Consider the following 72,089-nt stretch of genomic DNA (forward strand, 5'->3'; position numbering starts at 1 on the left):
ATTTCTTAAAACCTTCAAATTATTTCTAGACTGTTTATTTATCTTTTAGTCCTGCTGTTCCCAATTTTTGTTTAGCTTTGAATTTAAAGGGACATTTATAAAGCATAGTATTATAGACAGCTATCCACGGACATTATGCGGATAGTATGGCTCTAAACTGGTCCTAATACAGCGGATTTTAACCGGTTTCAAAGCCATACTGGAATGGGACACATCAGACAAATAGGCGCCAATGTGACACATTTTTCTAGTTGAAAATTTACAGTTGAGACATAATAGGATATGGGCCATAAAGTATTTTGTTTTAACAGTCAACAGGGCCAACAGCGTTTTTTTTTAAATAAATAGTTCAGTAAATTGATAGATAGATAGATGAATAGTTAGTTAAATAGATAGATAGATAGACAGGTAGACAAATATACAATATACAGACAGATAGACAGATAGTTAAATAGATATATAGATAGATTGATAGATATGTATATAGAAAGATAGTTAAATAGATATATAGATAGATTGATAGATATGTATATGGATAGATAGTTAAATAGATATATAGATAGATTGATAGATATGTATATAGATAGATAGTTAAATAGATATATAGATAGATTGATAGATATGTATATGGATAGATAGTTAAATAGATATATAGATAGATTGATAGATATGTATATGGATAGATAGTTAAATAGATATATAGATAGATTGATAGATATGTATATAGATAGATAGTTAAATAGATATATAGATAGATTGATAGATATGTATATGGATAGATAGTTAAATAGATATATAGATAGATTGATAGATATGTATATGGATAGATAGTTAAATAGATATATAGATAGATTGATAGATATGTATATAGATAGATAGTTAAATAGATATATAGATAGATTGATAGATATGTATATGGATAGATAGTTAAATAGATATATAGATAGATTGATAGATATGTATATGGATAGATAGTTAAATAGATATATAGATAGATTGATAGATATGTATATAGATAGATAGTTAAATAGATATATAGATAGATTGATAGATATGTATATGGATAGATAGTTAAATAGATATATAGATAGATTGATAGATATGTATATAGATAGATAGTTAAATAGGCAGATAGATGACATTTTAAACATATTTTAGGATAAGACTTTTCTCAGCTGTTTATCTTAATACAAGCGGCTATGCCCCTAGAGGCTTCTAAGGAAACTTGAGGTAGGGGGAAGTTGTTAAATTCGACCCCCTTTTTCATTTTAGTTTTAGTAAAATAATTAGAAGAAGGGGGGTGAAGCCATTTTTTGGTACAGACACACAGATAATCCTACCTTAGTGGCTTTTACTTAGAATCTTGGAAAGGTTTTAGGCTATTTCCGAAAGTATGCAAAAACCCCATCTCTTTACCCCTCCCTTCTTTTCTCCTTTTAAAATGTTAGACATGGTTAAATTGTCCTTTAATCTTAAAACCTAATTGTAATATTTAAGGATTCCTGTATAAGTAAGGTATAATCTTTCCCACGGCCCTCAAACATAGCCTAAAACCTATCCTGGACTAAAAAAGATTGGATAGATAGATACATAGAGGCTAGGGCCAAAGTAACTATTATCTTATATCAAAAAGAACAGTAGCAATCTTAAATTCCAGGGATCTGAAGGGATAGAATAAAACCTGATGATACAAAAAATTACCCTTCTAGTGATTTAAAGGGAAGTGGTTGAAACAATTGAACACTCAACTTAATTAACCAACCAATCAAAATTAACTAAACTCCCCAAAGTTGATAAGCTAATTAATAAGAAAATGTTGTCCCCTCTCTCTCTGCTTAAATTCATATTTCTTTCATGGCATTACAGACAAAGTTTATTGTAGTACAGACATACAACTAGTTCTAAATTAATTTTATACATGTAATCTGGAATAGCCATGAATCATGCATCTACAGAGAGAGCACGCGCGGCTTAGGTAAATGCGCAAAAAATCTGGGTTTTTTTTGTGCTTTAATACAGTGACCGTTTTGTTTTTGGAACATATGGGCGGAGATTTTAATGACCGGTTAGATAAGCTCATGACTGTTAAAATTGGGATTATGACAATGGCCATTTCAAACAAATATTTAGCATGGAGGGAGGGGACATTGGGCTGTTTATTACACTAGTCTCTAAAGTTTTAAATTTCTTATTTGATGGCTTAACAACTTCTCTCTTGATTTCTCTATATTATTTTTTTGTATTTCTCTCTTTTTATCTCTTTTTAAAAGCAAAGCTTTTCTATAATAAGTGTCTCATGTTGGTCCCTTCTTATATTTAGACTTGTTAGAATTCTCCTCTCTCTTTCACTCTTTATTATAATATATTTTTGAGGTTTATATGAACTAAAAATTAAGTTTGCAGATTTTCCAATAAACTTTTTGACGGATTTTTTTAATAATTTCATATTCTTTATACAAATTTATTTTGTAAGGTAATTTCAGATTATCCTATGTAAATTTGATATAACTTTCCTAAGTAGATAGACAGACAGACAGATAGAAAGATAGATAGACAGACAGATAGAAAGTGTAGCAACTCTATATTCGTCCGTACGTTAATTGTAAAAAAAGCTGATTTTTGTTACGTTTTTGTCAACAAATTTTTGAATGTTATAATTCTCATATTCATCTGATTTTTGGAATACTGATTCCTATTGCAACAAGGTACAATATCATATTCTTTAATCAAGTGCTAAAAATATAAGTATGTCCTTAAATAGTATTATGTATTTAAGAAGTTTTGCAACAAATTTACTTATAATTTTGTTTTACCTATACATTTATATTCTGATTTTTTTCAGATCTGATACTGTGTTAGTGTTAATGTTTGTTTGTCCTACCATTTCAGAGGTTTGCTTTTATGGATGTTGTCATCCTTGTTTCTAATTTAAGTAGTATGTTGTCTGTATGTCTGTCTAACTGATTGTAAAGCTAAGGTTATTATTTCTTCTTAATTTTCCTCCTTCCCTCTTTCTCTCTTCCTCTCCCTCTCGTACCTACTTATTACAGGAATTACCATGCCAAGTTTGAAATCCATAGGGCAATTCTAACATAACTAAATTAACAAAAATATCTAACTTAAAATTTTTAAAAACACCTTATAAAAGGACATACGGACATCATGTTTAGAGTTATAGAGTTTCTAAATCATACCTGCTTATCACAGGAGTCACCCTGCTAAGTTTGAAATCAATTAACAAAAAGAGCTAACAGTTACGGACTGACTTACGGACTGACCAATCATAATTGTAGAAAATCTGATAATCTTAAAGAAATATTTCCTCTTTTATTTATCTCATTCTCTCTTCCTGTCTATCTCTCTCTCTCTCTCATTCTCTCTTTCTTTCTCTCTCTCTCTCTCTCTCTTCCTTTCTCTCTCTCTCATTCTCTCTTTCTTTCTCTCTCTCTCTCTCTCTTCCTTTCTCTCTCTCTCTCTCTCTCTCTCTCTCTCACTCTCTCTTTGTCTCTCTCTCTCTCTCTCTCTCTCTCTATCTCTCTCTCTCTCTCTCTCTATCTCTCTCTGTCTCTCTTCCTTTATCTCTCTCTCTCTCTCTCTCTCTCTCTCTCTCTATGTCTCTCTGTCTCTCTGTCTCTCTGTCTCTCTCTCTCTCTCTCTGTGTCTCATCCTTTATCTCTCTCTCTCTCTCTCTATGTCTCTCTGTCTCTCTGTCTCTCTCTCTCTCTGTCTCTCTCTCTCTCTGTCTCTCTCTCTCTCTGTCTCTCTCTCTCTCTCTCTCTCTCTCTTTCTATCTCTCTCTCTTTCTCTCTCTATCTATCTCTGTCTCTCTTCCTTTCTTTCTCTCTCTCTCTCTCTCTCTGTCTCTCTTCCTTTCTCTCTCTCTCTCTGTGTCTCTCTTCCTTTCTCTCTCTCTCTTTCTCTCTCTCTCTCTGACTCTCTCTATCTCTCTCTCTCTCTCTCTTTCTCTCTCTCTCTGACTCTCTCTATTTCTCTCTCACTCTATCTCTCTCTCTCTCTATCTATTATAATATTTATTTGAGTTTTATCTTAGAACAATAGATTAAGTTTGAAGATTTTCCAAAAATTTTTAACGGATTTTTATAAAAAAAAAAAATATTTAAAGTTATTTTCAAAGTATTTATTCTTTTCTCTCTTTTATATTGTTATACATCTCTTTTTATAAAAACAAAAAATTGGGTTCGAAGATTTTTAAAAAAAATTTGGCGGATTTTTATAGTATTTAATATTTGAATATAATAATTAAATACAGTATATATAGATAGATAGATATCTATGCCGTTTATCTTAAATGAAGGGATCTAAAGGGGTAAGACAATGGCCAACAAATTGATGTTCATCCCCAATGATGATACACATAATTAACCCTTCTGTAGCTTAAAATTAGTGGTTGAAACATTTGAACAATCAAAAAGTCCCCAACGAATATTTATAAAACTTTGAAGACAAGTGAAATAAACAGTCTATAATAGGATAATTTTAACATTTCAAAATTTGTTGTCAAAAAAGTAAAAAATATGCTTGTTTCAAATGGCTGTACGGACTTTTTGCCTTTTGGTAACCATTAAAGAGATACTGCGCTTTCTAAGTCGTACCTAACTGTTATAGGAATCAGCATGCAAAGTTTGAAATCAATAATTCTAACCTGTTTAAATTAATGCAAAGAGCTAACTGAAACGGACGTAACGACGGACGGACCGACCCTAATTATAGAACAGCTTCGCTTTTTAAAAGTATTAAATAACTAGTAGATGTCTTTCTACCTTTTATTAGGCTGTTTATGACACTAGTTTCCAAAGTTTTATAATAATATTATCTAATTTAATAGCTCAATAACTTTAGGGTCATTTATTTGCTTTTGATTGGTTGGTTTATTTACTTCAGTGTCCAAACGTTTCAACCACTAATTGTTTGAGAGTTTATGTACAACAAATAACAATAATATTTAAGAATCAACCAGTCAAAATTTAAGAAAAGCACACAAAGTTTTTAAGCCAACAAGTAAGATAATATGATTAGAAAACTTTTAGTAATAGCATAATTTACAGTACAATATCCCCTCCCACCTGCCAAAAAATGCAAAAGAAAAGGTTTGGATAGCTTTTAGAATAATTGAATAGTAATATTGCATACATTTTTAAGGGTAGGTATCATAACAAAGTTTTTTTAGATTATCCTTCTGTAGGTCTGTCATGGCTAGATAACATACATTCAATTTTCGTTCAGACATTTAAAACCATCCCGTTTCTGAGTTGTTAACGTTCGTTTGTCCGTCTTTCTGACATAATGAGCTTCGCTTTTATAGATGTTGTCATCTTTGTTTATTTACTGATACATTTATTCCCTACACCAATTTAATTTTAAAAGATTTAATGTAATTAAAGAAAAGAGTATAAAACTATGCGTTTTAAAGTCATTAATCACCACCAGTATAACAGGGACATGTGTTTTGGAAAATAATTAAGGCTGATACAAAAAATTTAACCACATATCAAATACTATAACAATAGGAATAGTTATTTCTAAAATATTTATCTTGTTACTTCATCCCCTGCTTTAAAGAAATTTGTTTGAGTTAAGTTTTATAAGATATTTAGATTGTTGGATTTGCATTATAAAGAAAGTCATGAAAAACACAGCGGGAAAGGAATATGTGATCACAAATTTATTTTAATTGGCGGTTTTATCTTTATCTTTTGTCAAAAGCAAATTATTTCAGAAATGGCTTAGTTGTTATTTAGTATTTATTTGGGTACAACAACCCCACCCCCCTCCTCTTTTTACCATTCCCGTACATTTTTGAATTATAAAAATTGTACTACAAAAAAAAGTATTTGAATGAATTTAAAGAATATCATTCCTTATTCCATACAACCCTCACTAAAATAAGGACAGGAAAGGCCCCTGGTGTTTTTTTTACAATTTCTCTATATTTAACATACATATTCTTTATATTTAAAATATAGGGATATGTAAGTTGTCTTTAATGTAATCATTTTAAATTATAGGGTCAAATATGATGAATTTCTTCAAAGAAATGTCTGGTTTAAAAAGAATTAAATAAGATAATTTTGTAGTCCATATGTGTACCTAATGTTATGTTTTTTTTAACAACATTTTAAATTCCTTTAATCCCCAAAAAATGTTTAAATTTTAGACCTCCTACCCTGTGATAATTTTTCTGTGTCAACATTAAATTTAACAGGAACCTTTAATTTGAGACCCCCTCCCACTTAAGCATTTTTTGTGTTACCATCCAAATTTAAAGGGCAATAGATGGCCAATTAGAATCCAGCATTTTATGGAGGGAAAACATACTTTGCTGTGATTGGTTAGGTAGTTTTAAACATTAATCCCGCCTTTTTTGATTCATTCACTATTCTGTTACAATCCAAATTTAAAGGGCAAAAGCTTGCCAATAACAATCCAGCATTTTATGGAGGTAAGAAATGCTCAGCTGTGATTGGACAGATAGTTTTAAACTAAACATTTTGCTGTCTCTAAATCCCGCCTTTTTACATTCATCTTTTTTATATAATCACTTTTTGCTAAAAATGTTAAATACCTTTTTATATTTCATCTTATTAGTAATTAACTAAGCCTAATAACTAAAAAGACTTTACTTTTAGAGTGGCTTTGTATAGGTCACTTTAATTCATTTTGGGTTTTCATGGGGTTAAGATATTACCCCCCCCCCTCCAAAAAAAGGCCTATCTATAGATACATCCTTTGATTCGTCTATCTATCTTTCCTTCGTCTATCTAACTTTTATAATTTTACAAAAAAAATTATTTTCAAAATAAAAATATGAACTGTTTTAAAAAAAGAAAAGTCTTAAATGCTTTAATTAATTGCCTATGAGAAGCTAGAAGGGATACAGGTCGTAAAAATTTTAAAATATCTCCCAGGGGGGGGGGGTTAAAATTAGTTTTGCTAAAATATATTCAGGGATAAAGTAAACACTAAAGGAACTAAGAATAATTAACTGGTATCTTTAAAAAAGAATAATTGTACATCCTATTGTATAAAGAAGTAAGCTTTTTTTGTCTTTTAGTACAGGATCTTGCTATTCCCTGGACTGGAATGGTTCTCCATTACAGTGAAGCTTCTTTTAGGTCCTGAGATGGTTTTAGGCTATTTGTTTTTATAAATAAGACCGGGTATGATTTAAGGTTATCTATAAATAAATACCAAAAACTTTTTTATTTGTATTATTTCTTCCTTTTTCCTGAAACTTGAAATCTCTTAAGAAGCAAAGTTGTAAAAGGAAACGGGTAGTAAATAATTTCTCATGAATTTAAAGGGATACGACATTGAAGGATAAATTAATTCTTGAAGTTTGGAAACATCAAATAAAAATTCAAACAAAAAAAACAAAGTTTTTGATTCAACAAATGACGTAATGTATTTAGAAAGATTTAGGTCCCAATGAAATTTACAGTCCAATGTCCTCTTTATCTCTGAAATATCTACAGATGGAACAAAAAGGATATTTCCATCAACTATATTCAAGAATAAGGTAAAAAGTAAAAAGACTGTAATAAAGTATCTGTAGGTCTTTAGTTTTTTGTTATGGTAGAAAAATTCAATATACACTTTGATATGATATTTTTAAGATTTTAATAACATGGGTTGCCGGATTTGCTCAAAGCCAATAAAAGCTTTTTAAAGGCTGTTTTAAAAAACTTTAAAGCTTTTTAAAGGCTGTTTTAAAAAACTTTAAAACATAAAGTCTACATAAATATTTCTTTGAAATAAAACCAAATAGGTCCCAACATTTGTAGGAGCTATTGTACCATACAGCTTAGTAAAATTTAAAATTTTTTGATATTTTATTTATCTTTTATTCCTGCTATATAACTGTTCCCATACATCTTTAGTATATATTTGAGTTTAAAGGGACCTGTAGACATTTCGGCGCCAGATTGACACATTTTTCTAGCTCTACAAGGTTGATTTCAAACTTAAGTAGCGGAGCTACTCTTTAATATTATTGTTAGACTTTAAGAAACAAATATAAAAGCCTCTAGGGGCACTTAAAGTGATGATAGGAAAATCGACCCCATTTCAATTTAGGGTTTTAAAAAGAACAATTTAATATTTTTTTTTTTTTTGGGGGGGGGAGGGATTAATTTATTACTGGGGTGGTGGAGATACCCTCCCCTAAAATACTTTAAAACCTTTCCTGGACCTATAAGGAACTTCTCAGTAAAGGAGAACCATATCAGTTCAGCCATTAGCGAGATCCTTTGCTACACAAAGCTTTCTACTTTATATAATAGGATTAATAAAATTGTATTATACATGATTGTTCTTGTTGTTTTAAACGTTCTTTCCACACATATTAAGATTTATTGAAGTCATCAAAGTATTAAATATCTTTTTACACACAAAAAGTTCTAAACTCAACGACTTTTTTGTCAAGGAAACAATAAAAGAGACTTTTTATTTATTTATTTTACTTTTTTCATCTTAAAATGTGTAAACTTTTAATGCTGCGCTATAGATAGATAAACAAATAGATAGATAGAAAGATAGATAGATAGATAGATAGATAGATAGATAGATAGATAGATAGATAGATAGATAGATAGATAGATAGATAGATAGATAGATAGATAGATAGATAGATAGATAGATAGATAGATAGATAGATAGATAGATAGATAGATAGATAGATAGATAGATAGATAGATAGATAGATAGATAGATAGATAGATATATAGATAGATAGATAGATAAACAAATAGATAGATAGAAAGATAGATAGATAGATAGATAGATAGATAGATAGATAGATAGATAGATAGATAGATAGATAGATAGATAGATAGATAGATAGATAGATAGATAGATAGATAGATAGATAGATAGATAGATAGATAGATAGATAGATAGATAGATAGATAGATAGATAGATAGATAGATAGATAGATAGATAGATAGATAGATAGATAGATAGATAGATAGATAGATAGATAGATAGATAGATAGATAGATAGATAGATAGATAGATAGATAGATAGATAGATAGATAGATAGATAGATAGATAGATAGATAGATAGATAGATAGATAGATAGATAGATAGATAGATAGATAGGTAGATAGATAGATAGATAGATAGATAGATAGATAGATAGATAGATAGATAGATAGATAGATAGATAGATAGATAGATAGATAGATAGATAGATAGATAGATAGATAGATAGATAGATAGATAGATAGATAGATAGATAGATAGATAGATAGATAGATAGATAGATAGATAGATAGATAGATAGATAGATAGATAGATAGATAGATAGATAGATAGATAGATAGATAGATAGATAGATAGATAGATAGATAGATAGATAGATAGATAGATAGATAGATAGATAGATAGATAGATAGATAGATAGATAGATAGATAGATAGATAGATAGATAGATAGATAGATAGATAGATAGATAGATAGATAGATAGATAGATAGATAGATAGATAGATAGATAGATAGATAGATAGATAGATAGATAGATAGATAGATAGATAGATAGATAGATAGATAGATAGATAGATAGATAGATAGATAGATAGATAGATAGATAGATAGATAGATAGATAGATAGATAGATAGATAGATAGATAGATAGATAGATAGATAGATAGATAGATAGATAGATAGATAGATAGATAGATAGATAGATAGATAGATAGATAGATAGATAGATAGATAGATAGATAGATAGATAGATAGATAGATAGATAGATAGATAGATAGATAGATAGATAGATAGATAGATAGATAGATAGATAGATAGATAGATAGATAGATAGATAGATAGATAGATAGATAGATAGATAGATAGATAGATAGATAGATAGATAGATAGATAGATAGATAGATAGATAGATCGATAGATCGATAGATAGATAGATAGATAGATAGATAGATAGATAGATAGATAGATAAATAACATTGATTTGTTTATTACCCCAATCCCCAAAATTTTATAATGAACATTTTCATTTTTTGAATTTTGATTGTTTGGTAATTTAAGTTGAGTTTCTCTAGCTCTAATAACCTGTTTTGTTAGCCCCGAGGTGACGAAGGCACAAGCCAACAAAACTGGTTTTAATATTATGATTGTACATTGTTATATCCATAGAAAACTGGATATATATGATATTTACATGATTTTTCAGTGTAGCTTAGAGCTGGTTAAAGAAAAATTCTTAATTATATACCTATTATTTTTTTATTACAAATTTAAAAATAACAAAAAATCAAAAATATAACCGATTAGTTTGTAATTAGTTAACTCTTAAATTTAATTTAAAAAAAAAGCTTTATTCAAATTTTAATTGCAATTGTATTTTACCTTTTTAATTAATATGAGATATTTAAAGGATTTATTATAGTTTAAAATAAATAAGAGTTTGAAATCAAGGTTTTTATTCTGTTCAATGTTTAAACCATAAAATAAGAAAAATTATAAAGAAATTATATTATTTGTTTCAAATATATTACATAACACAAAATAACAAAATAAATATTTATATTTGGTTAAAATAAATTGTATATGATATTTAGTTTCATAAATAACTAATAATAAAAACTAGACAGATATCATTTTAGCTCATCATACGCCCCTAGAGACCTCTAGGGGCACTTGATGGTAGTGGTTGGGGGTAAGTAGACTCTTCACTTTTCAGTAAAAAAATGGGAGGGGGGTCCATTAGCCAAAATGACCTATAAGAAGCTTCACTGTAAAGATGAACCTTATTGGTTCAGTGGTTAGCGAGATCCTTTAGTACACACAGACAGATACACATTCACACAGACAGATACACATTCTGTTACTTTTATATCAAGATAGGAGTACTTGGAATGTCCTTTAGAATTCATAAAAATAGCTTAAAACCACCCCAAGATATTTATAAGGCTTCCCTAAAAAGTACAACCAATTGGAAGGGGGGGGGGGAAGAACTTGTAAATTTTTTGAGGCAATTTCATTTTAGAGTTATTAGTTATAAACTTTCCCAAGACCTAAGAGAATCTACATTGTAAAGGGGAACCATATCAGTTAAGGTGTTTAGCAACGATACAAGCAAACAGACAGACAGACATACATCTAGGTACTTTTATACAAGGATAGTTTAAGAAGTAATCTACGCCTTTATGGATGTTTTCTTGTTCTTGTGAAGATGTTTGTTTTTATCATCCATTAATTTGATGTTTAAGTTAATGCCATCTTTCCGAAGCACCTAAATCAAATAAAAGTTTTACAAAGTAATAGTTATTTATCGCATTGTATTATAGACAGCTTTCCACGGTTATTAACATGGAATATTCTAAGATTCAAGCCAGGAGCCCTTGACCCCTTGGTCTAACAAAACTGGTATTAATTACAAAGATTTTTTTTATTTGTAGAAAATTGTCTAATACAATGCTATAAATGATTTTTCAGTATGTCTGAGAACTGGTTCTAATCCACCAAATATTGATATTTATTTATTGCATCATTTTATAAACAGCTTTCCGCGGATATAAAAAAGTACAATTGTAAGATCAAAATCTTAAGATTGTACATTTTTATATTCATAGAAAACTGTCTATAATTTGATGCTATACAAAGTTTTTAATTATGGCTGAGAACTGGTTCTAATTCAGCGGATATTAATTTGTTCTAAAGCCATACTGGAAAAAAACATTACATGAAATGATACTGCATCATAAGGCAGAGATCTAAAGGGATAAGACAATGGCCAATAAATTGATGTTCAACGCCAATGACTCATCAATGACATAACTGGTATTTGCAAAAATTGTCTCCAATCCAACCGTATACATGATTTTTCAGAATGGCCGGGAAACTGTTCTTATCCACTGGATATTAATCAGTTTCGAAGCCTTACTGGAAATGTCATTTATTACAACGTATTATAGACAGCTTTCCGCGGACATTATGCGGACAGTATGGCTGGGAACTGGTTCTAATCCACTGGATATTAATCGGTTTCCAAGCCATACAGGAAAAGTTATTACCTTGCTGTTTTTTAGTTTAATTATTTGATCAAAATTCTCATTTTTATTTAATTCTTCTGTGGAGTCTTTTTCCTTCAATTTTATTCTTATTTCAATACTTTCATTATTATCCTGAATTTAAACATGGATGACAACATTAATGAGTAGCAAATCACAACCCTTCCCCCCCATGGATCTAAAGGGATTAGACAATTGCCAATAAATTGATGTACATCCCCAATGATTATGTACAAAATTACCCCTTCTATAGATTAAAATTAATGTTTAAAACGTTTTAACAATCAATTTAATTCAAAATTCACGAATGTCCCCAAAGTTATTAAGCCTACAAATAAGAAAACGTTATTATAAAACTTTGGGGACTAGTGTAATAAACAGCCTAATGTCCCTTCTCTCTCTGCCAAGGATGACAACGGTCATATAAAGCAAAGACCAAAAAAAATAATCATAGATATCCAAGGTTGGGGGTTAAGGGTTGTTTAAGCCCCTTAAACTTAGAAACGCCTCATTTAACCGCCCTCAAAATTAAAAAAAAAAGATATTATATTTATATTTTATACCCCTCAAAACAAAAAGCTTGGAAGTTCCTGACTGTACGACAAACGGACATAGTGATTTATACAGCAAATGTTCAGATGTCATAAAATAGATAATTTTTGATAAAGAAAGGGGTATGTTTCTGGTAGAATCCGTAAAGGTGTGTGTTTTAAGGCTTAAAAATAGTAGTAGAACGATAATATTCACTAAATATGTGTATTTAAACTTTTTTTTTAAAGTTAAAATAAATTCTAATCATTCTGCTACTGTTTTTAAGTTACAACACATATCCTTTACGAATTTTACCCGAAACCTATGCCTCTATTTATTTTAAACAAAACCTTTGACAAAAATTTGAAATCTCAGGCATAAGCTTGACTAACAGCTACTGACTGACAAAATAAATTATATACTTGATGCTCATATTTTAATCTACTGGAGGGGTAGTTTTGTTTATAATCTTTGGGAATGTACATTAATCTATTGTCTTATCAATTACTAGCGGTTATCCCTTAGAGGCCTCTAGGGGCACCTAAGTTGGAGAATGGGGGGGGGGGGTGAGCTGAAAGTTGCCCATGCTAATTTACAATTTTCTCTTGAGAGGGTGGTTGTACCATCCCTTAAAATAGCTATAAACCTTTCCAGGACATATGAAAAGCTATATTGTAAAGAATAATGATATATTTTTCAGCAGTCAACGAGATCCTTTGGTAAAGACAGTCACACACACACATACAGACATACTGTTACTTTTATATAAGGATAATATAAAGGTTTATAAAAATAAAAGTTATTTCCTCATTCGATATTAAAATTAAAAATGTATAAAATTAAAACATTTATTATAAAATATTTTAGACAAAATCTTCGAGTTGTTTGTTGAAAATCTACCAATTTTGAAAGTTTTTTTTTCTTCTTGCATATTGATCATGAACAAAGTTTTTTTTAGGGGTTTAAATCTTGGCCCGACACTGCATCATAACTGAAGACGTTAAAAATGGTTCCTACTGCTGCTATTTGTGGTGTGTGACATAAATAGTTATAATAGGGGTAATGCACAGTTTGTATTTATTAGATAAAGGTCCTACAATCAAATGGTTGGTTGATTGTTGGATGTTACTTAACCAAATATCCTTGGGTGTTCGAAAATGACATCCCATTACAAACAGATAATGTTCTGAGCTGGATCTTTAAATCATTTCTATGGTGCGCCAAATCGGGGTGAGTCAACTTTCCACCAATGAGAGCACATCATTTTACGAAATGCCGCGCTGTGATTGGCTGAAATTCGGCGCACCTCGATTTGGCGCACCATTGAAATGATTTAAAGATCCAGCTCTGGATTCTCTAGACGACAACTTAAAATCTAAGGAGAATCACACCCTTACGCGGTAATGTAGTATTTTTCGAAAATCAAAAAATGAGGGGGGCCGGGGGGCATCCTATTCAATTGAAACTTATTACATAAGCTGCTTTAAAACTTATTTAGAGAAATGAAAGACACAAAAATATTCTGAATATTTAGCAAAATTTAGGTTAGGTTAAATAAGGTTAAAAGAAGCCCGTAAGGCTAGAAATCAGCAGGGTATAAGCCCCCGTGCAGGGACAAAAAAGTTGTCCTCTGAGAATTTTTTTTTTTTAATTTTGAAAATTCCCCCCCCTCCCCTCCCCCAACAGATCTATGAACTTTAGCCGCGGCGCTCAGCACCCTTGCCTGCCTAGCCGCAGCGCTCGGCCCCCTTACCTATAACCTAACCTAAATTAATTCAACAATTTCAAACTAAACTTTCATTTAATATCATTAGAAAATTAATATTCTTTGAAACTTACTTTCTCATTATCTGTTTTAGTTTCAATAGTTTCTTCATCAACCCTTTCAGTTTCATAATCCTTGCCAGCAAGACTACAATATAGTTGTATTATAAGTATAAACAAATATATCAACATCATTATAAGCAAAGCTTTGAAGCAGTTGGACAAACAACAATTAACACTTGTAGAGTGTCAGAACTGAATAAGCAGAATGTAAATATAAGTCCAAACAAAATTATAAGGAAAATTGTTCTAAAACTGCTTAAATACAGGATATGTTTGAGGACATACTTACATTTTAAAGACTTGATTATAAAGATGCTTTGCTTATAATTAGTATTCCAAAAATTAGATGTATAAATATTTATATCAAAAAAGTTAAAAATCAGCATGTTTTAAATGGATGTACAATCATTCTGGTTGTAGAGTTGCTCTTCTGTCTAAATAATACCTAACTACTATAGGATTCACCATTCCAAGTTTAAAATCTCTGGGACAATTCTAACATTCTAAGTTAGGAGCTATCTGTTAAAGACAGACGTACCGACCCTAATTATAGAAAAACTTTGCTTTTAAAAACCTGAAATTTTTTTGACAATTTTCAAACCAACAGCTTACCTGTCTATATTCCATAAAGAATGTTTTATCAAATGTGTTGCATACTGCTTATGATTCTCATTGTTTGTACTTTTAATCTTATCATTATTATCATTGGTACCACTTTTATCCGCTGAATTTTGGAATTTAAGCAAAGGTTCACGAACTAAATTTTTGCTTTTTATTCCTCTTGATGGATCTAATTGAATCTTTTCAACTGGAGTATTAGATTTTATCTGTGATATATTACCATCCTCATGAACATTTTCTGTGTTGTGATCAGTTCCTGAATCCATTTGCTTAGATGTTAAATCATCATATGAATCATAGTTGTTACCCCCAGTCCAATAATAATCTTCATAATCATTTTCCTCCTTTGCAAACTTGGCAATTTTGTTGTATTCATTACTTTCATTTGTAGTTGTGTCTATGGTTATGTTCTCATTTTCAGGCTCTTGAAAATCAGGTGCATTATAATTTTCTGTACTGAAAACAGCATAGTCACTTGATTCAGTAATGTCATCATAAGAATTTATTTGATCGAACCCATCATAGTCATAATCATTATCTGATTCATGATTGTTTTTAATTTCTAAATCAATATCTGAATTATCATCATATTCCTTGTTAAAAATATCCTCATTGCTGTCAATTTCATCTTTTATAAGATGTGTAGATATCCCTTCTTTATTTTCTTTGGTCTCATTATTAATATAATTTTCATTTGAGTTATTCTCTGCTTTATCAATATAATCTTGATCTTCAATTGATTTGATATCATCTAGACTACTTGGGTTTGATTCATCACTGTTATCTGGCAGTTTTTCATCATAAAAATGAAGAATGTTAGGAGTGTCATTTGAAGTTGTGTCTATTGATATAGAATCAGGCACATTAGAATTGAGAAACTCAGAATAGTCATTTAATTCAGTGGTGTCATCATAAGCATTCTCATTATTATCTTTATAAATTTCTTTGTTCAGCTTTATTTGATCTAACCCATCATAGTCATATTCATTATATGCTTCATAATCATTTTTTATTTCTTGATCAACATCTTCTTCAACTCCTAAATTATTTATAGATTTTTTGCTAAAAATATCCTCATTGCTTTCAATTTGATCATCAATAGCATTTTCTACTTTTAAAGGATGTGTAGATACCCCTTCTTTATTTTCTTTGGTCTCATTATTGATATAGCCTTCATTTGAGTTATTCTCTGCTTCATCAGTAAAATCTTGATCTTTGTTTTCAATTGATTTGATATCATCTTGACTCCTTTGTTTTGATGCATCACTGCTATCTGGCAGTTTTTCATCATAAAAATGAAGAATGTTAGGAGTATCATTTAAAGTTGTGTCTAATAATAATTTATTATCTTCTTGGTCTTTAAATTCTGGCACATTAGAAGTTTCTGCACTGAGAAACTCAGAATAGTCATTTGATTTAGTAGTGTCATCATCAGAATTCTGATTATTATCTTTATAAATTTCTTCATTCAACTTTATTTGATCTAACCCATCATAGTCATATTCATTATCTGCTTTATAATCATTTTCTATTTCAAGAGAAAGATCTTCTTTAATCCCTGAATTATCCATAGATTCTATGTTGAAAATATCCTCATTGCTATCAATTTGATCTTGATTTTCAATTGATCGAAGAACATTTTGACTCCCTTGTTTTGTTTCATCACTGTTATCTTGCAGTTTTTCATCATAATCATCAAAAATGTCTGAAATACTAACCAACATTTCTGTTGTTTCATCATCTTTACTATTATAAGTAGTATCTTCTATGTTTGATTCCAAAGAAATAAAATCATTGTAATCAATTCCTTTCTCTGAGAATTCATTATCATAAATGTTCACCTCTTCAGGGTAATATAAATCTTCAATCGCATAACTGTCAATCAGATTGTTATTTTTACCCTTAAGATGTGTATTTAACGTATCCTTATTTACTTTGCTATGAGCAGATTTAAATGCATCTAGATCATTGTAATCCAAATCATCATTTGAGTCATAATTGTTTCTGAATCCAAGTTCATTGGGATCCTCTTTTTTCATTTCTGAATAATAATCAAATCCTTCATCAAAGACTTTCTCATTGCTATTAATTTGAATTCTATCATTCATAATATTTGTATTAATTGTATCTACTGGATCAAGTATTTCTTTGCCGATGAAATCATAATTTTTACCAGATAATATTTCATCTTCATTCAGAGGATTTCTTAAACCAGATTCATCGAAGTAATCAAAACTAGGATTATCATTGTTTTCACAATCCTCATCTTTACTTTCAGTATAGTCATTTATTTGTCCATTGCCCAAATGATCTTTCAGATTACTTCTAATCTCTTTTTTATTTTTGTATTCTTCTCTTGCAATGGGTCTTTTTTTAAATTTGTGGATGAATTTGTTAGGTCCATCAAGTTCTTTGTTTTGTTGATCACTTTTGTCATATATGTTCATATGGCCTATGTCAAAATTATGATTGTCCATTAAATTGTCCGTATAAATATTGTAAATATCATCATTTGTATTACTATCATCATTGTATTTATTATTGTAAATAGTTTCCAACCCACCATCTATATTTTTCTCAACTTGAGCATAATCTTTATTGTCATCAGTATTATCTGTGTCATCACATATGTCTATTTTGTCATCAATATCATATGATTCTAATTCCTCCAAATGTGTGATGTCATTTTTAGGAGTCATGACTTTGTCAGGGTTGTAATTTGTTCCGTCATTATCACATTCATCATTACTAACATTATCATCAGTCAGAAACATTGCTCTCTGATTATATTTGGGATAATAAAAGGACTTTCTTGAAGGAAGTTTTAAAGATTTTAATTCACTTGATAAAGAAGTTGGAGTGCCAATTTTAAACTTCTTTTGTTGCAATGGTCTTTGATTTTTATGTTTAAATTTATTTTGAACAACATAAGGTTCATAAAATCTTGGTTTAAGTGGTTTATTTGACTTGTGAGACATTGGATGTTTCATATTAGCAATGTTTTTCTTGTCACCTTGATATTTTGAATATGGAGAAAGGTCTGGAAACTTATGGTGCCATGGGCCAACATTCTCAGGTCTGTGTTCTTGCTCTTCAAATGTTAGGTCATATTCTGCATCTTTGAGATCAGTGATCTTAGGCTCAATATTTCTATAATCAAGAAACCCAAAACTGTTTTTATGTTTTGTTACCTTTCTTGGATTTGGCGTATTTTTCACTGATGACTCTTGATTAGGTAGATTAAGTTTTGGAAATTTATTCCACCATTTGACTATGTTTCCTGCCTCTTCATCCGGCATTCTTTTGTTACCATTAGCATTGCTGTGAAATGAAACAAAATGGTGAGGGACAGGATTAGGTTGATTATCATCTTCTTGCTCAGTTGGAAATAGATCATAATCTGTTTCAATAGGATTTAATTGGGGTGTCTGCTGAAAATTATCAAAAGACAACATTTGAGGATCTTTAGTTGACATATCATTATTGTTACCATCATCATGCTCATTTTCATTGGATTGGAAAGAAAAAATATTGAATGGCTCATTGTTCATATCCGTATTAACTACATTTAGCTTAGTTTTTGGTTTATTGATAAAGTCCTTATTGTCATTGCTGCTTATATCATCATAGTCTTTTTCATTCGCTTCATTATTCTTCGTATACTCTAAGTCATTATTTAATGGTGGAAATATCATCTTGCTTTTAGATGGTTTACATACATAGAGAATTTTGTCAATATAAACTATTTTAATATCAGATCTGGATGCATGAAGAATTTTATATTTTTTTCATTTTTATTACTCTGACACAATCATTGATTCTGTCTTTATCCAGTAAGGAAGAAGACATTGGGCTGTTTATTACACTAGTCCCCAAAGTTTTCTTATTTGTTAGATTAACAACTTTGGAGACTTTTATTGAATTGAATTTTGATTTGTTGGTTTATTAATTTAAATGTCCAAATGTTTCAACTACAAATTGTAATGTACAGAAGTGCTAATTTTGCATATCATCAGTGGGGATATACAACAATTTATCAACCATTGTCTTATCCCTCTAGATCCCTAGTCTTTAACACTGTCTATAATGAACTGAGTAGTTTGTTTAGATAAAAATATATTTTCACATATGTGTAAAAATGACTAATTTTATATATAGAATTCTTACTCCTTGGATGAAGTCTTGTCTGGACCTTTGCTTAAATTTTCATTTTGAGAAAAATTATTGGAATCTTTTTCTTCCGGCTGAGCTTTAGATTTAATTGATTCATTTTCAGCAAAATTAAATTCTGTAGTCGTATCATCTAGAAGCTCTTTTTCTTCATATTCATCTAGTGAGTAATCCTCTCCTTGATTAGAATCTTCGAGTATAGTCCCTTTTGTGACAACGCCTTTTTTGTATTGTCACAATAGCTTTTGATAGTTTCTTTTAGGTTAGGTTAGGTGATCAATTGGCCCTGCAGGGGTTAAAAATAGGTGAAAATTGACTGTAAAAACGTCTCTTAAGAGAGGACATCAAAAAAGGGACTATACCCAAATCTTCTTCTAATGCGTAATCCTCTCCCCTAATAGAATCTTCATCTGATGGGTTGGTTATGATCTTCTTTTTGTTGATGTCAGAAGCATTCCCATCTTTTTCATTGCTATCTAGATAATCAACAATTACCTACCACATCATTTATATCCCAGGTGTTTGGACAGAAAAGGAGACATTACACATTTGAGTGTCATGGACATCATTCTCGCACTTATGAGGTAATTGATGAGGTATCTAACTCGTCAATTACCTTGTACAGTCAAGGTTGCTGAACATGACCAAGTTTTTCTTTTGTCCAAACATAGGGTGTATTAGGTTAAGTAACACCCAACAGGCACCCAACTCTTTGATTGCATGACCTTAACCCATTTGTAGATTACAATTATTGGTTGAAATGTTTGGACACTCAACTTAATGAACCAACCAACTAAAAATAATTAAAAGTTCCCAAGGTTTTAACATAATGAATAAGAAAACATCTATATAAAACTTGGGGGACTAGTGTAATAAACAGCCAAATTTCCCATCCCCCTTGCTTATGATATCTAATTTCTTTATACTACAACTAACCTAAATCTTCACTGATTATATCATAGTAGGTTATAGAATAATCTGTATCGTCTGAAATTATTCAAAATTAAAATCAATCTGTGGCATGTCACAAACCTCAAAACAGTTCTCAGCCATACCAAAAAAATATTTATAGCATCATATTATAAAGTATAGAGTTTTTTTATGAATATACAATGTAAAATCATAAAATTAAAAGCAGTTTATTAAAGTAAGTGAAAATCTGGTGCAGTTTCAAAATAATTATAAATCCATTATTTTGTTATAAGTCTCAAATGAAACTGACCTATCTGCCAGACTTATAGAGTAGACAAATGAACATTAAATAAAATTGTAAGTAAATTGTTGCAAAACTGCTAAAATACAGGATATGTTTAAAGACATATTTACATTTTTATGATATAAAAATGCTTCGATTATAACATTGTTGTAATATGAAATGGTATTTCAAAAATCAGATAAATAGGATAATTATTTAAAGTTAAAACATAGCATGTAATAAATAGATGTGTGGACTTTCTGGGGATGTACTGCAGTTCACAGTAAAATATTGCTGGTAACAAATATTGCCAAAAATCTATGAATGTACAGATCATGCCTGCACACTGTTTTAAGCGGCATAAGAAGGCCTAAAAATAATCTGGAATAGCCATAAAGTAAAAATGCATAATTATCTCGCAGTGCAGAGAAATGCGAGAAAAAGACCTATTTACGCGGTTTTTCTTCAGTGAAGCTTTCACTGTGCGTCTAAGGATCTTGGCTATTCTAGATAGCAGCCTTTAAAATTCATAGATTTTTGGCAATATTCGTTACCAGCAATATTTTACTGTGAACTGCAGTAGATCCCTTTCTGGTAATGATTATAGAGTTGTTACACTTTCTAAATCATAACTTACAGTTATGGGAATCATCTTGTTTATAATTGACAGGACAACTCTAACATGCCTTAATTACTGATAAGAGCTATCAAATACTGGCGTACAGATGAAACAACCCTAATTATAGAGGAGCTTTGCTTTTATTATTATTACCCTTGTCTTCCTCTCCATTTTTAAAATCCAAGTAATCATCTTCTGTCTCTACATGATCCTATGAAATGTAATATAGTTAATATATTAAGGACAGAAATATATTTTGCAAGATTTTGCTATGTGAAGGACATGAAAACCAAGTATCATGAATCTTTCATAAGTGATTAAGGAGTAGCTGTGTTTAGTGTCCTAGGGAAATGGGGATAGATGTAAAAGCTTTTGGCCTACCTACCTATTCTAGAAGAGGGAAATATAAAGGGAAGGGGGAAAGAAACCCCCATAGAAAATAGTATTTCCTGGCGTCAATAGAATAGGTAAGCCAAAAGCAGTAACATCAATCCATATTTTGCTAGAGTGCTATGAAACTTATGCAATAAGAGATATAAGTTTTCCGGAATTGTAATGTAGGGAGTAGATTTAAAATCTGCATCAAATTTTAAGGATTTTTTATAAAATTCGTTTTTTGTATAATTCTTTATCTAAAAGCGGAAATACAAATTAAGTTAATTAATTTTGGCATCCGTGATTGGTGGATTTAAAAAATCTGCGCTCTGATTGGATGTCGTACATCATTCAACCAATTAGAGCGCAGGTAGTTTAAAATCCACCTATCCTATTGGTCAAAATTAATTAACTTAAAATGTATCTCCGCTTTTAGATAAAGAATTTTACAAAAAACGAATTTTATAAAAAATCCTTAAAATTTGATGCAGATTTCAAATCTACTCCCTACATTAAAATTCCGGAAAACTTATATTCCTTATTATGCAAGGTATGATGGTATACAGGGATCTAAAGGGATAAGACAATGGCTGAGAAATTTATTTACATCCCCAATGATTGATGACACACAAAAGTACCCCTTCTGTAGATCACAGTTAGTGGATCGATGAAACGTTTGGACACTCAACTTAATGAACAAACCAAAGTTGTTAAGCCAACGAATAAGAAAACTTTACAATAAAAGTTTGGGGACTATTGTAATAAACAGCCCAATGTCCCCTTCCTCCCTGGAAACATGTTATGTCGTAGTGGTGATAACATCTATTTTGCTTATTCATCCCGTTTTATATTTGAATAGCGGTAAGCCCTTATAGGAGTCTAGGGACTTTTAAGGTGAGGGAGGGGAATAAGTCATTTTCAACTTTTAGTAGAAAAATAATTTTTTTTGAGGGGGAAGGAGGTTATTGTTTTCAATGGACAATTTCTCTTGAGATGGCGGTGGTAACCTACCCCTAAAATAATTATAAACCTAACGAGAACCTATGAGAAGCTACATTGTAAAGGAGAACCATATTGGTTCAGCAGTTAGCAAGATCCTTCACTACATACAGACACTCACATAGACATCCTGTTACTTTTATATAAGGATAGAACAGACAGTCACAAAAAATTGTTAACATTTATTTATTGTATCGTATTATAGACAGCTTTCCACGGATATTTAAATAAAAATCATAAGATTTAAACAGTTATGTTTGCCCCAAGAGTTTTAAATTTCGTGTAAAATTCTGTAATACGATAATATGCATGATTTTTCAGTATGGCTGAGAACCGGTTCTAATCCAGCGGATATTAATAGGTTTTGAAGTCATAAATATACTTACTACTTCATTGTGTAGAACTCGTGATCTAAAAAACAAAATAAATAAATTCTTATATAAAAGTAACAGGATCTCTGCCTGTTTGTCTGTCTGTACCGAAGGATCTCGCTAACCAATGAACCGATATGGTTCTCCTTGTCAGTGTAGCTTCCTACAGGCCCTGGTAAGGTTTATAACGACGTTACCGAAACTGTCCCAATTTTGTATAACTTTTGCGGAACAAGTTCCAATTACGTCATATTTTTCTTTCCCGAAAAAGAGAAGGGGGAAAGAAAAAAAAGGGAAGGGGGGAAGAAAAAAGAGATGGGAGAAAAGGGGGTTTTCCCCATCTCTTTTGAAGAGATTTTCTTCCCCCCCTCCCTTTTTCGGGAAAGAAAAATATGACGTAATTGGAACTTGTTCCGCAAAAGTTATACAAAATTGGGACAGTTTCGGTGACGTCGTTTATAACTATTTTGGGGGAGGGTACCACCGCCCTCCCAAGAGAAATCACCAAAAATCCAGAAAAATATAACTATAGCCGCATGAAGGACTTTTTGATATTTTTTATAAACAGCTGATCTTAACATTTTAAAACATTTAAGTGCACTTTGAGGCGGTAATTTATCTTCCTCTTGGTAGAGATAATATTGAGTAGCTTACTACTCAATATTATTTCCCCTACCCTTCAAGAGATCTTAAGGGATAAGACAATGGCCGATAAATTTATGTACAATGTACGTCCCCAATGATCATACACAAAATTACCCCTTTTGCAAATAAATGAACCAACCAATCATAATTAAATGATTGTCCCAAAAGTTGCTTAAGCCAACGAATAATATAACGTTATTTTAAAACTTTGGGAACTAGTATTATTAACAGCCCATTGTCCCCTCCCTTCCTAATTATTACCTTGATATAATTAATACATGTATAAGTATGATAAAGAGAGAGAGAGAAAGAGAGAGAGAGAGAGAATGAAAGAAAGAGATGGAGAGAGAAAAAATGAAAGATAGAGAGAAAGAGAGAGAGAGAGAGAGAGAGAGAGAGAGAGAGAGAGAGAGAATGAGAGAGAAAGAGAGTGAAAGAGAGAGAGAGAGATAGAAAGATTATTACCTCGAAATAAGAGTTAATTCATTTATTAGTATGATAATAAATATTGCTTTATACATTATGCATTTTTATATTCAAATCTAAAATAGTTAATATTTATTTAAAGAATCGTATTATAGACAGCTTTCCGCGGATATTAAAAATAAAAGTAAAAAATTTAAACCAGTTTTGTTAGGCCGAAGTCTTCCAATTTTCATTTTATTATTTGTTGAAAATTGTCTTTAATACGATGCAATACATTTATTTTCAGTATGGATGGAACCGTTTCTAATCCAGCGGATATTAATTGGTTTTGAAGCCATACTGAAAAAGATATAAGCTTATATATAATCAACTTTCATTCCGTCTGTAACTTGAATATGTGATTTACTTGGCTATTATTTAAGATAGACGTTTTTGGTAAAGATTTTGCTTACAAGTGAAGTTCTAATCCACAGGGATCTAAAGGGATAAGACCATGGCTTATAAATTGATGTATATTCCCAATTTTAATACACAAAATTACAAAATTCTGTGGATGATAATTAGTGGTTTTAACGTTTAGACACTCAACTTAATGAACCAATCAGTCAAAATTCAATAAAAGACCCCGTTACAGCAGCAGTTTTCTAGATTCTTTGATACAAACAAACAGACAAACATCCTGTTACTTTTACAGAAAATTTGCTCTTTAACACAGTTTGTTCGTTTGTCTGTCTGTCTGTCTGTCATTTATAGATAATACACAACTTATGGATATTGTCATCCTTGTTAAAAGCAAAGCTTTTCTATAATTAGGGTCGGTCCGTCCATCCGTCCGTACGTCTGGAAAGAATAGATTTTCTCGTTAATTTAGGCATGTTTGAATAGTCCAAACTTTGCATGATGATTCCTGTAGTAGTTAGGTACGATCAGAATAGCCGTACGTCCATTTTAGAAATGTTGGTTTTTAACTTTTTTAACAACAAATTTTTATGTAATTAAATTATCCGATTGATCTGATCTTTGGAATACTAATTCCTATGACAACTAAGTACAATGTTATAAGCATCTCTATAATCAAGTCCAAAAATGTAAGTATGTTCTAAAAAATTGTGTTGTATTTAAGCAGTTTTTCAACAAATTTGCTCACATTTTTATTTTATTTTATAATTTACAATCTGATTATTCAGTTTTGACACTCTACAAGTGTTAATGTTCGTTTGTCCTACCGTTTCAGAGCTTCGCTTTTGTGGATGTTGTCATCCTTGTTTTCCGTAAAAATAACTTAATTTCACTGAAAATTGCAAGGAAAAAATAAAGAATTTCGATTGTTCAATTTTCTGAAACTTGAGTATGTAAATCAGTTTCCAAAAAGGTTTAATTAACACCACCCCTCTCTCCCCCCCTTCCTCCCCCCAAAGTTTTATAATAACGTTTTCTTATTTTGGCTTGACTTTTATCTGAGGACTATATTAGCAACCTAAATTGAAGAGAAAATTCCTCTGTCTCAATAAGCTGGATCTTTAAATCATTTTAGTGGTGAGCCAGATCGGGGTAAGCCGAACCGATCTGGCTCACCACTAAAATGATTTAAAGATCCAGCTCAGCTAGGCATGATAGCAACTCTGATTTCTGCTAGTTTTTACCTATTTATGTAAAATTAGCGGCTGCGCCCCTAGAGGCCTCTAGTGGCACTTTAGATGTTTTTGTTTGTTAAAGTCTCTATGTTACTTCTTTGTGTTACGTTGAAGTCTTCCATAAATTTTTAAAATTTTTGATTTTTTCGTCATTTCACTTGGGAGGGTGGTGGTATAGTTATAAACATTCCCGGGTCCCATGAGAATCTACCCTGTTAAGGAGAACCCGATCGGTTCAGTGGTTAGCACACAGACAAATATCCTGTTACGTTAGTATAAGGATAAATATCTTGCTTATAGACCCTATGACAATTTTGAATAATGATAAAGGTTTTAATCAGGTTAAAATATTTAGCTAGATGAATGGGGAGAGGGGGGGGGGGAGCACAATTAAGCCATGTACATGTTAATGTAATTGATGATACTTTTTACATTTAGCAACATAGATACATAACCATACAATGCACGTTAAAAATGTTTGTCATTTTGAAAACTAGAAGAGGTAAGCTTTCCATTGGTATGTCTAACATTTTTTTAGGATAACTACGGGCTGAGCAATAACAGTTTTAAAAATCCTGCCCTAACATTTTTTACCTTATTTTTAGAGGATTTTAGGCGAAAATGAAAAAACAAATATTTTGCGGATTTTCTCAAAAAGGGCCCAATAAAAAATTTGATTGTTACCTTTTCCAGTATTACCAAGACATGTGACTTTAAGGCTGTGCAAACCGCTTAAATGGGTATTTTCAAAAACCTAGATTTTTTTAGCCTACCCGTGTAAAGGATTCTAAGGGATAAGACAATGGAGAAAATTGATGTACAACGTATCAATGTATAAAGAAAAGGGATTTTTTTCTCCTTTTCTCTCTCTCCCTCTCTTTTTCTCTCTCTCTAACTTTCTCTCTCTCTATTTTTCTCTCTTACTTTCTCTCTCTCTTTTTTTCTCCTTCTCTCTCTTCCTCTCTTTCTTTCTCTTTCTCCTTCTCTCTCTCTCTTTCTTTCTCTTTCTCTTTCTCTCTCTCTCTCCCTCTTTCTCTCTCTCTCTCTCTCTGCCTTTCTTTCTCCTTCTCTCTCTCTTACTCTCTCTCTTTCTTTCTTTCTCCTTCTCTCTCTCTCTCTCTCTCTCTCGACGTTTAAAAAAGATATAACATAATTATAGCTTTAAATCTAACTATCTATCTATCTATCTTATGATCAAAAAAATTTGGTAGATTTTTAAAAATTAAATTGTCGTTTGCGAATTTTTCGAAGGGTAGTCAACTTTGGCGCCATTTTTCGCCATGAAGGAGGTCAGCTAGATCAAAATGGACTCCAGATTCGGAATCACAGACCCCAAATTGTTGGAGAAAGTGGTCTTCAATATTTCATATAGGCCCTATGGGAGCTATAATATCGAAAACCATTTTTTTTGTGACGTTGAGGGTGGTCCTTTACTTATAATTTTGTGTAGATTCAACGAGTGTTATTGTTCGTTTGTCCAACCATTTCAGGTCTTCGCTTCTATGGATGTTATCATTCTTGTTAAGAAAAAAATTTTAACAAAAATATTTATTAAACATAAAAGTTTACATTTAAAATTCATAAATTTTAAAATAAAAATAAAATTTATTACTTTTTAATAAAAATCATATAATCATTAAAAATGTTAAAATCACATAGAATTATGTTGGTATACAAATCTGCTTACAATCCGCTGGATTAGAACCGGTTCTCAGTCATACTATCCGCGGATAATATCCACGGAAAGCTGTCTATGATACTATGTTAAAATCACATAAAATTGGTATACTATGATCTAAAGGGATAAGACAATGGCTGATAAATTGATGTACATCCCCAATGATTATACTCAAAATTGTCCCTTCTTTAGATTACTAATACTAAGTGGTTGAAACTTTTAAACACTTAACTTAATGAATCAACCAATCTAAACTCAATAAGAGTCCCCAAGGTTTTAAAGCCAACAATTTAGAAAATGTTATTATAATACTTTGGGGACTAGTGTAATAAACAGACTATTGTCCTCCCCCTCCCTAGTTGGTAAACCTATCTCCACAAAGGTATAATTATATTACATATTATATACTAGCGACTTTGCTCCTAGAGGCATTTAGGAGCACTAAGGTGGGTGGGGGGTTAGGTCTATATTTTATTTTAGTTTCTAATAATTATTTTTGGACGGGGGTCATTTTTTGCATGGGGTGATTTCTCTTGGCAGTTTGTGGTACCCTCCCCCCCAAAATAGTTATAAACCTTCCCGGGACCTATGAAAATCTACCCTGTTAAGGAGAACCCGATCGGTTTAGCGGTTAGCGAGATCCTTCAGTACAAACACACAGACATCCTGTTACTTTAGTGTAAGGATATGAATATAAAGCAACTTATAGTGCCTATAAAAATGACGTCATACAATGCAAATGGTCATTGATAGGCCAGTATACATTTTACCATTGGTAAATTAAAGAATATACTGGCCTTTCATTGGACATTTGTATTGTATGGCGTCATTTCTTTTATAGGCACTTTAAGCTGCTTCATAAACAGACTGTAAGGGATCCTAAGCTTAAAAGAACACGCTTTTCGTGAACAAAAATTGTATTTTAATTCTCAAATATGAACAAATTTGATTGAGGAAATTGTAGAAATATTTATTTATCGCATCGTATTATAGACAGCTTTATTTATGTTTACAAAACTAGAATTCATTTTATGATTTTTTATTTCAATATTCGTGGAAAAATATTCGCTATACAGCGTTTTTAAGTATGGCTGAAAACTAGTTATAATCCAGCATATATTAATCAGTTTCGAAGCCATACTGGAAAATAATCTCTGACATTTTTATAAATACTAGAGGTTGCGCTCATAGCATTCAGGGGCTCTTTATTAAATGGGAAAATAAGGGCAGAAAAATAGCCTAAAACCAAACCCATCTTGTTTATAAGAATAAAATAGCCTAAAACCATCACAGGACTTATAACAAGCTTTACTGTAAAGGAGAACCATATTGGTTCAGTGGTTACAAAATCCTTCGCCACAGACAAAAAAGCTTACTACTTTATATAATAGAATACACACAATTTTAATACAACATAATTATATTTTTTTTTTGGGGGGGGGGGAAGTTAACTCCCACAACCCCATAAAACATTCTTATAATATTATAAATTGAAGTTGCAATACAAAAAAATAAGTTTTTTTTCCAGCTTTAAGTTTTATACTTATAGTTTCAATTAAAATAATAGTTATTTCTTGCATCGTATTATAAACAGCTTTCTGCGGATATAAAATTTACAATAATAAGATCAAAACCAGTTTTTTAGCCCTGAGATGCTAAAGGCACAGGTTAAAAGAACTGGTTTTAATCTTGTGATTGTACATTTTTATATTTGTAGAAAACTGGATATAATACGATGCTAGACATAGTTTTTTCTCCTATTCATGAAAACCGGTTCTAATCTACCGGATATTAATCGGTTTTGAATGAATACGAGAAAATAAGTTTTTTTCCAGCTTCAAGTTTTATACTTCTAGTTTCAATTAAAATAATAGTTATTTCTCGCATTGTATTATAAACAGCTTTCCGCGGATATAAATTTTTAATAATAAGATCAAAACCTGTTTTTTAGCCCTGAGATGCTAAAGGCACGGGTTAAAAGAACTAGTTTTAATCTTGTGATTGTACATTTTTTATTTGTAGAAAACTGGAAATAACACAATGCTAGACATAGTTTTTTTGTTTTCATGAGAACCGGTTCTAATCCACTGGATATTAATTGGTTTTGAATGAATACAATAAAATAAGTTTTTTTTTCCAGCTTTGAGTTTTATACTTAGTTTCAATTAAATAATAAAATAATGATTTTTCCAGTATTTTGTTTTATATACTTCTGGTTTTTTTTATGAAAATGAAATTCTAAAAGAAAAATATATGAAAAATGATCTAGTTTTTGAAAATAATTTACTAACAGTGGAAACATGAACATTTTCGTACACATAGAAAGTTGTAGCAATTAACATTTAACGTTTTTTAAAAGATACTTCAATGTTTTAGAAAAAATGTTCCAACTAAAAAATTAAAAATCTTTGAAATTTTGTAGAAATTGTAAGATTTTTTTTCTAAAATGATTAGTGCGCTGGGTAAAAATATTTAACGATATTTTTATGGTATATGAAAAAAAGTGACTGACGCATTTTATTGACGTTAAAATTGCTAATTTTTGGATATTCACATGACAAATATAAAAAAAAACATTAAATCATATATGATTTCATAAACTAGCCTAAGAGTTAGGGTTTCCTAAGTCTTACATATTTCTTTAAATCTATCTAAGACTTTGGAAACCCTAACTCAAAGGCATTTAGAGTTATATGAATGCCAAGTTTACGAAGATTAAAATGACTCTAAGGTCATTCAAAGAAAAAGGCAAACATATAGCAATTTTTAGACTTCTAGCTCTAATAGGAGCCAAGTAGGGAGAAAAGGATTCTCTTGCTAACCCCTCCTTATTTATTACTAAGTGTATAATCTTTTAAGGTTAAATTTAAAGAATATATCTATTAAACATTGCAATATATTATTTTTGAGCAAAGAGGTTTCGTGATTTTTTTTCAAGAATTTTTGGCAGAATATCAGTCCCTTGTCCATTATCAGTTTGAATAAGAACCAAAAAATCTGTAGAGCCTTGGTTTTCCTTTATTGATGCTTTGCTGAGTTCTTATCATTCTTCGCTCCGTGTCTTGGCTGAAATAAAATTGTAATTTTCCTTATCGCTTTGAAACCGATTAATATCCGGTGGATGAGAACCGGTTCTTAGGGATACTGAAAAATTATGTCTAGCATCGTATTATATCCAGTTTTCTAGGAATGTAAAAATGAACAATCATAAAATTAAAATCAGTTTTGTTACCACATGCCTTCTGCATCTCAGGGCTAAAAAATGGTTTTAATCTTATAATTGTATATTTTATATCCACGGAAAGCTGTTTATAATATGATGCAAGAAATAACTATTGGTATTGTTTATGAAGACCTATATATATAAAAATTATAACTTTCCCAGGGATCTAAAGGGATAAGAAAATGGACAATAAATTGATATACATCCCCAATAATGATTATCAAGATTACACATTCTGTAGATTAAAACAAGGATGACAACATCCATAAAAGCGAAGCACTGAAACGGTAGGACAAAAGGACATTAACACTTGTATAGTGTCAGAACTGAATAATCAGAATATAAATATATAAGAGTCGAAGCAAAATTATAAATGAATTTGTTGAAAAACCGTTGATACAGGATAATATTTATGGACATACTTACATTTTTAGGACTTGATTATAGAGATGCTTTGCTTATAATATTGTACTTTGTTGTCTTAGGAATCAGTATTAAAAAAAATAAAAATCAGATCAATCGGATAATTTTATCTGATACAAATTTTGTTGTTAAAAAAGTTGAAAATCAACATGTTTAAAATGGACGTACGGACATTCTGGTAACGATTATAGAGTTGCTACGCTTTCTAAATAGTACCTAACTACTACAGGAATCACCATGCATAGTTTGAAATCGATAGGACAATTCTAAAGTGCCTAAATTAACGAAAAAAGCTAGCTGTTACAGACGTACGGACGGACGGACCGACCCTAATTATAGAAAAGCTTCGCTTTTAAAAATAGTTGAAACATTTTGACACAACTAGCGTGGAACCAAACAATCAAAATGCAATAAAAGTACACAAAGTTTTTTTTAAGCAAACGAATTGGATAACGCGGTTATAAAACTATAGGTACCAGAAAATTCTATGGTCTAATGTCCCTTCCCTCCCTGGGTATATATTGTATATCAATTAGCATTTTTGGAAAAAATTAATGATGAAAAATCTTCCAATTTTTTTTAGAAAATCATCCAATTTGTTTTGTAAGATATATAATTAAAAAAAACATAATTGAAGTGAATGATGAAAAAAAACTGTCAGATTTTCTTCTGATTTTCAAGGAAGTTGTATGTTGGTCCTGTCTTTGTTTCATGATTTTTTACAAGAGCTGGATCTTTAAATCATTTTAGTGGTGCGCCAGATCGGGGCGATCCAACTTTCCACCAATGAGAGCACAGCATTGTATTAAATGCCGCGCTGTGATTGGCTGAAATTTGGCGCACCCCGATCTGGCTCACCACTAAAATGATTTAAAGATCCAGCTAAGAACAACTGAGAGAATATCAATTCGCCTAAAACATTTGAGACAAATACTTAGATTTATAAGGTTGTAGTATAAAAATAAAAATTGCGACAAAAACCAAAGTTAAAATAGAAAACAAAGCTGAGCTGGATCTTTAAATCATTTCAATTGTTCGCCAAATCGGAGGGAAAAAGAAAACAAAATATATAAATGCAATGCATAGCATATAAAGGGATAAGACAATAGCTGATAAATAAATGTACATTCTCAATTATGATACACAAATTCTGTAGATTAGAATTAGTGGTTGAAACGTTTCAACACTTAACTAAATGAAGCAACCAATCAAAAGTCCCCATAATAGTTAATCCAAGCAATAAGAAAATGTTATCATAAAACTTTGAGAACTAGTGTAATAAACAGTCCCCTCTAGCTATCTCTTTGAAATTGTGGGGCATAGTCCCTTTCATAGCAACGCTCCTTAAGGGGCGATTCTTCGTCTTTTTCTAATATTTCTAGCCCCTGCGGGGAGCTCTAACCCAGCGGGGCCAATTACCAAGCCCTGTGGGGCAATCACGTAACCCATTATAACCTATCCTAACCTAAAATAACCGATTTAAAGATATTTTGAAAATACGACGGATCGCCCCTTAAGGAGCGTTGCCACGAAAGGGACCATACTCGAAATTATTAATCAATAATTTCAAGCAAACAACAAACAAACTTTTGCACAAGAAGAAAGGAATATAGAAGGTTGTCAAGGATTAGATGTAGCTAATCAAAATATATTCCTTCTTTTGAGCTGTGTGTTTTTAGTAGCGAAGCTACGCTATAATTCCAAATGTCTGTCCGTCTCTCTGTCTGTCAGTTTGTCTGTCTGTAATTAATGAATTGTTGGAAACATGTTTTTTTTTCGGCTCCTATTCAAGATAGACAGCTGAATTTTTTAGTAAAGATTCCTATAGCATATGCCCATCTTTTCTATACATTGTTTTGTCCATCTGTCTGTTATTTGGGGTGCTAGATTGATTTCTAAATTTTTAAGCTTTTGTGCTTAAAAGGTTTAGTGATTTTAAAGTGTTGTAAATTTTAAATTTCCCCTATTTTATCAAGTTTAATGTTTATTGTATGACACTGCTGTATTGTTCTTGTTTCCTGATATCCATTATAACTTTTGAGCTTCAATACTTATGAATGTTGTAATCCTTGTTCTATTGATAGTTTTCAACACTTGTACCGTGTTTTATTTCCATAACTACCGTGACGAATTATTAGCGCTTTCACAAAAGTATACGGTTAAGCACCGATAATCCCCCCTCCCTTATTTTTCAAATAAATTGAATACCTCCCACCAATGATTGCATCCAAAAGACCCTGCAGGGTGGCTAAACCTGGATGAAACCTAACCTAATGGTTTTTGTTTAACCCTTACAGATCGGGCCCCTATTCCCACCTTAATAGATCGGGGGGGGGGGGGTCATATTGACCCCCCCCTCTATCTTGGCTTCTGTTACAGATAAAGACGTAAAATTCTTTTCTGGTGGTTCATGTGTATTTTTAGAGAAAATTACTTTTTCTAGTCATAGCAATCCAGGCCGCTCCTTAGCCGCTTTTTAGCGGCCAGCCGCTAAATTTTAAAACAGCTGTAGAGCGGCCAATTTTGCAGCTAGGATGACCAAATTTTAGGACGAGCTTTTATTTTTCATAACAAACAAATTACTTTTTCTGATCATCGCCAAAAAACGGCAATTAACGGAAACCGCCATTTTCGGCGGTTACGGCGGTAAAATGGCGGTTGGCGGCGCCAATTAATATTTTTATCTGTTTATTATTGCTCAAGGATTTACCAAAAAAATTTATAGGTCTCTAGCTGTAATAGAAGCCACGATATTCATGATATATGTCTGTAGTAAAAGCCGGACAAAAATCGGTCATAAAGTCGGTCAGAGTGCGGTCAAACGGTCATAACACCACTTTTCTCATAAGGTCATTTTAGGTTTCTATCTTATATACAAAGTCATAATGTGGAAATTAGGAATTATTTAGAATTTATTTTTAATTTTGGTGCTACCCAACCGACTTTGACCGGACACCACAACCGACACAGACCAGATATCCTAATAAAATCAACTCTTGCCGACGTATAATTACTAAACTTAAAAAGTCATGAAGTCACAACTCTCTATCTTACCTACAAAAAAAATGACATTGAAAAAATAGAGGGGGGGGGGTCAATATGACCTAAAAATGTAAGTATGTCCTTCAACAGTATCATATATTTAAGCAGTTTTGCAACAAAATTTACTTATAATTTTGTTAAATCTTTAGCAATAATATTCTGCTTGTTCTGTTTTGACACTCTACAAGTGTTAATGTTTGTTTGTCCTACCATATCAGATCTCCACTTTTTTTGGATGTTGTCTTCCTTGTTTTTCTAGCAAAGTATAGACATTTACAGTAAGCAAATTTTAAAAAATATGCAGGGAATATGTAAAGCAATTTTCAAGCTTAAATAAAAATTGAATGACTAAGTCAGGCGTTCTAAAGAAAAAAAATATTGAAATTTGGCTCAATTAATCGACTCACATTTTTAAAAAATTCCTAAAAAAAACCATAACTATCATAGTAGTTTTAGTCATTTTTCTCCACCTTCCCCTTCAAAAGGATTTATATAGAATAATATACATTTATAAAACTTTGGGTACCAGAATAATATACAGTCTAATATCCCCTTCAATGGTTATAAAACTTTGGGTACCAGAATTTGATTTACAAACTAATATCCCCTCTCATGGTTATAAAATTTTGAGTACCAGAATAATATACAGTCTAATGTCCCCAGTCATGGTTATACAACTTTGGGTACCAGAATTTGATATACAAACTAATATCCCCTCTCATGGTTATAAAACTTTAGGTACCAGAATAATATACAGTCTAATGTCCCCTCTCATGGTTATACAACTTTGGGTACCAGAATAATATACAGTCTAATATCCCCTTCAATGGTTATACAACTTTGGGTACCAGAATAACATACAGTCAAATATCCCCTCTCATGGCTATAAAATTTTGAGTACCAGAATAATATACAGTCTAATATCCCCACTCATGGTTATACAACTTTGGGTACCAGAATAATATACAGTTTAATGTCCCCACTCATGGTTGAAAAACTTTGAGTACCAGAATAATATACAGTCAAATATCCCCTTTTCATGGTTATAAAACTTTGGGTACCAGAATAATATACAGTCTAATGTCCCTTCTCATGGTTATAAAATTTTGGGTACCAGAATTTAACATACATTCTAATGTCCCCACTCATGGTTATACAACTTTGGGTACCAGAATAATATACAGTCTAATGTCGCCTTCAATGGTTATAAAACTTTGGGTACCAGAAGAATATGATTTTGAGAAACGGCCTAAAAATTTCAGAACACTCGCCTTTGTCTTTTTGCAAAAATTGTGTTTATTTTCTAACTGACCTTTATTTTTACAAAATATAATTGATTGATTGATTGTTTTGGGGGTTGGTTGGTTGGTTGGTGAGGCATGCAGCTTAGGTTAACACCCAGGTTGAGGTGGTGTGGGTTTCACTAATAATGGAATAACCATTAAGGTGTCTTCATTTCTATCTTCATAAAGGATGGGTCTAACTGGTATAGTACCTTTCGAGACAACGCGTTTCGTTGTATTTTTACAGTAGCTTTTGATAGGTTAAGTTGGGTTAGGTGAATACCCCGATGGGTTAGGCAATTGGCCCCGCAGGGTTAGAGCCCAGAAGGGGCTAGAAATAGGGGAAACACTGCTGTGAAAATAAGAGGAAATGCCCCTTAAGAAGCATTGCCACAAAAGGGACTTTACCCAGTTTTTTACAATCATATTTGGGAAATTCACATCTTATATTATAATTGGAAACTTTATGTTAAACTATATTGGGATTAATTCATTTATAATAATTATAGTAAAGTTCATTTACAATTATATATACAATTGTATAAATAAATGGTTTACATACATATGTTAAAAAAAAGGCTCCCATGTGAAATAAATGACCTAATTTATATAGCAATGTTTGAAAAAAACCCTAAAATTTATTATTTATTCTTATTTATATTATCAAAGTTTATTCATATTAGAGAAATTCATATACAGTCATATTAGTGAAGTTTATGCCTATAATTATATTGGGATTTGTTCAGGAAAGTTTATCTAAAATTACTTGGGGGGGGGGGGGGGTTCTAGGGGCGATTTCTCTTAGAAGGGTGGTGGTATCCTCTCCCAAAATAGTTATAAACCTTCCCGTTACCAATGAGAAGCTACCTTGTTAAGGAGAACCCGATATGATCAGCGGTTAGCGAGATCCTTTAGTGCAAATGCACAGACAAACATCCTGTTACTTTAGTATAAGGCAACTAGTGGATACACACTTAGAGGCCTCTAGGGGCACTTTAGGTATGAGTGATGAATTTAATTTGACCCCCCCCCCTTCCTAGTATTAGTGTTTTATTTTTTAAAGAAAATGTCAATTCCCCACTAATTTTTGGGAGGAAGGTGATAAATCCCCCCCCCCCAAAAAAAAAAATGAAAATAGTTGCAAACCTTCTCAGGACCTTTGAGAAGCTAACTGGTATAGGAGAAAAATCAGTTTGGCGGTTAGCGAGATTCTTGATCCTGTTACTTTATTATAAGGATTTTAGTTTGATTTATTATCATTGGGGGATGGTTCCTTTTTAATTTCACTGTGGTGGGTTAAATTTAATTTCAGTTTTGAAATGTCAATTTATTGATATCAATAGTTATCATTTGTAATTATATTAATTAGGTCAGGCGCATTTTCAATTAAAATTAGGTAGGTTCATTGGAATATATTTGGAAGTTAGACCCAACAAAAAATAGAAAATTGCCATTATGAACAAAAATAGTAAAATCTTTAATTTGACACTTTACTTTTTGAATTCCTGTGAGTAATTATTGAAAAAATCTATTTTGTTGAAGCCCGGTGAATCAAAACTTTGAACTTTGGGAGCTTGTCACGAATGAGTTTTTAAAAATCACAAAAGTTAGGACACGTTCTTTTATACCTCTAATTTAGAATACTAGCATCTTAATTATTTTTTATATCCATACATGCAAAATTTAATTTAAGACAATAAAAAGATTCCTTTTAAATTGTCACATAGAATTACTAATAAATTAAAGATAATTCAATATAAGGAGTTTAGGATAGCACATGCAAATAAAACTAAATAAAAATTTTAAATTCAATTTAAATAAAACAGTTGAAAAAAAAGACATGCAGATTAATTGGATTATCAGTTTGGTAAAGGGGTATACCATTAGGGCTTCAAAAATGATTTCTATCTGCTAAATTAGAATCGGTTCTTAGCCATACTGAAAAATCATGTATCATATCATATTACTGACAATTTTTCATGAATATTACAATTAAAATTTTAAAATTAATACCAGTTTTGTTAGCTACCACAGGGCCAAAGGAATTAATTTTATATTTTATCATTTCACTTTCTACGAAAAGCTGTCAATAATACAATGCGATAAATAACTATTATCAACTTTACCTAGAGTTTATTTTACTGGGACAGAGGCAGGGAATATAGCATCGTATTATAGACAGCTTTCCACGGACATTATGCGGATAGAATGGCTAAGAACCGGTTCTAATCCAGCGGATATTAATTGGTTTCTACCTAGAGTTTATTTTACTGGGAAGGAACAGGCAATGAACATTATTCTACCTGAAATCAGCTGATTTCTACTTATGTCTACTAGGGTTGGATCGGATATCTGTCCAACGCCGGATATCCAGCAAATTACTGAATATCTGTATTAGAAATCAGCCAGATATCCGGTATCCAGATAGTTTCAATATCTTGTATCCGGCCGAATATTGAAAATGGCTGGATATTCAGTAGGATTTATAAGTTGGAAAGAATTTTAATGTTAGAGGGAGATTTAAAATCTGCATCAAATTTTAAGGATTTTTTTTATAAAATTTGTTTTTTGTAAAATTCTTTATTTAAAAGCGGAAATACAATTTAAGTTAATTAATTTTGACATCTGTAATTGGTGGATTTAAAAAATCTGCGCTCTGATTGGAGAAGCTTAAGTATCGTTCATAATTCAACCAATCAGAGCGCACGTAGTTTCCAATCCACCTCTCCTATTGGTCAAAATTAGTAAACGTAAATTGTATTTCCGTTTTTAGATAAAGAATTTTACAAAAAGTCCTTAAAATTTGATGCAGATTTCAAATCTCCCTCTAACATTAAAATTCCTTCCAACTTATATATCTTAATATTCAGTCCAACCCTAATGTCTACTTATGTAGTTATGATATTTTCAATGTTGACTAGTAAGCTTAGCTCTTTTTTTACCATCAAAGCATGACACTGTTTGACCCACGATATAAAAAAATGGGTATAATCTCTTTTGTGGCAATGCCTCTTAAGGGGCGTTTTGTCATATTTTCACAATTGCTTTTGATAGGTTATTTTAAGTTAGGTGATTGGCCCCACAGTATCAGAGCCCCCTAGAAATAGGAGAAAAGCTACTGTGAAAATATGTAGAAACACCCCTTAAGCAGCAGTGCCACGAAATACCCAAAAATTCAAGGTACAGATTGTACAAAAATCAATTTCAGAATAAAATTGATACCAAATGAAATGAAAAAAAAATTCATTCTAACTAAATAAATTTTTAAAAAATTTCATGGTGACACTTAAATAAAAAGGAAAAATTAATTTAAAATTCTTTTTAAAAGAAAATAAAAAAAAATATTTTATGTTAATTTCTTAAAACACTCAAATATATCTAAACTATTCTACTTTTCTAAATCTAATTTTTATAAATGAAATATGAATTTTAAAAATAAAATTAAAATCTAATATTTTATTCCAAAAATTTTAATTTATAAATGATTGTGAATATATTAACAAAAATAGGGATGAGTAAATTGACTTGAAAATTTATAGTTATTTCTCACATTGTATTATAAACAGCTTTCCGTGGATGTAAAATGTACAATTATAAGATTAAAACCATTTTTTAGCTCTGAGGTGCCGAAGGCGCCGGCTAAATAAACTGGTTTTAATTTTATGATTGTTCCTTTTTTATATTCGTAGAAAGCTGGATATAATACGATGCTAGAGATAATTTTTTCGTATGGATGAGAACCGGTTCCTATCCACCGGATTCGAATGAATACGAAAAATAAAATTCCCTGTTTGGAACAAACAAAAAAACAATTTAAATTTGTCAATGTACTCAACCCTATTTTGAAAATAATTATGTTAAATAATGAAAATAAGAAAAAAATTTGGTTCATGTGAATGAAATGAAGTTGTGGGTTTCTTCATTTTTTCACTGTAGCTTTTCTCCTATTTCTAGCCCCTGCAGGGCCAATTGCCCTACCCTGCAGGACAATCACCGAACCTAACTTAACCTAACCTTTCAAAAGCTACTGTGAAAATATGACAAAACCCAGAACTTCATTTCCTTCACATGACCCAAAAGTATTTACCTAAGTGCAACAACTCCTGGAGGGATGGTGTGTACCATATTTTTTCTGTTACAAGAAAAACAAAAGTAAAATTCAAGTCAGGAATAAGGTATGACCAACAAGCAAAATAAATTGAAGATAAAGGATGAGCAAATAATGCGTAGATTTTTAAAATTCAAATTTAATGGTAGAAAAAAGATGGCATACCATTAGAACCGCTATAAAGTCTATTTTTTGGAAGTATAAAAGCTATAGATAAGGAGCAACGCATTAAAATGTCCCAACTGAGGTAAAACTTAAATTGAGAGTATATTACTAAATATTAGGGTGTGTAAAAAGAACTGCGTACATTTTTAAATTTCATAAGCGCGGCTTGTGTTAATAGTAGAAAAATGTTACGCATACAATTAGAACTATATCTTTAGAAATATAAGAATGGTTCCTACATTGTTACAAATGATTTAGGAGCCAGTTAGTAAAATGTCCAAACTTTACTCGCAAGTCAAATTTTTGGGACTACGTAGCTTCCTAACCTTACATAGCAGAGATATCATTCTCATACTTCTAAACATTCTTAATTTGAATCTTTTGTTTCCTAACAATTTTGGACCAGATGAATGTTAACCATTTTTAACGTCTTTAGTTATGATGCGGTGTTGGACTGAGATTCGAACCTATCACCTTTCCAAGGATTAGCAGATGCGCTACATGTTAAGCCACGATCACAGGTATGAAAATATTTTTAATTTTAATCTTTTGTTTTCCTAACAATTTTGGCCCAGATGAGAGTTAACCAAATTGTTTTTAGGATGCACACCAGACTCGTTATCTGACAATAGCCTAAATATAAAATATTAAAAGTTAATCAACTAATTTTTTGTATTTATTCAAAACCTATTAATATCCAGTGGATAAGAACTGGAAGAATACAAAAATTATGCCTAGCATAGTATCATATCCAGTTTTCTAAGAATATAAAAATGTACAATTATAAGATTAAAACAAGTTTTTTTAGCCAGTGCTTTTAGCATAAAAAAACTGTTTTTAATCTTATATTTTTACATTTTATATCTGCGGAAAGCTGTTTACAATATGATGCGAGAAATAACTATTAAAGTATAAAAATGAAAAGAAACTCACCAACAAATTTTTTTAAAAACCTATAAAGTCCCTTTTGCGACAATGCTTCTTAAAGGGCATTTTGTCGTTTTTTCACAGTAGTTTTTCTCCTATTTCTAGCCCTCTAACCCTGCGGGGCAATTACCTAACCTATATAACGTATCAAAAGCTACTGTAAAAATACGACGAAACGCCCCTTAATTAAGAGTAGTTGTAACAAAAGGGACAATACCCAAAATTTCTACATACAATACATACGATTTTTTCATTACGAGCCATAACAGGGTTTAAAAACTAATATTCAGACCAGAACCATACAGGAAGAATCTATTTTTTATGGCTTTGAAACCACGAAATATCCACTGGAAAGGAACTGGTTTTGAGTCAGCATGTGTCATTTTGTATTATAAATAATTTTCTATGGATAATAAAATCAGATCATGATATTTATCCTGTAAAGTAGAGCCATATCAGTTAAGCGGTTAGCGAGATCCTTCAGTACAAACAAACTTTCTGTTACTTTATTATAATTATTAGAGACTATGCCCCTTAAAGCTTCAAGGGGTAGTTAAGGGAGGGGGGGGGGGAATCGACTCACTTCCCATTTTTAATTAAAGTCTAAAAAGTAAAAAAAAGTGAAGGGGGATATTGTTCTAGGAGCGATTTCTCTTGGAAGGGTGGAGATACCTACCCTGTAGATAGTTATAAACCTTCCCCGAATCAATAAGACGCTTCGCTGTAAAGGAGAGCCTTTTTTAATCAGCAGTTAGCGAGATCCTTCAGTACAAACAAACATCTTGTTACTTTATAATAATAACTAGCGGCTACGCCCCTAGAAGCCTCTAGTGGCACTTTAAATGTTTCTTTATATTTATAAAATGTCTTTTTTAGGTTGACGTTCATGTTGTGTTGGAATTTCTTTGTAAAATCGAGAAACCTAAAAACTTTTCGATTTTTTAAATTTCTCTTGGGAGGGTGGTGGTACCCTCCCCCAAAATAGTTATAAACCTTCCTAGGACCTATGAGAAGCTACCCTGTTATGGAGAACTGGATCGGTTCAGCAGTTAGCGAGATCCTTTGGTACAAACATACACACAGACAGACAAACAGACAGACAAACAAGTAGACAAACAGGCAGACAAACAGACAGACAAACAGACAGACAAACAGACAGACAAACAGAAAGACAAACAGACAGACAAACAGACAGACAAACAGACAGACAAACAGACAGACAAACAAACAGACAAACAGACAGACAAACAGACAGACAAACAGTCAGACAAACAGTCAGACAAACAGTCAGACAAACAGTCAGACAAACATACAGACAAACAGACAGACAAACAGACAGACAAACAGACAGACAAAAAGACAAACATCCTGTTACTTTATTATAATTATTACCTAATTCTACAGCAAAGACCATGGCCACAAGAATATTTCCAGTAATTTCAATAGCAGATAACAACAACCAAGGGGCATGAAGTAGAGGCAACTATACATAGAAAAATAATTATTCAATAGTAGCATAGCTGCTTTTTACATGCGAACATGGCTCAACATGTAGCGTAATTGCTCGCCATTGGGGAGGTGATAGGTTCGAATCTTGGTTTGACATCGTGTCATAATTGAAGATGTTAAAAATGGTTCCTACATCTGCTATGTCATTATAATAGCAGATAACAACAACCAGGGGGCATGAAGTAAAGGCAACTGAACATAGAAAAACAATAATTAAATAGCAGCATAGCTGCTTTTTACATGCGAACATGGCTCAACATGTAGCGTAATTGCTCGCCATTGGGGAGGTGATAGGTTCGAATCTTGGTTTGACATCGTGTCATAATTGAAGATGTTAAAAATGGTTCCTACATCTGCTATGTCATTATAATAGCAGATAACAACAACCAGGGGGCATGAAGTAAAGGCAACTGAACATAGAAAAACAATAATTAAATAGCAGCATAGCTGCTTTTTACATGCGAACATGGCTCAACATGTAGCGTAATTGCTCGTCATCAGGCAGGTGATAGGTTCGAATCTTGGTCTAACACCGTGTCATAATTGAAGATGTTAAAAATGGTTCCTACAGCTGCTATGTCATTTCAATAGCAGATAACAAATTAAGTGACTGAACATAAATAGTTATTATCATATCAAATAAACAGCTTTCCACAGATATAAAGTGTATGATTTTAAGATTAAAACCAGTGTTAATTAGCCCGGAGATACCAAAGGCATTGGCTAAAAAACTGGTTTTAATCTTATGATTGTTAATTTCTATATTCATAGAAAACTGCTGGACATAATTATTCAGTATGGCTGAGAAATTGTTCCATTTCACTGTATAGTAATCGGTTTTGAAGTGATATGGGAAATATAATTATTAGTGTCATGATTCACTTTGTCTGCCTCTCAGTTTAAAAGTCAGTCCGTAAACTTATGGAAGAAAAGTGATTTTCTCAGCTATTGTTTAAGATAGACTGATTATTTTTTGGATTAGATAATTAAACTAAAGAACACCTCGCAAACAAATACAACAGAATTATTAATTCGTAATTAAGAGACTAGTTGCTTTTGCATAATGGTGTGTATTTTATGATTTTAAAACAGGAGTAGAACGATAACATTCAATATTGAATCAATGAGAGATGGGACAATAGGTTGTTTCTTACACTAGTCGCTAAAGTTTTAAAATAAGGTCTCTTTTTCCTTGACCTATCAACTTTGGGGACTTTTACTAAATCTTGATTGTTGGTTTATTAAGTTGAGAGTTCAATTGTTAATCAACAATCGATTAATTCACTGGAATCTAAAGGTATAAGATAATTGCCAATTAATTTATGTAGATCGCCAATGATGATGCAAAAAATTACACCTTCTGTACATTAAAATTATTGGTTGAAACGTATGAACACTTAACTTAATAACCAACCAATCATAATCCAGTAAGAGTCCTCAAAGTTGATTAGAACAACAAATAAAATAACGTTATTTAAAAAACTTTGGGGGAAATAAACAGACATTGTCCCCCTATCTGAATAAGTTTACCTTTTGATTTATATTAGCTATTACAACCAGGATAATAGAAGCGCCTGCATAATGGATGTATAATTACTTTGATCTTACACCAGATTTTCATGTTCTATTATACAGTGAATAATAAAGTGAACAAGCGGTCTAAAAGAACACAGTAATAGTGTCTGACTGATTATGACGTAACAAAAAAAATTAGCCAATGAGAGGCCACTATAAATTTTACCATTGGTCAATAACGGCCTCTCATTGGCTAATTTTTTTGTTACATCATAATCAGTCAGACACTATTACTGTGTTCATAAATGAGGGGGGAAATTGGAAGGGGACAAAGTCACTCAAAAAATCTTATGTGACGTCATAAAAATGAGGGATGGGAGAGGGTAAGTTAGAAAGAAAATCCTTAAAAAGAGATGGATAATCCCTCATTTCTATGACGTCACATGGCTGATTTTATGAGTGACTTTGTGTCCCCTTCCCCTAATTGAGGAAAATTTTTCTACGGTTATATCATCCACTAAGAAAGCCTAAAATGTCATGTGTGACGTAATAAAAATACATCTAAAAAGGTAGGATGAGAGGAGGAGTGGGGAAGGAAACCGCCTTAAAAGAGATGGATTTTTATGAAGTCACATGTGACATTTTAGGCTTTCTCATCATCCACATATATTGTACATCCATTGCCTGCATTGAGTCCCATTGTCATCAACTCGAATATTCGCATCAGATCTGCAGACCACCGGTTTCTCACCTCCTTGTCTCTGATCATTCAAAAGGCTGGTTATTCCTTTGGAAATTTCAAACAAACACGGTATAAAAGTCATGATTTATAAAAACGAAGCTTTCTATATTATGGTCAGTCCGTCCATCAGTCCTTCAACAGTTTGTAATCAGCTCGAATATTCTAATCAGATTTGCGGACCATCGGTTTCTCACCTCCTTATCTCTGATTATTCGACAGGCTGGTTATTCCTTTGGCGCCATTTTTTTGGCAATTTCAAACATACATGGTATAAAAATCATGATTTTTAAAAGTAAAGCTTTTCTATAATAGGGTTGGTCCATCCATCAGTCCTTTCGTACGTCTGTTCATCATAAGTTCAAATATTTGCGGACCTTGTCTCTCTATTCAACAGGCTGGGCGCCATTTTTTTTGTGAACGTTTCATTTTTTTGGCGTTTTTGAACAAACCTATAATCAATGTTTTTTTTTAAAGCGAATAATAGGGTCAGTCCGTCCATCAGTCCTTTCGTCATCAGTTAACCCATTAGTGCCGAGCGCCACTTTTTTGGGCCGATCGAGCTGAAAGTTTCAGGGAAGCTTTATAATGGTCAAAACGGAATTCGTATTTTTTTGTTTTGCTCTAGTGGCGTGCACAGGAAAGTTGCAAAAAAACCCGGTTCGGCTCGGCCATAAATACCAACCAGGCATTATTACCCGTTTTGGGCGGTTTCCGCCGGCGTTAAAACCCGGTTTTGCTGTAAAAACCCGGTTATTTTGACCAAAAATCGAAAAATGTAATTTTTGAACGCCAAAAGTGAGATGAACACTTTTTAGAACTTTGATACGATCCGTAATTGAAAACTACACAACCTCATGTAATCTATAGAGCTACAAGTAATATATGAAGCGATTTATTTCAAATTTAGTGTTTCGGCTATAGGTGCCGCAATTTTCGGGTAAAAAAACCCATTGCTCGAAGTTTTAAAAGACACACACTACAAAAAAAGAACATATAAAATTTGAGTGTTACATATCAGAAAACGAGCATAAAACTATTTGGTGACACCTATAGAGATTACTAGGGTTATTAGGGTGGCTCAAACCCTTACTAATGACGTAAACTGTTATTTTTATTGGTTGAAAAGTTAAAACCAGGTAATAAAAACCGAAACCGAGCCGGGTTTTAAAACTGTCGGGTATTTATGGCCAAGCCGAACCGGGTCATAATAGGGCGTAAAAAAACGATAAAAAAATCATATAAAAAATAATAATTTGAATAAAACGAATTCACAAATAGATGTACTTGTCAATAAACATTAGATTTCACGAAAAAAATCAGCGACTTTACTATAAAAACAAAAAAGTTAGAAGGGGTATTTTGGATTTTCATGATTTTAAAATTTTGTTGAGCTATACTGGCAAACGGAAGTAAGCTAAACTGCCTGCTCCAGGGGGAAATGAAAGCCAGGGTAGTAGAGGGGGGATTCATACTGAGAATGATGCAATTATGAAGCCGGAAACCGTTTTTTTTTTCCATTTTCCGGAACCGGGTTTTAATACCAATATTTCTTAAAGATATTAGCTGACATACAGACATCCTTAATTGTAGAGTACCTTACCTCGTAAGGGTAGGATTCTCCTTAGATTTTGAGTGATCATCTGGAGAATCCAGATGCAATACTCTAACACCCAAGGATATAAGGTTGAGTAACATCCAAAAGACAACCAACCCTTTGTCTGAGAAGTCCTAACTGTGCATGGTAATGAGTTGCGCCTGTTCAAGGGCTAAGGCATTCCCTATACTCTAATTATGTATATTCCTGACATACCAGCAGTAGGAACTTTTTTTAACGTCTTTAGTTATATCGGTGACCTCCCTGACGACGAACGTTAAGCCATGGTCGCAGGTAATTTTAGAGTAGCTAATATACAGACATCACTAATTGTAGAGTAGCTAACATACAGACATCACTAATTGTAGAGTAGCTAACATACAGACATCACTAATTGTAGAGTAGCTAACATACAGACATCACTAATTGTAGAGTAGCTAACATACAGACATCACTAATTGTAGAGTAGCTAACATACAGACATCACTAATTGTAGAGTAGCTAACATACAGACATCACTAATTGTAGAGTAGCTAATATACAGACATCACTAATTGTAGAGTAGCTAACATACAGACATCACTAATTGTAGAGTAGCTAACATACAGACATCACTAATTGTAGAGTAGCTAACATACAGACATCACTAATTGTAGAGTAGCTAACATACAGACATCACTAATTGTAGAGTAGCTAACATACAGACATCACTAATTGTAGAGTAGCTAACATACAGACATCACTAATTGTAGAGTAGCTAACATACAGACATCACTAATTGTAGAGTAGCTAACATACAGACATCACTAATTGTAGAGTAGCTAACATACAGACATCACTAATTGTAGAGTAGCTAATATACAGACATCACTAATTGTAGAGTAGCTAATATACAGACATCACTAATTGTAGAGTAGCTGACGTACAGACATCACTAATTGTAGAGTAGCTGACGTACAGACATCACTAATTGTAGAGTAGCTAATATACAGACATCACTAATTGTAGAGTACCTGACGTACAGACATCACTAATTATAGAGTAGCTTCGCTACTAAACAGAGTTGTCCAGCTTTTCCTGGTCTTAAAATGTTTGATGGCATCGTCTGGTTGTAATTCTTTCACAGGTATTCTCCTAAACATAAATCCGCTGACAATCCGCTGGATTAGAACCGGTTCTCAGTCCTACTATCCGCGGATAATGTCCGCGGAAAGCTGTCTATGATACTATGCTATATAAAAATACAAATATATTGGCAGTATATTGGTGTACATCCCCAATGATGATGCTTAAAATTACCCCTTTGTCTAGATTGCAATTAGTGGTTGAAACGTATGGACACTTATTTGAATGTAACAACCAATCAAAATTCACTGAAGTCCCTAAAAGTTGTTAAGCCAGCAAATAAGATAACGTTAATATAAAACTTTGGGGACTAGTGTGATAAACAGCCCATAGTACCCTCTCTCTGTGGGAATTTTGGGTACTCCAACAGGTTCTAGAAGACAACCTTTGGGTACTCCAACAGGTCCTAGAAGACAACCTTTGAGTACTCCAATAGGTCCTAGAAGACAACCTTGAGGTACTCCAATAGGTCCTAGAAGACAACCTTGGGGTACTCCAACAGGTCCTAGAAGACAACCTTAACACTTGAGGTACTCCAATTGTATAATTTATAAGAAAAATAATCTGGGAGAAATTACGAATATAATTTATCCAGGGAGGGAGAGGACATTGGACTGTTAATTAAATAGTAACCAAAGTTTTGTAGCAATGTAATGTAATTTGTTGGCTTAAAACTTTGGGTACTTTGATTTAATTTTGATTTGGGTTGGTTCATTATCTTTCATTGTTTAAACGTTTACACCAATAATCTTAATTTTAATTTACATTATTGCTACAAACCTAATGATTACAAACAAAATTACCCCTTCTACAGTATAATTAGTTGAAACTTTGTATTTCAAGATTTTATTTGCTTGATATTCTAGTTTCACATTTCCTAAGGTGCATAAAAGATCAACTTACAAACCGATTTATATCCGCTGGATTAGGACTGGTTCTCAGCCATACTAAAAAAAACCTGCATAATATCGAATTATACACAATTTTCCACGAATATCAAAATTAAAATGATAAAATTAATTCCAGTTTTGATAGCCGGCGCCTTTGGCCCCTAAGGACTAACAAAACTAGTTTCAATCTTATACTTTTTTTCATTTTAATATCCACGAAAAGCTGTCTATACTACGATGCAATAGAAATAAAAATTATAAACATTTTTTGTCCTTTATTCCTTTAGTCTTTCTAATTAAGAATTTAAAAGATTTTTTTCCAATTTAATGCAACGTTAATTTTTGTTAGTTGCGAAGCCACTCTTTAATTTGTTATATCTGTCCGTCGGTTTATTTTTTAAAAAGAAGCCTTTTCTATAATTAGGGTCAGTCTGTCTGTCCGTCCGTGAGTGTTAGCTCTTTTCGCTAATTTAGACATGTTAGAATTGTCCTATAGATTTCAAATTTTGCAGAATGATTTTCCTCGGAGTGCTTAAGTGTAACTTAATTTCTCGTATTCATTCGAATCCCGTGGATAGGAACCGGTTCTCATCCATACGAAAAAACTATGTCTAGCATCATATTATGTCCAACTTTCTACGAATATAAAAATGTACAATCATAAGATTAAAACCAGTTTTTTAGCCAGTGCATTCGGCACCTCGGGGCTAAAAAAATAGTTTTAATCTTATAATTGTACATTCTATATCCGCTGTTTATAATATGATGCGAGAAATAACTATTATAAATAACGGATATGCCCCAAAAAGACCTTAGGGGCACATGATATGAGAAAAATCCACCTATGTAAAGGAGATCCATATCGGTTCATTAGTTAGTGAGATCCTATGGCTACGACAGAAGAACATCCTGTTACTTCTATATAACAATAATTTTGCGCTAATATCATCCTCAGGGATCTAAAGGGATAAGACAATGACCGATAAATTGATGTACATCCCCAATGATGATACACTAAACGTTTTGACACTCAACTTAATAAACCAACCAATCAAAATTTCAAGTTCCAAAGGATGTTAAGCCAACAAAAAAGAAAACTTTATTATAAAACTATGGGGACTAGTGTAATAAACAGCCCATTGTCCTCTCCCTCTCTGCATCATCCTTGTTTTCAATTTCATGCTTTTTTTGAGATTAGAGTGATTTAAATTTTTTCCTTGTTTTTTTTATTAAATCTTTTGGGAAGGAAACGAAGTTGTGGGTCTAGTCATATTTTTACAGTAGCTTTTCTCCTATTTCTAGCCTCTGCGGGGGGCTCTAACCCTTCGGGGCAATCACCTACTTAACTTAACCCAAAATAACCTTTAAAAAGCTACTGTGAAAATACGACAAAACCAGCAACTTCGTTTTCTTCAAAGGACCCAATTTTTTGTAGCAAAGCAATTCTTAATGTGTAAATATGTTATGTATGTCCGTTTGTCAAGGACGTCCTAGAAAGGAGGGTGTATATTAGTTTTAATATTTCCCCCCCCCCCAAAAAAAAAAAAATATTGGGGGAGGGGGCAATCAATGATTTTTTAACCCAACCCCTTGAAAAAAAGCTTGGACTTTATTAGCTCTCTATCCCCCCCAGAGAAGGAGGGGACAATGGGATGTTAATGAAACTAGTCCCCAAACTTTTATAATAACCTTTTCTTATTCAGTAGCTTAACAACTTTGGGGACTTTTATTGAATTTTTAATAGTTGGTTCATTAAGTTTAGTGTCAAAAAGTTTTAACAATTAATTATATTCTACCATATGGGTAATTTTGTGTATCATCAATGAGGTTGGACATTGACAATGGGATGCTAATGAAATTAGTCCTCAATGTTTTACAATAACCTTTTCTTAATCGTTAGCTTAACAACTTTGGGATCATTTATTGAATTTTTAATAGTTGGTTCATTAAGTTTAGTGCCTAAGAGTTTCAACAACTAATCTAAATCTATCGTAGGAGTAATTTTGTGTATCATCAATCAATGGGGTTGTACATCAATTTATTGACCATTGTCTTATCCCCTTTAGATCCATGAGTTTTATATCTTTATATATAGCATAGTATCATAGACAACTTTCCGCGGACATTATGCAGACAGTAAGACTGAGGACAGGTTCTAATCCAGCGGATTGTATGCAGATTTGTATTTAAACATACTCAAATATCAACAAGGTTTTTGTAAGGGGGATGTGTCTTTTATAAGACAGAGGGACAGACAGAAAGAAAGACAGATGGACAGATAGATAGACAGATAGATAGACATATAGACAGAGACAGATAGATAGACAGATAGATAGACAGATAGATAGACAGATAGATAGACAGATAGATAGACATATAGACAGAGACAGATAGATAGCCATATAGATAGATAGATAGACAGGTAGACAGATAGACAGATAAATAGACAGATAGATAGACAGACAAATTGACAGATATATAGACAGACAGATAGACAGACAGATAGAAAGACAGATAGAAAGACAGATAGAAAGACAGATAGACAGACTGATAGAAAGACAGATAGACAGACAGATGGACAGACAGATAGAAAGACATATAGACAGATAGACAAAAAGTAAGAAATAGAGACAGATAGACATACAGATAGATAGACAGACAAATAGAAGGACAGAAAGACAGATAGATAGACAGACAGACAAAAGAAAGAAATATAAACAGACAGATAGGGGTGTTGACTCTTGTCAAGGGGTGTATAAAGAAGGTTATAAAGGGGTGTATCTATCCACCTTAGTTTTGACAGCAGGGTAGATACAACCCCCCAAACCCCCCTTTTGCACGTCTATGGTTACAATATTCATGTTTAATGGTTTTAAATTTGCAATACACTTCTAACATGTAAATTACCATTCAAAGCTATCTATTACGCCCAGACTCTTAGGTAGAATTGTTTTTTGTAAACAGCTTTCCACTGTGCATTAATTGTTTTTTAAGCCATACTAGAAATATTAATATCAGCCATTGTCTTATCCCTTTAGATCCCTTAGTTTTATATATTTTATAGCATCGTATTATAGACAGCTTTCCGCGGACAGTATGCGGATAGTATGACTGAGAACAGGTTCTAAACCAGCGGATATTTATCAGTTTCAAAGTTACCTAGTTTTATTTTTGCCAGGTCCCTCAAACTGTCGGCAGTTCAATTTTCTTCTTCCTGAAATATAAAAATTTAATTTAGTTTTTTTTTGTCTATCTGTCTGTCTATCTGTCTGTCTATCTGTCTGTCTATCTGTCTGTCTATCTGTCTGTCTATCTGTCTGTCTATCTGTCTGTCTGTCTATCTCTCTAACTGTCTATTTTTCTATCTGTTTGTCTTTCTGTCTGTCTGTCTATCTCTCTATCTGTCTATTTTTCTATCTGTATGTCTTTCTGTCTGTCTATCTGTCTCTCTGTCTGTCTATCTATCTGTCTATCTTTCTGTCTATCTGTCTGTCTATCTGTATGTCCATCTTTCTGTCTGTCTATCTGTCTGAAAATCTGTCTGTTTATCTGTCTGTTTATCTGTCTGTTTATCTGTCTGTCTATCAGTCTGTCTATCTGTCTATCTTTCTGTCTGTCTATCTGTCTGTCTATCTGTCTGTTTTTCTGTTTATCTTTCTGTCTGTCTATCTGTCTGTCTATCTGTCTATCTTTCTGTCTGTCTATCTGTCTGTCTATGTCAGTCTAACTTTCTTTAAAATTTGATTTAGCCTTTCCCATTGCTTTATTGTCTCTAGATGTCTATCTGTCTGTCTGTATGTTTATCTGTCTATTTTTCTATCTGTCTGTTTATCTGTCTGTCTATCTGTCTGTCTATCTGTCTGTCTATCTGTCTGTCTATCTGTTTGTCTATCTGTCTGTCTATCTGTCTGTCTATCTGTCTGTCTGTCTATCTGTCTGTTTGTCTATCTGTCTGTCTGTCTATCTGTCTGTCTGTTGTCTTTTTTTCTATCTGTTTGTCTATCTGTCTGTCTGTCTGTCTATCTTTCTATCTGTCTGTCTACCTTTCTATCTTTCTGTCTGTCTATTTGTCTGTCTATTTGTCTGTCTATATGTCTGTCTATCTGTCTTTAAAATTTGATTTAGCCATTCCCCCCTGCTCGATTGTCTCTGTATGTCTATCTGTTTTTTTCTATCTGTCTGTCTGTCTATCTGTTTATCTTTCTATCTGTTTGTCTATCTGTCTGTCTAACTGTCTATCTTTCTATCTTTCTGTTTATCTATCTGTCTGTCTATCTGTCTATCTATCTGTCTATTCATCTGTCTGTCTATCTGTCTATTTATCTGTCTGTCTCTGGAGATTGTTTAGTCCTTTGACAGTGTACATAATTATTATTCGAAAGATCTGTCCTTAATTTTTATTCATATTTAATGTTTAATATTGTTTGTTTATGAATATTTAATACCTGTATTATAATACTGTTAATAAATAAACAGTAGCAGTCGGAACCTTTTTTAATGTCTTTAGTTATGATGCAGTGTTGAGCCAAGATTTGAATAACAACAACTGTTATACCACATCCCTCATAAAAAGACATGTGACGTCATAAAAATGGGTGGTTATCCATCTCTTTCTTTAGGGGGTTTCTTTCCACTTCTCCTCTCATCTCTCTCATTTTTATGACGTCACATTGAGCGACTTTCTCTATTTGCCACTTGTATGGGTTACAAAAACTTTAAAGGAGAAACAAACTGTAAAGGAGATTTATAGAGTAGTTTTTATTATTAGCTTTATTACAGACACTATCAGCTACGCCCCCTAGAGGTCTTTAAGGTCCCTTGAGATTTGTAAGGGGGGGGGGGGGAGAATGGAAGTTGACGGCCACACTTTTAATTTAGCATAGACAACCTTGTAGGATTGGAAGCTATCATATAATGGCACTGCCTAGCATTATTTTGAAATAATTTTATGGTAATTTTTTTCCAATATTTATAAACCTCTCCAGGACCTATAAGAAGCTACACTGTAAAGGACTACCATGTTGATTCAGCGGTTAGCAAGATTCTTTTGTACAGACACACACAACTTTTACTAGCGGACTAGCGGCTACACCAGTAGAGGCCTCTAGTTTTTTTTATTTCTCTTCCTCAAAATAATTATAAACCTTCTCGAGACCTATAAGAAGCTACCCTGCAAAGGATAACCCAAATGGTTCAGAGGATAGCAAGATCCTTCAATACAGACAAACCAACAAATAGACATCCTGTTATTTTATTATGAGAATTTATCAAAAGCTTACCTAAAGCATCTTTTAATTTGATTCTTGTTGAATTTATAACTTGTTTCCAGTAAGTTTTATTCGTGGGGAATCCTGGTACCTCATCTATCATATAACTTACAGCCTAGATTGGATAGATTCATAGATAGATAGATAAATAGATCCATAGATAGATCGATAGATAGATTGATAGATAGATCGATAGATAGATCATTAGATAGATCGATAGATAGATCAATAGATAGATCGATAGATAGATCGATAGATAGATCAATAGATAGATCGATAGATAGATCAATAGATAGATCGATAGATAGATTGATAGATAGATCAATAGATAGATCGATAGATAGATCGATAGATAGATCGATAGATAGATCGATAGATAGATCAATAGATAGATCGATAGATAGATCAATAGATAGATCGATAGATAGATCGATAGATAGATCAATAGATAGATCGATAGATAGATCAATAGATAGATCGATAGATAGATTGATAGATAGATCAATAGATAGAACGATAGATAGATCGATAGATAGATCGATAGATAGATCGATAGATAGATCAATAGATAGATCAATAGATAGATCGATAGATAGATCAATAGATAGATCAATAAATAGATGGTTAGATAGATCAATAGATAGATCGATAGATAGATCGATAGATAGATTGATAGATAGATCGATAGATAGATCGATAGATAGATCGATAGATAGATCGATAGATAGATCGATAGATAGATCGATAGATAGATTGATAGATAGATCGATAGATAGATTGATAGATAGATTGATAGATAGATCGATAGATAGATCGATAGATAGATCGATAGATAGATCGATAGATAGATCGATAGATAGATCGATAGATAGATCGATAGATAGATCGATAGATAGATCGATAGAAAGATAGATCTATAGATAGATCTATAGATAGATTGATAGATAGATTGATAGGTAGATCAAATGATAGATTGATAGATAAATGGTTAGTAAGTTTTATTGGTGGAAATCCTGATCTTGATCTTTAAATCATTTTAGTGGTGAGCCAGATTGGGGTGAGCCAACTTTCCACCAATGAGAGCACAGCATTTTATCAAATGCCGCACTCTGAAATTCGGCACACCCCGATGTGGCTCATCACTAAAATGATTTAAAGATCCAGCTCTGGTACCTCATCTATCATATAACTTACAGCCTAGATTAATCGCATCATATTATTTCATGTATATCGCATCACATTATAAACAGCTTTCAACAAATACATAAAAAATGTTCAATTATAAGAATAAAACCAGTTTTGTTAACCAGGAGGTGCTGAAGGCACAGGCTAAAAAAACTGATCTTGACATTAGTAGAAAACTGGATATAATACAATGCTATACATATTGTTTTAGTTGAGCTGAGAACCTGTTCTAATCCACTGGATATTAATCGGATTTGAAGCGAAACTGAATAGTTATTTCTTTCATCGTATTATAAATGGCTTTCCGTGGATATAGAATGTACAATTATAAGATTAAAACCAGTTTTTTTAGCCTCGAGGTGCCGAAGGCACAGGCTAAAAAAACTGGTTTTAATCTTATGATTGTACATTTTTATATTCGTAGAAAGCTGGATATAATACGATGCTAGACATAGTTTTTTCGTATGCATGAGAACTGGTTCCTATCCACCGGATTCGAATGAATACGAGAAAAGGATTTACCTGTTTATGTTCAGTAAGATATTTACTGACTAATTGATCTGAAGTTAGGCATTCTAGTCCATTTAACATTCTAAATATTGTATAATCTAGTTAATCAGACTGACAGACAGAAGGACAGACAGACTAATAGATTGTCAGACTGATATTTACTGACTAATTGATCTGAAGTTAGACATTCTAATCCATTTAACATTCTAAATATTATATATATTCTAGATATGTCTGTCTATCTGTCTGTCTATCTCTCTGTTTATCTGTCTATCCCTGTGTCTAAACCCGCAACTGTGGCTCAACACATAGTGCATCGGCTCATCGTTGGGAAGTTGATAGGTTCGAATCTCGGTCCGACACCGCGTCATAACTAAAGATGTTAAAAATGGTTCCCACTGCTACTATGTCAGATGCGCGACGCAAATAGTTAGAGTGGGGGGAATGCCTTGGCCCAAAACAGGCGCAATTCGTTACCATGCACAGTTGGGACTTCTCAGACAAAGGTCGTGCATCTCAGAGAGTTGGTTGCCTGATGGGCTATTGGACGCTTTACACTGCATTCACAAGCGGAGTATGCGTGGAGAGAGGTCTAGTTGCCTAGTACCCAAAGCGACACCAAGCTCCCTAGAATCTTAACATCTTAACATCCCTGTGTCTATATGTCTGTCATTCTATATGTTTTTCTATATGTATGTAAGATATATCTTTCTATCTGTCTGTCTCTCATACTGTCTGTCTGTATGTCCCTCCATCTGTCTGTCTGATTTTCTGTCTGTCTATCTGTCTCTCTGTCTATATATCTGTATCTCTATCTATCTGTCTATATATATGTCTATTTGCCTGTCTGTCTTTCTATCTGTCTGTCCTTCTATCTATCTGTCTATATATCTGTCTATCTATCTGTATATCTATCTGTCTATCTATCTGTCTATCTATCTGTCTATCTATCTGTCTATCTATCTGTCTATCTATCTGTCTATCCATCTGTCTATCTATCTGTCTATCTATCTGTCTATCTATCTGTCTATCTATCTGTCTATCTATCTGTCTTCTATCTATCTGTCTATCTATCTGTCTATCTGTCTGTCATTCTATCTGTCTGCCTATATGTCTGTCTATCTGTCTGTCTATATATCTGTCTATTTATCTGTCTATCTATCTGTCTATCTGTCTATCTGTCTGTCTATATATCTGTCTATCTATCTGTCTATATATCTGTCTATCTATCTGTCTATCTATCTGTCTATCTATCTTTCTATCTGTCTGTCTGTCCTTATATCTGTCTGTCCATCTATCTGTATATCTATCTGTCTATCTATCTGTCTATCTATCTGTCTATCTATCTGTCTATCTATTGTCTATCTATCTGTCTATCTATCTGTCTATCTATCTGTCTATCTATCTGTCTATCTATCTATCTATATATCTGTCTATCTATCTGTCTATCTATCTGTCTTCTATCTATCTGTCTATCTATCTGTCTATCTGTCTGTCATTCTATCTGTCTGCTATATGTCTGTCTATCTGTCTGTCTATATATCTGTCTATTTATCTGTCTATCTATCTGTCTATCTGTCTGTCTATATATCTGTCTATCTATCTGTCTATATATCTGTCTGTCTATCTGTCTATATATCTGTCTATCTGTCTGTCTGTCCTTATATCTGTCTGTCCATCTATCTGTATATCTATCTGTCTATCTATCTGTCTATCTATCTGTCTATCTATTGTCTATCTATCTGTCTATCTATCTGTTTATCTATCTGTCTATCTATCTGTCTATCTATCTATCTATCTATCTGTCTATCTATCTGTCTATCTATCTGTCTATCTATCTGTCTATCTATCTGTCTATCTATCTGTCTATCTATCTGTCTATCTATCTGTCTATCTATCTGTCTATCTATCTGTCTATCTATCTGTCTATCTATCTGTCTATCTATCTGTCTATCTATCTGTCTATCTATCTGTCTATCTATCTGTCTATCTATCTGTCTATCTATCTGTCTATCTGTCTGTCTATATATCTGTCTATTTGTCTGTCTGTCCTTATATCTGTCTGTCCATCTATCTGTATATCTATCTGTCTATCTATCTGTCTATCTATCTGTCTATCTATTGTCTATCTATCTGTCTATCTATCTGTCTATCTATCTGTCTATCTATCTGTCTATCTATCTATCTATCTATCTGTCTATCTATATGTCTATCTATCTGTCTATTTATCTGTCTATCTATCTGTCTATCTATCTGTCTATCTATCTGTCTATCTATCTGTCTATCTATCTGTCTATCTATCTGTCTATCTATCTGTCTATCTATCTGTCTATCTATCTGTCTATCTATCTGTCTATATATATGTCTATCTATCTGTCTATCTATCTGTCTATCTATCTGTCTATCTGTCTGTCTATATATCTGTCTATCTGTCTCTCTATATATCTGTCTATCTGTCTGTCTGTCTGTCTGTTGTCCAATATAAATATATACCTGGGTATGACGCCACTATTGATCCAAAAACAAATCAATCAATCAATATTTTAGGAAACAATATCAAGGGCGTCATGGAGGGAGGGGACATTAGGATGATTTTACACTAGTCCCCAAAGTTTTATAATTACATTTTCTGATTCATTAGCTTAACAACTTACTGAATTTTGATTAGTTGGTTCATTAAGTTGAGTGTCCAAACGTATCAAACACAAATTATAATGTACAGAAGGGGGTAATTTTGTTTACCACCATTGGAGATGAATAGGATAAGACAATGGACGATAAATTGATGTACATCCCTAATGATTTATAAAATTATCCCTTCTGTAGAATTTAATTATTGGTTGAAACCTTCGAACACTCAACTTTGTGACCTAACCAATCAAAATTCAATTATAGCCCCCCAAGTTGTTAAGACAACGAATAAGTAAACTGGTGTTAAACTGGGATCGCCATAAATTGTAAATCGATTGTTTGATTATCGACCACATTTATGGCACACGGAAAAATTATGAGGAAATAAGTTACTTTAAGGTATGGGGACCGAAAAGAAATTGTAATTAAAAAATATGTACCCAAAGCATCAGCCAATAGCAGAGCAGAATATGGGTTGAAGGTTAAAAAAAAACTTCAATAAATGTATTTACAAAGTAATAATTGCTAGAGATAAACAATTAGTTATAACATTTACAAAGTAATAATTATTAAGAAATTAATAAAACAAAGATTTACAAAGTAATAAGCGCTAGAGATAATAATTAGTATTCAGATTTATAAAGTAATAACAGTTGATTATAATTACAAAACATTAACTTTAAGTGTTTGGTTAGTTTTCAATTGAAATATAATTAATGATTATTTTATTGTATAAAAAAGATAAATATAATTACAATTTATAATAATAAGTATTAGATTCGTAAGTGGTTAGGTAATTTAATGGATAATTAACAAAAAAGAGTTTAAAAATGTTTAAAGTTATAGTGTGATAATATGATATTATAATAAAGAGATAATTATAACAATATAAATAATTATTGATTGATTTGTTATAGGTTAGATGTAATAATTGATAATTATAATACTATAACTGAATGATAAAAATAAGACAATTATAATTATTATGTGTAATTATTGATTGATTTCTAAAGTGCAAGATTATCTAATTGATAATTGAAATAGTATAATTATTATGTAATATTCAGATAACAAGAAATAATATGAATAATTAAATTCATTATGTGTAATTATTAATAGATTGTAAAGGGTAAGATAATATAATTAATAATTATGATAGTATAATTACTAAGTAATAATAAGATAACAAGAAATAATATGAATAATTATAATTATAATTATTATGTGTAATTATTAATAGATTGTAAAGGGTAGGGTTATATAATTAATAATTATGATAGTATAATTACTAAGTCATAATAAGATAACAAGAAATAATATGAATAATTATAATTATTAATAGATTGTAAAGGGTAGAATAATATAATTAATAATTATGATAGTATAATTACTAAGTAATAATAAGATAACAATAAATAATATGAATAATTATAATTATAATTATTATGTGTAATTATTAATAGATTGTAAAGGGTATGATAATATAATTAATAATAATGATAGTATAATTACTAAGTAATAATAAGATAACAAGAAATGATATGAATAATTATAATGACAATTAATATGTGTAATTATTGGTTGATTGTATCATTTTAGATAATGTTATTGTTATAAGTAAAGTTGTAAAGGGTAAAGATTATGGAAAGAGTAAGATAATATAATTAATAATTATGATAGTATAATTACTAAGTAATAATAAGATAACAAGAAATAATATGAATATATATAATTATAATTATTATGTGTGATTATTAATAGATGGTAAAGGGTAGGATTATATAATTAATAATTATGGTAATATAATTACTAAGTCATAATAAGACAACAAGAAATATTATGAATAATTATAATTATTATGTGTAATTATTAATAGATTGTAAAGGGTAGAATAATATAATTAATAATTATGATAGTATAATTACTGAGTAATAATATGATAACAAGAAATAATATGAATAATTAAAATTATAATTATTATGTGTAATTATTGATAGATTGTAAAGGGTAGGATTATATAATTAATAATTATGATAGTATAATTTCTAAGCCATAATAAGATAACAAGAAATAATATGAATTATTATTATTATGTGTAATTATTAATAGATTGTAAAGGGTATGATAATATATTTAATAATAATGATAGTATAATTACTGAGTAATAATATGATAACAAGAAAAAATATGAATGATTAAAATTATAATTATTATGTCTAATTATTGATTTATTGGAAAGGGTATGATAATATAATTATTAATAATGATAGTATAATTACTAAGTAATAATAAGATAACAAGAAATAATATGAATAATTATAATCATAATTAATATGTGTAATTATTGATTGATTGTATTATTTTCGATAATGTTATTGTTATAAGTAAAATTATTGATTGATTGTAATAGGTTTGATATTATAATTGATAATTATAATCAATAAGTAAAAATAAGATAATTGTAATTAATGTGAGTAATAATTGATTGAATGTAATAGGTTAGATATTATAATTGATAATTCTATTATTGTAATCAATAAGTAATAATAAGTTAATAATAATTGACTAATAATATTTATTTGATATACTTAATAACTGTAATATAATAATTAAGCAGATAATGGTAATAATTTGATTTAGAGTTTTAGGAGGCGTATTAGTATTTGATTAGAAAATATTATTGTTAAATGTAGTAATTATACCTTGTCAGAGAGAGAGAGAATGTATCAAATTTGAAGTTACCGCTGATCCTAAATACCCCCCTGCAAGAAACAAGTTTGGATGAAATAATTTTTTTGGAGCCTTCGGCTTAAAAAATTATTTCATCCAAACTTGTTTCTTGCGGGGGGTAAATACATTTCGGGGGGTGGTGTAATAATAACAGTAGTTGTTATATTTAGAGAGGGAATGTACTAAAAACTGAAGTCACCTCTGAACCTAAATACCCCCCTGCAAGAAACAAGTTTGGATGAAATAATTTTTTTGGAGCCTTCGGCTTAAAAAATTATTTCATCCAAACTTGTTTCTTGCAGGGGGGTAAATACATTTCGTGGGGTGGTATAATAATAACAGTAGTTGTAATCATTTTTTAAAATTTCAACTGGAACAAAACCGGTTGGACGTACAAAAAAATGAACTTCACGTCAAATGTTGCAAATTTAATTTGCAAAAGAAAAGTATTTCAGAGTTATCCTGATTGGAGGACTTTTTTGCCTCCAAAATGGCCGTTAAAATCTCGCAAACAGCAAAATCGCCGAAAATCGCGATTTCGGCGGCGAATAACGGCCAAACAGTCCGCCGGAGGTGAATGATGCATAAGTAAAGAAATGTCCGCCTTAAAAAGTTCTACAAAAGTGAAGAAAAGGCCAACGTCGCTAAAACGACTCCGGCACCCCCTAAAGGGGCAAAAACGGAGATTTTTCGAAAAAACGTCAAAAATCGCGCCTTCGGCGGCGCGTAACGGCCAAACGGTCCGCCCGAGGCGGATCATGCATAAGTAATGAAATATCCGCCTCAAAAAGTTGGACAAACTTGCTTTTGTATGTCAATCCCAAAAAACGACTCCTTGCACCAGTTTTGGTCGAAAAATCGAAAATCGCTACGTTTAACGGTCAATAACGGTCAAAACGGTCATTGGCGGGTCCAAATTTTTTTTCAGTTTCTAACACGTCTCAATGGGCTAATTTTATGGGCCTGATGTTCAGACCCCGCCAAAATGACTCTTTCCTGTCCAAAATGGACCCAACAGGTTTTTGTGAAAAACACCAAATTGCAAAACTTTGGGGGCCCATATCCCCCCCTTCGGGGGGGATGAGGGTCACCAAAATAAAAGTTTCGGAATGCTCTGACGGAGATTTAGTGCCATGAAAAAACCATTCGTCTCTATCTATCACGGTCTTGGCGGTATTAACGTTGCCCCATCGAAGGTTTTGCATTTTCACTTTTTTTTCACATGAGTCAGGATTTATGGAAACTCAGTTTCGCAACTTTTTAGGCGTTTTTTGGGCGCTTGCGCGCCCACCACGCGCGGACCGTTGGTCCGATCACCCCAAACTTTTTTTTGCTATCTGCGTATGGTAAATACGCAACTTTTGACACCTTTCCCATTTTCCTAGGTCACCCCCTTCCCCCCTAAATATTCAAGGCATTACCTCCAACCCCCCCCGTAAACCGGTATATAAAATTTTTCTCATGATCAGGGTATATGGAAAAATTGAAAATTTTTCGACAATTGTAATAAATTACAATTGTCTCCAATTTCCTTAATTTCCTTGTAATAAGTTTTGAATTCATTGAAATCTTTAGCTTCCGACAAAAAAAACTTTCGGGGATCATTATGTGTAGTTAAAAATAATTGATTGATGATTCCTGAATAGATATGGCACAGTGTAATACAGTAGATTCACAGTACGTACATGACTGAAATATAGATAGATAGATAGATAGATAGTTAGATAGTTAGATAGTTAGATAGATAGATAGATAGATAGTTAGATAGATAGATAGATAGATAGATAGATAGATAGATAGATAGATAGATAGATAGATAGATAGATAGATAGACTGAAATTGCCGATTAATTGATGTACATCCTTCATGATGATATACAAAATTACCACTTTTGTAGATATGATAAGTGGTTGAAACGTTTGAATACTCAACTTAATGAACCAAAAAATCAAAATTTAATATAAGCCCCCAAAGTTGTTAAGGAAACGAATAAAAAAGGATATCATATACTTTTGGGGACTAGTGTAATAAACAGCCCAATGTCCCCTACCTCCCTCAATGAGATATAAACCAGGGATAAGACAATGGGTGTTAAATTTATTTTCTGCCCAAAACTTTTTTTATATACTTAAATTATTGGTTGAAACTCAGGAAGGAAGAGGACATTGGGCTGTTTATTACACTAGTCACCAAAGTTTTATAATAACCTTTTCTTATTCGTTGGCTTAATAACTTTGGTAAATTTTATTTAATTTTAATTGGTTGGTTCATTATATTGATTGTCTAAACGTTTCAATGAATAATTGTAATCCAACGAAGGGGTAAACTTTGTGCATCATCATTAATTTGTCTTATCCCTTTAGATTCTGTTTGTTTTGGACTTACCAAACAAAATTCAATAAAAGTTTTTAAAGCCAACGAATAAGATACCGTGATTTAAAAACTTTGGCCACTTCTGGAAACAGCGTAAAGTGCCCCCCAAAAATAACGTCATACAATAAAATGACCAAAGAGAGGCCAGTGTAAAATTTTTCCATTGGTCAATTACAATGTATACTGGCCCATCATTGGTCATTTAATTGTATGACATCATTTATTGGAGGCATATTACGCTGTTCAATTTTTAATCTATTTTATTCCTGCAAGGTGCAACAAAACTGGAATAATCTTAAAAATCTTGCATCGCATTATATTAACGACAGTTTTCTGCGATTATTAAATAAAAATGATATTATTATTACAAGTTTTGCTAGGCCACTCAATGTTTTAATCGTATAATTTTTCTTTTTAATATCCGCGGAAATCTGTCTTTAAAACGATGCGAATATAAATATAAAATAACTATTATTACCTGTAGTCATTTGCAAGATTATCTAGGGTTCTATTTGAGATAGTTGTTCCATTTGTGATTAAAGTTATTCTAAAAAGATATAAATATAAGTAATAGGATGTCTTTGAGTCTGTCTGTTTCTATCTCTCTCTCTCCTATCCTCTTTCTCTCTTTCTCTCTCTCCTATCCTCTTTCTCTCTTTCTCTCTCTCTCTCTCTCTCTCTCTCTCTCTCTCTCTCTCTCTCTCTCTCTTTCCTTCTCTTACTCTCTCTTTCATTCTCTCTCTTTTTCTCTCTCTCTCTCTCTCTTTCTCTCTCTCTCACTCTTTATTTTTCTTTCTTTCTCTCTCTCTCTATCTCTCTCCCCCTCTCTCCCTTTCCTACTCTCTTTCTTCCTGTGTTTTTTCCTCTTTTTCTCACTTTATCTCCCTCTCTCTCTCTCTCTTTCACTCTCTCTCTCTCTCTCTCTCTCTCTATCTATCTATCAATCTATCTATCTATCTATCTATTTAACTTTACATAATCGTCTAATAACTCCTTTACAATGTAGCTTCTCATGTAGGTCCTGGGAAGGTTTATAACCATTTTGGGGGGAGGGATCAATTAACCAACCCTTCTAAGAAAGATCGCCAATAGGCGGTTTTTTTTGACGATTTCTTTTGGGAGGTTGGAAATAGCTATAAACCTTCCCAGGACCTATGAGAAGCTACCCTGTAAAGGAGAACCATATCGGTCCAGCGGTTAGCAAGATCCTTTGGTAAAAACAGACAAACAAACAGACAGACAGATAGATATCCTTTTACTTTATTATTAGGATGATTTAACATAAAATGTATTACACTGTGTTTCTTAGTAATACTCGTTACAATAACATTTTAATACTGACAAAAAATATAAAAATTCAAAGATTTTTACAAAAAATATTAGAGGATTTTTTATGACATAATTTAAATGTCAAATATTTTAAGATCTAACTATCCTTATAATAAAGTAACAGGATGTCTGTCTGTTTGTTTGTTTGTCTGTACTGAAGGATCTTGCTAACCGCTGAGCCGATCAAGTTCTTATTAACAGGGTATCTTATCATAGGTCTTTTGGGGGAGGGTACCACCACCCCTCCATGAAAAATCGACCGTATAAAAATTTTACTTTTCTTTTGGGATTCAACTCTCCCCTCCTCAAGTGCCCCCAAGAGGCCTCTAGGGGCGTAGCAGCTAGTATATTACAAGGTAAAGGGGTGAAGGCAATCGATAATAAGTAAATATACAACCCCAATTATGTACAACAAAAATACCCCTTATGTAGATTAAAATTAGTGGTGAAAAAGTATGGACACTTCTAAATAAAATAAAAACGGACAATATGCGGTGAACTGTGATTCTTTCCACTGCCATTAAAGATAGACAGCTGAAAATTACCGTGGAGATTCCTATGACAAATATACATCTAGTCTACATGGATTTTGTCCGTCTGTCTGACGGTCAGGCTTCAAAGACGTAATAGTTATTTCTCGCATATAATCAGCTTTCCGTGGATATAGAATGTACAATTATAAGATTAAAACCAGTTTTTTTTTAGCCCCGAGGTGCCAAAGGTTCTGAAGGCACGGGCTTAAAAACTGGTTTTAATCTTATGATTGTACATTTTTATATTCGTAGCAAGCTGGATATAATACGATGCTAGACATAGTTTTTTCGTATGGATGAGAACCGGTTCCTATCCACCGGATTCAACTTAATACGAGAAAGGTTTATTATAATATCTCTCTTTTTTTTGTTATAACAATTGAACATCTGTTGTATAACTCACTTTGTCCGTGTGTCATTTCCATGATGTTTTTTATCTTTTTTGCTACTTATGGATGTTGTCATCCTTTGTTACAGTTAGAATCGTATTATAGACAGCTTTCCGTGGATCTTAAAATGAAAAATTATGATATTAAAACAAGGTTTGTTAGCCACCAGAGGCCGAAGGACCGGGCTAACAAAACTTGTATTAATTTTATAATTTTTAAATTAATATTTGTAGATAATTATCTGTAATACGATGCTGTATATGACTGTTTGGTATGGCTGAGAACCGGTTCTAATATAGCGGATTTTGATCGGTTTCAAAGCCATACTGGAATAACCTTATCTTGCTGCTATTTATATCTTTTAGATTTTTGTCGATTTCTCCTGAGAGGGTGGTGTTACCCTCCCCAAAAATAGCTATAAACCTTCCCAGGACCTACGAGAAGCTACCCTGTAAAGGAGAACTATATCGGTTTAGCAGTTAGCGAGATCCTTCGATACATACACACACAGACATATATTTAAAATGATTATATGAAGCAGCTTATAGAGCCTAATAAAAATGACGTCATACAATACAAATGACCAATAATAGGCCAGTTTACATTTTACCATTGGTCAATTAGAGTGTATAGTTGCCTATCATTGGTTAATTAGAGTGTATAGTGGCCTATCATTGGTTAATTAGAGTGTATAGTGGCCTATCATTGGTTAATTAGAGTGTATAGTGGCCTATCATTGGTTAATTAGAGTGTATAGTGGCCTATCATTGGTTAATTCGAGTGTATACTGGCCTATCATTGGTTAATTTGAGTGTATAGTGGCCTATCATTGGTTAATTAGAGTGTGTAGTGGCCTATCATTGGTCATTTGTATGGTGTGATTTTTATTAGGCACTATAAGCTGCTTCATATCATTATATCAAATTAACAGGCTGCCTGTGTGTTTGTCTGTATCAAAGAATCTTGCTAACTGATGAACCAATACGGTTCTCCTTTGCCTTACCTTGTAAGATTCACTTGTTGAGTAAGGTTACTCGCTTCTAAATTTGAGTTTGTGAATAGAATGGCTGGAAATATTACTGATACTATGATTCCAATACAGTCTAGATTTTCAACATTTTCAACATTAATTTTATCTAAACAGACAGACAGACAGACAGACAGACAGACAGACATACAGACGACAGACATACAGACATACAGACATACAGACAAACAGACAGACAGACAGACAAACAGACAAACAGACAGATTTACTTTATTATAAAGATATGGCTGGAAATATTACTGATAATATAATTCCAATACAATCTAGATTTTCAACATCTTAAACATTAATTTTATCTAAACAAACAGACAGACAGACAGACAGACAAACAGACACACAGACAGACAGAAAGATAGACAGACAGACAAACGCACAAACGGACAAACAGACAGACATACAGACAGACATACAGACAAACATACAGACAAACAGACAGACAGACAACAGACAGACAGACAACAGACAGACAGACAGACAGACAAACAGACAGACAAACAGACAAGCAGACAGATAAACAGACAGACAAACAGACAAACAGACTAACGGACAAACAGACAAATAAACAAACAGACAAATTCATTTTATCTAAAACTAGCAGCTATGCCCCAAGAGGCATCTAGGGAACATAAAATGTATTCTTTTCAATCTATGTAAAGAGTATTCTTGGGAGCGTGGTGGTACCTTCTCCCAAAATGGTTATAAACCTTTCCAGAACCTATGAGAATCTACAATTTAAAGGAGAAGCATATCGGTACATCAGACAGATTGAGATCTTTTTACTTTATTATAAAGATATTGCTGGAAATATTATAGAAACTATAATTCCAATACAGTCTAGATGTCAACATTTTAAACATTTATTTTATCTAAAACTAGCGGTTACGCCCCTAGAGGCATAAACGTTATTTTTAGAATTGTATTATAAACAAATATACAATTATAAGATTAAAACCAGTTTTATATTCGATGCTAGACATAATTTCTCAGTATGACTTAGAACCGATTCTAATCCATCGAATATTAATTGTTTTCGAAGCCAAACACTGGAAAATATTTTCCTAACGCACTAAAATAACACCATGATTTATTGGCCATTGTCTTATCCTCTCGTCGGGAAGGTGTTAGGTTCGAATCTCGGTCCGACACCGCGTCATAACTAAAGACGTTAAAAATGGTTCCCACTGCTACTATGTCAGATGCGCGACATAAATAGTTAGAGTGGGGGGAATGCCTTGGCCCAAAACAGGCGCAACTCGTTACCATGCACAGTTAGGACTTCTCAGACAAAGGTCGTGCATCACAGAGAGTTGGTTGTCTGTAATGTACTGTACCACGGGTATGAGGTGAAGGACCAAGAGTCTGGCCTTGAGTTGACAAGTTGACTGTTAGTCCAGGTCCAACTCACCCATACGACATTAGCAACATTAGCATCCCTTTAGATTCCTGCGTTTTATATATTTCATAACTTCGTATAAGAAGCCAGCTTTCCGCGGATAGTATAGCTTAAAACAGGTTCTAATCCAGCGGATATTGATCGGTTTTAAATGTTTTAAAATGTTGCCTAATAGAGCCTGAAATAGACTAACTAATATCACTGAAAAAACAACAGTCTTTAACCCTTACAGATCGGGGAGGGGGGGAGCTCCAAGAGCCCCCCCCCCCCCCTAGTTTTTTCAATCTCATCTTTTTGTAGATAAGATGGAGAGATGTGACTTCATGACTTTTTAAGTTTAGTAATTATACGTCGGCAAGAGATGATTTTATTAGGATATCTGGTCTGTGTCGGTCGTGGTGTCCGGTCAAAGCCGACTTTATAACCGATTTTTGTCCGGCTTTTACACCAGAAATATATCATGAATATCGTGGCTTCTATTTCAGCTAGAGACCTACAAATTTTTTTGGTAAATCCTTGATCAACAATAAACAGATAATAATATTAATTGGCGCCGCTAACCGCCGTAACCGCCGAAAATAGCGGTTTCCGTTATTTGCCGTTTTTCGGCGATGATTAGAAAAAGTAATTTTTTTGTTATAAAAAATATTAGTTCATCCTAAAATTTGGTCATCCCAGCTGCAAAAATTTTACGTCTTTATCTGTAACAGGAGCCGAGATAGAGGGGGGGAGGGGGGCTCTTAGGTTGTTGTTGTTGTAGCCATGATTCTCTGAAGTTAGGACTCAGATACACATGGAGACTGGAAGTGAGAATCCTTTGGCCAATCTTAGATTGGTAAGCTTCGCGCACAGCTTATTGTATTCTATGTTACATTACAAGCTGACCCGCAATTCTCGTGGAAGCTACTCAATTATTACATCACCCTGGCCTAGAGTTTTGGCAGGTGTTCCATATTAAGCCACCCTAATTAATGGCACTCTCATACGAGGAGCATGGATGAGGGAAAGCATGGTTAGAGCTGCTTGATTTGTAGAATCCTAACTTCCTACAAATCTCCCCTCTTACAACCCTAGGGCATCTTAGGGAAGGTTGCGTGATCATAATCTGACAAATTGCGACAGCATTTGTCAACCAAGTGCAGAGTCTATGTGGGGACTTGAACTCAGTTTCTCCCAACCACAGCGTAGTGCGCTAACCACTACACTATGGGACACCCTGGGCTCTTAGGTGGGAATTGGGGCCCGATCTGTAAGGGTTAATAAAAAACAAGACGGAAAATGTTCATAGATGCATAATTGTATCAGACGAATTATATTTTTTATTTAATTTGCATTCTGGAAGATTTAACGTTTTTTTAAATTAATTTGCTTAACAACTTTGGGAACTTTTATTGAATTTTGATAGGTTCATTAAGTTTAAGTGACCAAATGTTTGAATCACTAATTTTGGTTTACAGAAGGGATAATTTTGTGTATCATCAATTTATTGGCCATTGTCTTATCCCTTTAGTTCCCGGATAATGAAAAATTTGGTGCCTTTACTTAAACCTATTTTGTTACAAAACTGGAATTAATTTTATGATTTTTATTTTATTGTTACCGGAAAATTGTCTGTACCACGATGCTATACATGGTGTTTCAGCATGGCTGAGAAATGGATCTAATCCAGCGGATATTAATCGATTTGGAAGCCATACTGGAAATTTCTTTTAAGTTTTATACTATCGTATTATAGACAGCTATCCGCGGACATTAAATGGATAATATAGCTGAGAACAGGTTCTAATCCATCGGATATTAATCGGTTTCAAAGCCATACTGAAAAATAAATGTCTACCTCCAAGTAACATCACATCAAGATATAGGCAATTGTCTTATCCCTTTAGATCCCTGAGTTTTATATATCTATGTATACTATCGTATTATAGACAGCTATCCGCGGACATTATGCGGATATTATAGCTGAGAACAGGTTCTAATCCAACGGATATTAATCGGATTCAAAAGACTGTTGTTTGAACCTAGAGTTTTCAGATTCATTGTGCAGCTCATTTCTTGGAGGTCCGGCCATTTTAATTTAATAATCTGAAATAAATACAAATCCGCTTACAATCCGCTGGATTAGGACCGGTTCTCAGTCATACAATCCGCGGATAATATCAGCGGAAAGTTGTCTATGATACTATGCTTTATATTCCTTGTAAAAGAGGGGATAATGGGCAGTTTATTACACTAGTCCCCAAAGTTTTTAAATGACATTTTCTTATTCGTTGGCTGAATAACTTTGGGGACTTTATTTAGGTTGTTTGATTGATTTCATTGTTCGAACGTTTTAACCACTAAATTAAATATAAGTTTAACACGTCGGATAAAAAAAATTTTAGTAAGCATTATTTGGAAGTTTAGAACAAATCAAAAATGTTGAAATGGTTGAAAAATGTGTACACTAAACTTAACTATTCAAATTCTATAAAAGTCTCCACCTTGGTAAATAAACTAATAAAACTGTGGGGACTCCTCATAAATTGAAAATGCCAAATGGAGTTACGACGAACAGGCTAATTAATAGAAAAGCTTCGCTCAAAAAACAAACATTATAATTAACACAAAAGAACACTTGTTCTGCTAGAAACTTTAAAAATTCAAAAAATTTCTCCTTTGCTCTTTTACATTTTTATTCTCTCTCTCTCTCTCTCTCTCTCTCTCTCTCTCTCTCTCTCTCTCTCTCTCTCTCTCTCTCTCTATCTATCTATCTATCTATCTTTATCTCTATCTCTCCCTCTCTCTCTCTTTATTTAACTCTATTTCTATATTTTTAAAATTTTCTCTTTCCCTCTCTCTCTCTCTCTTTCTTTCTCTATAAATCGTTATAAACCTAAGAGACTAAGAGAAGCTTCACTAAATAAAAAGAACCATATTGGTTCAGCATTTACCGAGATCCTTCAGTACACACACACTCATACACACACACATGCACACACACACACACAGTCTAACAGACAGGATAAAAAATTTTACTGACCCACCTTTGATTTATTTATTTTAAAGCATTTAAACAAAGGGCTCGGCAGCTGCCCATGTTAGCAGAGAGAGAGAGGGGACAATGGGCTGTTTATTACACCAGTCCCCAAATATTTATAATAACGTTTTCTTTATCGCTGACTCAGCAAGTTTGGGGACTTTTGAAAAATTTTGATGGATCTTGGACAAAGTAGCCTCGGCCAAAGTAGCCTCGTATAAAGTAGCCTCCGGACAAAGTAGCACCCGGACAAAGTAGCCTCGGGACATTTACTTAAGAAAATTAGCCTCCTAAGGAAAGTAGCCTCCACAGTTGATAAAGGTCATGGCTGCAGCGCTCGGCCTCCTGGCCTGCCTAGCCGTAGATGCTCGGCCCCCTAACCTATCCCTTTAGATCCCTGGTGAAATTGTCATATTATTAAACTTAAAAATTTTAATCTAAACCTGTTCCAAACGCGGCTGCCAAGCCCTGTTTTAAACATCCGAGCATTGTTTTGTTTTTTCCTGTTTTAGCACGCATAACTTGTTTTACAAAGCTTTGATTTTTGGGGGGCAATTAAATTAGGGATCTAAAGGGATAAGACAATGCTCGATAAATTGATGTACATCCCCGCTGATGATACACAAAATCATCCCTTCTGTAGATTAAAATTAATGGTTAAAATGTATAAACACTAAACTTGATAAATCAACCAATCAAAATTCACTAAAGTCCCCAAAAATGTTAGGAAAGCCAACAAATAAGAAAATGTTATTACAAAACTTTAGGGACTAGTGTAATAAGCAGCTCATTGTCCCCTCCCTCCCTGCATTTGTTCAACTTTTAAGTATCTATCTAACAATATCTATCTATCTATCTATCTATCTGTCTATCTATCTATCTATCTATCTATCTATCTATCTATCTATCTGTCTATCTATCTATCTATCTATCTATCTATCTATCTATCTATCTATCTATCTATCTATCTATCTATCTATCTATCTATCTATCTATCTATCTATCTATCTATCTATCTGTCTATCTATCTATCTATCTATCTATCTATCTATATATCTATCTATCTATCTATCTATCTATCTATCTATCTATCTATCTATCTATCTATCTATCTATCTATCTATCCATCTATCTATCTATCTATCTATCTATATATATATATATATATATATATATATCTATTTAAATCCTCCTCCATTTAAATGTGTTAAACATTACTTTCTTAGTTTCTTACAGTTTCCTATCTTGTTAAAATAAGAACCATTTACATCCCCCCCCCCTCTCTGACTAGAGAATCGGTTTTGCGGTTAGCGAGATCCTTTGGTACACACAGACAGACAAATATCCTGTTACATTATTATAAGGATTTCTTATAAATTGAAGGAGATAAAAGGTGGGGGGGGGGGTTAGTTAAAGTCTTACAAAGTTATAAGATAATATAGGAAATTGTTTTTAATCTATTTTTGACATTTTTAAGAAAACAAACATTTGACAAGAATAAATAAGTTCATTGCTTATAACAACAGAAAAATTAACAAAAAACAAGGATGACAATATCCATAAGTAGTGAGGCTCAAAAATGATGAAAGAATATCGGGAAAATTTTGATATAGAGCAGTGTCATACATGTAAACTTTAAATTTTTGTAAAATAGGGAAATCACGAAACCTTTAAAATTATGCAACCTTTAAAATCACGCAACCTTTAAAATCAGCAAAACTTAACATTCTAAGAATCGATCTAGCACCGCAATTAATAGACAAATCTTAATGAAACTTGATGGGAAAATGTAGAATATGAGCATATTCAATCCCTGATGATTTCAGCCCTCAATCTTGAATAGGAATAGAGAAAATTACGAAAACCTAAAAGTCTAGGAATCGATCTAGCATCCCAAATAACAGACAGGCGGACAAAACAATTTATATATCAGATGGGCATATGGGAATCCTCACTAAAAATTTCATCTGTCTATCTTGAATAGGAGCCGAGAAAA

General features: G+C 32.4%; 3 protein-coding genes and 1 long non-coding RNA gene across 4 annotated transcripts; all 4 read right to left on the reverse strand.

The window, feature by feature from the left end:
* Window positions 1-19,592: 19,592 nt before the first annotated feature.
* Window positions 19,593-21,227, reverse strand: LOC145307610 (uncharacterized). Its single transcript, XR_013875516.1, has 3 exons — window positions 21,166-21,227; window positions 20,135-20,185; window positions 19,593-19,674 (listed from the first exon to the last, which is right to left on the reverse strand). It is a non-coding gene; the product is annotated as an uncharacterized LOC145307610 (long non-coding RNA).
* An 8,850-nt stretch (window positions 21,228-30,077) lies between these two features.
* On the reverse strand, window positions 30,078-44,104 carry LOC145306978 (uncharacterized). Its single transcript, XM_080149318.1, has 7 exons — window positions 44,020-44,104; window positions 43,351-43,394; window positions 41,704-41,794; window positions 39,942-40,017; window positions 39,199-39,243; window positions 35,141-35,251; window positions 30,078-30,206 (listed from the first exon to the last, which is right to left on the reverse strand). The coding sequence occupies exons 1-6, from the start codon at window positions 44,102-44,104 to the stop codon at window positions 35,215-35,217; spliced, it is 378 nt and encodes a 125-aa protein (XP_080005444.1). The 3' UTR covers window positions 30,078-30,206; window positions 35,141-35,214.
* Window positions 44,105-46,705: 2,601 nt separating this feature from the next.
* Window positions 46,706-57,152, reverse strand: LOC145306979 (uncharacterized). The gene is made up of 5 exons (XM_080149319.1): window positions 57,142-57,152; window positions 54,661-54,730; window positions 52,966-53,068; window positions 50,846-50,900; window positions 46,706-46,805 (listed from the first exon to the last, which is right to left on the reverse strand). Exons 2-5 carry the CDS (start codon window positions 54,727-54,729, stop codon window positions 46,706-46,708), a joined length of 327 nt encoding a protein of 108 aa, XP_080005445.1. The 5' UTR covers window position 54,730; window positions 57,142-57,152.
* A 4,461-nt stretch (window positions 57,153-61,613) lies between these two features.
* LOC145306980 (uncharacterized) lies at window positions 61,614-69,265 on the reverse strand. Its single transcript, XM_080149320.1, has 6 exons — window positions 69,096-69,265; window positions 67,243-67,275; window positions 66,497-66,515; window positions 65,637-65,717; window positions 62,861-62,929; window positions 61,614-61,698 (listed from the first exon to the last, which is right to left on the reverse strand). The coding sequence occupies exons 1-6, from the start codon at window positions 69,124-69,126 to the stop codon at window positions 61,614-61,616; spliced, it is 318 nt and encodes a 105-aa protein (XP_080005446.1). The 5' UTR covers window positions 69,127-69,265.
* Between the last annotated feature and the right edge of the window lie 2,824 nt (window positions 69,266-72,089).

The sequence above is a fragment of the Acartia tonsa genome, chromosome 15 (assembly GCF_053477335.1).
Source record: "Acartia tonsa isolate MP-2025a chromosome 15, ASM5347733v1, whole genome shotgun sequence".
NCBI lineage: Eukaryota > Metazoa > Arthropoda > Copepoda > Calanoida > Acartiidae > Acartia > Acartia tonsa.

What these genes read in the sequence shown, in the direction of transcription:
- LOC145306978 (XM_080149318.1), bottom strand. Translation starts at nt 44,104, where the DNA reads ATGATCAGAGACAAGGAGGTGAGAAACCGGTGGTCTGCAGATCTGATG. An exon ending in ATCTGGGCCAAAATTGTTAG is followed by an intron (nt 39,244 to 39,941) that starts GAAAACAAAAGA and finishes TTCTTGTAACAG; the next exon opens with AAAAAATATGGTACACACCA. An exon ending in CCAGGAGTTGTTGCACTTAG is followed by an intron (nt 35,252 to 39,198) that starts GTAAATACTTTT and finishes TTCCATTATTAG; the next exon opens with TGAAACCCACACCACCTCAA.
- LOC145306979 (XM_080149319.1), bottom strand. Translation starts at nt 54,729, where the DNA reads ATGTTAAATGGACTAGAATGCCTAACTTCAGATCAATTAGTCAGTAAA. An exon ending in ATCTTACTGAACATAAACAG is followed by an intron (nt 53,069 to 54,660) that starts GTAAATCCTTTT and finishes TATCCAATCTAG; the next exon opens with GCTGTAAGTTATATGATAGA. An exon ending in CCTGGCAAAAATAAAACTAG is followed by an intron (nt 46,806 to 50,845) that starts GTAACTTTGAAA and finishes ATTTATGTTTAG; the next exon opens with GAGAATACCTGTGAAAGAAT.
- LOC145306980 (XM_080149320.1), bottom strand. Translation starts at nt 69,126, where the DNA reads ATGAGCTGCACAATGAATCTGAAAACTCTAG. An exon ending in AATGAATCTGAAAACTCTAG is followed by an intron (nt 67,276 to 69,095) that starts GTTCAAACAACA and finishes TTGTTTTTTCAG; the next exon opens with TGATATTAGTTAGTCTATTT. An exon ending in CAACAAGTGAATCTTACAAG is followed by an intron (nt 62,930 to 65,636) that starts GTAAGGCAAAGG and finishes ATATCTTTTTAG; the next exon opens with AATAACTTTAATCACAAATG.